The sequence below is a fragment of the Mercenaria mercenaria genome, chromosome 9, assembly GCF_021730395.1.
Source record: "Mercenaria mercenaria strain notata chromosome 9, MADL_Memer_1, whole genome shotgun sequence".
NCBI lineage: Eukaryota > Metazoa > Mollusca > Bivalvia > Venerida > Veneridae > Mercenaria > Mercenaria mercenaria.
The window spans coordinates 71,818,954-71,891,042 of NC_069369.1; the positions used below are offsets into that span (position 1 = coordinate 71,818,954).

Sequence of the window (72,089 nt, forward strand, 5' to 3'; positions counted from 1 at the left end):
CAGTAATTGTAATATGAGCCGCGCCATGAGAAAACCAACATAGTGGCTTTGCGACCAGCATGGATCCAGACCAGCCTGCGCATCCGCGCAGTCTGGTCAGGATCCATGCTGTTCGCTAACGGTTTCTCTTATTGCAATAGGCTTTGAAAGCGAACAGCATGGATCCTGACCAGACTGCGCGGATGCGCAGGCTGGTCTGGATCCATGCTGGTCGCAAAGCCACTATGTTGGTTTTCTCATGGCGCGGCTCAATTATCATGAAGTGCATCTACTAGTATATTACTATATGTTCCGTTAATCGGTATCCCTGGCTTATTATCACCAGAGTATTGATCTGGCATCGCCTGATTTTTTTTTTTTTTCGTAGAGGATTATCATTTACTTCCTCTTTGCCTCGGTTAACTACGTCACAGACATAGATTGTAGATTGTTTCACGATAGCTAATATAGTGTCAACTCTTGACGCAATTTAATTAAGATCACTTTCATTTCAAATAACCGATTTCGTTAAAATCCTTCATACTTTTCAAAATCGGATTATAGTTTCAAAAGATACAACTGCCCCAAGTTTCAGAAAATGGCACATAATGAAATTTGAGGGAAAAAACCCTGTACTCTTAAAAAATAATTTATGAAAATAAAAATGATAAGAAACATGTTTATTTTGAAAAAAAAGCCATTACACCAAAACGCAGAAAAATATGATTTACCAAAGTGTCGACAAAATAAGCTGTAAAATTTATCTTTTTATCGTAAATATAACCCTCAAAAGTTCTTTAAAATTTAAATCAATGGTATTTGGCATTATAGAACATCCACATAAAGCAATATACATTCTTTTGGCAATGGACTATGGAAATATCAAGTTTGTACATAGCAAAAATGAGTACTAATCACCCGATAATAATGTAGATAGTTAGCAAAAACGGACAATATCCCAATGCCAGAGCTTTAAAGTTAGCATGTGAAAAATTTATGAGAGAATTTAGTACTGAAATTTCGAGCGGAACGACCCTACTTCATTCTTTCAGTGTGGCTCGCACTTTTCAATTAGGACACTTTTATACAGTTAGCATCTTGATATTTAAGCTCTTCTTTCTATTTTAACAATTAATATCACTCCAGCAAACCACTTGCCCCTCACCAATGTGGGTTTGAGCCTCACTCGGGGCGTTGAAATCTTCATGTGAGGAAGCCATCCAGCTGGCTTACGGAAAGTCGGTGATTCTACCCAGGTGCCCGCCCATGATGAAATAATGCACGGAGGAGTACCTGGGGTCTTCTTTACCCATCAGAGCTGGAAAGTCGCCATATGACCTATCATTGTGTTGATGCGATGTCAACCTCCACCACCCCCCTCCCCCCTCAAAAAAAAATATCCATCAAAACATCGCTTTTAAAATCAAATACCGGTATGTATGGACACACACAGAGAAAAAATGAAGAGTTATGCATCATGATAGATTTTAGAAATCTTCAGTAGTTGAAAATAGTATTTTTTAGTGTTTACGTCAATAATAAGAGAGAAAAAGAAACGCTTACCGAAAAGTGGTTTAATTATTGCATCTTTTTATCCATTTTGTTTTTGTTTTGTTTTTAGAACAGTCTGATATCGTGAAGATGTACAGTGTGAAAGTATGGTAAACCGTTGGCAAAGATACCTGCTTTCTGTCTATTTTCGAAAAAAAATAATAAAGAAAGCATTTTCCGAAAATCTTGTCATTCTTTTGTAATTTTGGCACAGGTCATTCAACGGCTTAAAGGTATAAAGGTAAAAGTAGATTTATGTCATCGTAATGGATTAGATGACTATTTATATTCCTTACCACATGATATATTTGCCGTGTATTTCGCAAGAAGGATCTGTCTCATAAAAAACCCAGTTTTTGTATGATTTTGCTTTCGCTTGATTGGATTAGGAAACTGTTGATGTCACTTAAGAAGATTTTTATCTCATTTGGAGGTTGAGAAAATGTTCAAGACCAGTCCATTTTGTTATTTTGGGAAAACATATACTGAAAAAATAGTGCCTTTAAATCTATGGTTTTAACAAGATACACACTCCAATTTCAGCGTAACGCTTGTTACGTAATTTACGTCAGTTATAATCGAAACTTTTCATAAGTGGGATACCCATATTAAACATGTCTGAAAAAAAGTAGCATCATATATTTAGCTTTTGTATAGAATCAGAGATTTCTAACAGTATCATATCGAACTTTGTTTTATAAAGCATATATTCAACCGCACCTGGATTACTGTACTATTATTTGGGGGAAAACGTCTATAATTAACACAAACAAAAATATAAGACGACAAAACCGAGCCTGTCGCACTATTTTAGGTTACAAATTTCAAGATTTTATCAAGCTTTGAAATTACTTAATATTCAAAGATTTGATAAGCGTCTTTTTTTTTTCGGAAGGCATGTTTTATGTATAAAGTGTCAACTGGCTTACGTCCTACTTATATAAATGAGATGTTTCTGCAAAAGCCACAAACAAATAACACATCCTTAACATTACGTTATAATACAAACTTATTTTTATATAACAAATACAAACTGTTGAAATATCTAAAGGTAGTCTTTTATATTCAGGGCAAATTGTTTGCCGATTGAAATCAAAACCTCATCTTCATTGCCATGTTTTAAATTTAACTGTATAAAATGGATCGCTTGATGAATGGATTTTAATACTAACTACATTTCATGTTTTTTTTTGTTTTATGCATATATAATTTCCTTGATTTCTACTATGATCACAATACTGTACATTCTAGTCGTTCATTCTAGTCGTAAGAGGGCCCCATGGAAGATTAGCTTTGCTAAATGTGTTACCCTCTATAAATAAAGAATTTACTTACTTACTTACATGCATCTAAGAGAAACCAGACCTGTCACTGAATGTAACTTTTGATTTTCCTTAGCTTTTATTGTTTTCTTCGAAGCTTAATGTAGAAGATGGGATGAAACGCACAACTCAGCAATTACACAGAACAGGTTTATTAAAAATATGTCAACACTAATAAAATACTAGCATATATCATATCCCTTTCTTCCTATGTCCACAGTTTAATAATTTACTTAATGATATAGGTTCGTCCGTATTTGTGTCGTGCACATCTCGAAAAGTATTTGACCAAGTCATGCAACTTTATAGTAACGTTATTCAGAATGTGAAGTTCTGCACCTGAAGTTTTGGTTGGAATTTACCCATCCCCTTGCTCTTTCAGTTTATGTCTAGTGTTCCTTGATGAGGTTTTGTTTATTATCAATATCCGCCCAACACCAATCCAGTCCTGATTACTCATACTCCCAGTCCAAGATGATATGAAAGTTTATTAAGCCTTTCATTGTCCATAAGTAACATAAGACTATACAGTGTAACAGGAAGTGGTGGCACCAGTGTCCTATGGTCATACACCTAGTTTCTATATATTTTGACTTTTTTTAACTTTGCACTATTGCTGATTTTTACAAGAGGGCCATTATTGTCATATATCGCTCACATGAGTTTAGTTGCTTGCTTGAACAGTTTTGGTAGATGAATTTGAAATAGTGCCAGTGTTTTCAGACAAGTTTCTACTGAAAAGATACATGCAGGTAATGTGTGTGTGTGTTGGTGGGGGAGAGAGGTGGAGAAAGAAGATGGTTCTTGGTGTCCTTACATTTTTCATATTTAATCGTACATGTTCATAAAAACTGATATCAAAACACAATATTGCTGAGTTTGCACATTTTTTATTCATCACCATGTTGTCATGGCTACGGTTGGTTCCCAACATTCTACTGACATGACTATATGTAACATGGTACAAACAAGTAACAAAATGAGTTTTACAGCATTTTTTGAATATCTGTGGCATGCCAGTGATAGCTACAACAGAATTAAGTATCAAAATACAAATATTTCTTTTAAATATAACATAATTGTTTATTTCCTTTCATATAAAACGCAAAAAGGCAAAATCCTCTAAAATAAATATTATGTTTGAAAAAAATCAGTAAAATCATTTTGTCTGCAAAATTAAAAAAAAAAAAAATATTTCAGGGGGAAAATATCACTGTACTTCCTTTTAAAATTTCTAAAATTTTTAATGCTTACAGTTACTTCTTTATCCATGATAGTTCTAATGGACTACTTTTCTCATATTATGTTTTGTGGCTTCAGAGAATATCCCTAAAAAGGAATTTAAAATACCTCAAATAAATAAAACTGTACTCTTAAACTTTTAACAAAAAGTGATTTTTTTCCCCCTCAAAATTCTGAGCTTCTAAACACATATTTATGTGCATGTCCTAAATATAATATTATACAATCTTTCTGAATCTAGAGACCATTAAAAAGATGGTCCAAAAAGGGTACATAAAATTACCTTTACTTTTTAACTGTTTACTTAAACATCTTAAGTAAACTCTTACATGAATCTTGATATATTTGCGGTGTATTAAAGAAGGTTTATATAATGACCCTTTCTACATCTTCTGCAATAATTAGGACATTTTACAATTCATAATAATTATCTTGAATGGATTTATATTTGATATTAAAAGGTATTTAATTTTTAAGTCAAATGAAATGATAGACATATCATACAAATTATGAAAAAAGTTACATACCGTAATTATGTATATTACTACACACATGTTCCAACATATTTATTAAAATTGAATGTTTAAGACAACAGTTTATTTGACCTAGTCGAATGAGTTACCATTACAATAGGATAAATTATATAACGCAGTCTACAAGACCAGTGTAAAATACACAGTGGTGCCATTTAGATACATAGGCTACCATAACGAAAAAACGTTATGTAAAAACTACACAGTATAAATAATCTTTGTGTAGATAAAAGCTATTTACATATGTACACATACATACTTATCTTGTTACAGTACATGCCAAATAATCCACATGAAACAAATTTATAGCAGATAGTAACCCTCACCATGCTTAATTTCTATAATGAACTTGTCCTTCTTTCAATTTGGACATTACCATTAAGTATTAAAAGGGGTGCTTGCCAAAAAGATACTGTTTGAATGGCGAACAGTGCAGATCTTGATCAGACTGCATGGATGTGCAGGCTGATCATGATCTACACAGGTTGCAAAGGCAGAATCAATTGTGTCCAACATGATAAAGGTTAAGGATAAATTATAATCTCCAAAACATTCATTGTTAAAAGGGAAGCATTTAATTACTATTTTTGATTTTTGTTATGTTTAGAGTCACATCTGACAAAATTTATATCATATGGGGACTTTTCTAGCTTTTGACTGTGGAGAAAGACCCAAGGAGCACCTCCAACCATTGTTTCAGGCAAGGCCTGGTACCTAGGTAGAACCAGGGACCTCCTGCAAGCCAGCTGGATCTCTTCCTTAAGTGAAGAATTCTACATCCAAACTGATTTTTTGAACCAACATAGGTGAGTGGCAAGTGGTTTGAAGTCAGTGAACTTAACCACACAGACTTTGGGAGACCCCTTTTCAATAACTGTAGACTTGGTTTCATTTTTACGCCTTTAAGGAACAAAATGACACACAAATTACAGAAACTCAGGCCTATTTAACAGTGTTTTCTCCAAAAGAATAATAGACTATAAAACATGAAATATTAACAACCACAAATATGACTGTTGTCTATAAAACTGAAAAGTAACACTGACACCATAACTGCCCAGTTTACTGAATATAATCATGTTTTACAAGTGTGACTAGTGCAGAATATGGTTTGAAAGAGGCTTTACTTGGCATGTACTGTAACTGCATTTTAGAAATACAACCCTGTTGTAATATCTACTACAATTCTCTTTTAAAAAAATTACTGTTTCATCCTTTTTTTCTCCAAAAATGTTAAAAAATAATGATATATCTTAAAATGACATGTATGATTTATTTTCTAAAGTGATCTCTTTTTTTCTCCTTAAATCACATAAAAAGCCTGTTGTATTACAGTATTTCACATAAGACAAACATCACAGCACTATGCTAAAATATACAGATCATATTTAGTCTTAAATCGTAAATACATCATTTCAATGCAGCAGAAAGAAGCCAAATAGGTACAGCCTTAACATATTCCAATGACAAAAATTTCATCAACCATTTTTTTAACAGTACTTCAATATCAAGATAATGAATAAACCAAATTTGTATCCATATTTTTTTCTAAAACCAAAAAAAAAAACCTATCAATTTATAAGAAGTTGGGTCAGTACCTGCTATTGATCCCCAAGTAACAAGAACAAATATGTTACATTTAGAAATGTGAGCACAATTATATGCATGATTTATACACACATACTATAAATACACACGTAAGCTGTCGGGCATAAATTATTTACACGCGAATTAATATCTAGGGTGTTGACAACTGAAATATTCAAACTAATTTGGAAACAAGAGCTCGTCGAACACGAAATGCCCCCCCTTGATGCATTTAGTAATTGCACAAGGAACAGAAATTATATGCACACTGTAAATAAGTATATGTAAACCATGTGACCCACAGGGCGGAGCCATATTTGACCCTTGGGGAATAATTTGAATGATCTTAGTAGAGGATCACTAGATGATGTCATATACAAAATATCAAAGCCCTAGGCCCTGTGGTTTTGGACAAGAGGTTTTTCAAAGCTTTTTCCTATATAAGGCTATATAAACCATGTGACCCTAGGGGTGGGGCCATATTTGACCCCAGGGAAATAATCTGAACAATCTTGGTAGAGGACCACTAGATTTTGCTACATACCAAATATCAAAGCCCTAGGCCCTATGGTTTTGGACAAGAAGATCAGAAACCATTTAACTGTTCCTGGCCAATGTGACCTTGACCTTTGACCTAATGACCTCAAAATCAATAGGGGTCACCTGCTGGTCATGACCAACCTCCCTATCAACTTTCGTGATCCTAGGCCTAAGCATTCTTGAGTTATCATCCGGAAACTGTTTTACTGTTCAGGGTCACTGTGACCTTGACCTTTAACATACTGACCTCAAAATCAATAGGGGTCATCTGCTGGTCATGGCCAACCTAACTATCAATTTTCCTGACACTAGTCCCAAGCGTTCTTGAGTTATTGCCTGGAAACCATTTTACTGTTCCTGGTCACTGTGACCTTGACCTTTGACATACTGACCTCAAAATCAATAGGGGTCACCTGCTGGTCATGACCAACCTCCCTATCAACTTTCGTGATCCTAGGCCTAAGCGTTCTTGAGTTATCATCCGGAAACTGTTTTACTGTTCAGGGTCACTGTGACCTTGACCTTTAACATACTGACCTCAAAATCAATAGGGGTCATCTGCTGGTCATGACCAACCTCCCTATCAACTTTCATGATCCTAGGCCCAAGTGTTCTTGAGTTATCATCCGGAAACCATTTTACTATTCAGGGTCACCTTGACCTTGACCTTTGACATACAGACCTCAAAATCAATAGGGGTCATCTACTGGTGATGACCAACCTCCCTATCAACTTTCATGATCCTAGGCCCAAGCGTTCTTGAGTTATCATCCGGAAACGGATAGGTCTACATTCCGACCGACCGACCGACAGACCGACCGACATCTGCAAAACAATATACCCCTCCTTTTTCAAAGGGGGGCATAAATATGCCATTTTTAATGAAACAAGCCAATTTTCATTATTTTTGGGGGGGTGGGGAATAAAAAAAAAATGTTACATTAGCTTGTGTAATGTTTGAAACCATTTTCAGTATATCATTCAACCATTTTACAGCGTTTCAAGCCAGTAAAACTTTGCTTTAAATATGTATCATGCTATTTTCAGAAGTGGCTTCAAAATACAACTATGATAGTTAAACTGGTACAGAAAATAGTCCTGAATATGAAACTTGATCCCCAGGCCTATCACTACTGACTTAACATTTTTAGGCAAGTATGTTTCACAACAATCAACAAAACTTTTTTTTTCCTACTGTAAAAATTGAAACAGTAAAGATGATAAAAATACTTTCTGTAAAAGTGTTATTCTGTGATCAACACACTTTAATAAATCCCTTACATGTTCAGCTATTCATCACTACATGCATCAGACATTATTATTTACACAATATAAAAAGTTCTTTGGTGTGTTATTTCACAGAACCTTTTTTAAGCTGTATTTGGCACAAAATGCATGCTGTAAAAATACACTGCAGAAAAGCGTGCAAGTTGATATATCGTGAATTAATCGCAAATTATACCTTATTTTTTTTAGCAATATCATCTCCTAACACGATTTTGACTATTCTTATGTAAAAGGTTTTCTTTAACATAAAATAAACATTAATAACTATTCAGTTTAAAAAAAAAAATTCAACACAGAAATGTTGTGTCACTTTATCAGAAATGTAAACAATTAATCCACCTTCTCCAATCGAAAAAGCGAAATACTGGAGAATGCCAATTCCATTAAAATATTTCTTTAAATTTACTGATATAGGAGTTAAAATGTTGGAGAATTACTCTCACAGGATTGGTAATCCATAACTAACACACTTATCTCCCTAATCTAAAAAGTTTCTCGTTATAATGTCAACATTTTAGGTACTCAAGTTGCACAACTCAATTTTTTCACACATAGATGTCTTAAATAAAAAAAAAATCTGTCTAAAATATTTAAAACCTTGTAATATGTTCTGTATATTATAAAACATTTAGATAAAATATCTTACGCGCACAACTACAACAATCATATGGTGACAAATAAATGTACCTTGGGTATGTCTGGTTTAAAAAAAAATCTGTACAATTTATACTTCAAAAATGAAAGAAAAAACCTTTGGCCTTTAAATTTATATTTGAATACTGTTTATGCAACTTTCAATACAGGTAATATTTTAACATTCATACCTTTGTTTTGAGATGGTTTTCAATAGGCTTAAATTTAATGTTCAAAAAGTATTCCTTAAACATTTGTTTTCAACTTTCCCAGTACCTAAAGCACATTTTTGTGTCCAGTTAGTTTCTTCCTAATACAGAACAAGCATATCTAAATAACACTGAATTCATTAGTCATTTGACAGTAAATCTAGTCACCTAAATCATTTTTCTTGCCGACATTATTTTAAACAATGCACATTTCAAATAACAGTTCCTTGAAAACTAATAAGTATTTTTTTCTCTATTTTACTGGCACAGGTTAAACACATTTTTCAGTCAAAAAAATGCCCTTTGAAAAGTCTCTTACTTGCTGTCATTTTATGACAGTGTGTACTGACTAATGTCAAGTCATATATTGTGTGACATGATTATAAAGTTATATTTCTCAAAACTCCTCCTGAATGCACTGAGCTGTCTCTCTGAACACGAAAGGTGAAAAGCCACATATGGGAATCCAGCTTTCAGAAAAGTTTCTGAGAAAATCTCTATCTCTGCAACAAGCTGAATATGTTACTTTTATATATTCCAAGGAAGCTGCTGTTCATTTGTTAAATAAGCTGACAACAAATTCACCAGCATGGTGTAGATTCATCAGCCTGACTATAAAACATCAATTTCTAGTGGCTGACAACTGACTGACAAGTACTCCCCTGAAGAGGTTGACTTTCCTGACAATCAGCTTCTCATGCCTGACAATAATCCATCACCCTGACAATAACTCTGTTTTCACCAGCTGACAATAAACTGGCAACAATTAATCTTGACAATTGTGATTTGTCATATTAGTATGACTGACAATTTTAAATGCCTGACAAATTTAACATTAGCACAATTTGGCTGACAATGGTATATCTGAGTAAAAACATCAGTGGGAATTCACCGTCAACTCGAAGACGTAGATCTCAGACTACCAGAACTTGAGGAGGACGTGGATTTAATGCTGCCGCTACGTATCTCTTTGGCTTCGCCCATTAGCGTGTGCAACATCTGACTCAATTTGTCATCTTCTACTTTCAATTCATCTGAAAGACGTGTGGGTCCTGGAAAAAAGAGCAACTCCATATAAACAAGAAATTTGTGATTTGAACAAATACTGAATTAAAATATAAAACCGCTTTACTGCTTTTTCAAATTTTTTATCATACAACCAGAGACTTGAGTAGAGATAAATGTGCGTACTTGTAGTTTCTTAGCTTGTAAAGTGATACTGACTCAGACTGATGATGCTTTGTCATATATTTACAGGATATTAGATTTGTATTGAGAAATATGCATGGGCTCCTGAGCAGATACACTGTTCCACTTAGGAGTATAATAATATTCTGCAAAAGAACAAGTGCATACTCCTTGATTAATCTTTTATTACATATATGCTGGCACTTAAATACTGACATGTATATACCGAGAATTTGAAAATATTTATGTCATAATCCATTTTTTCCCTGTTGCTAATCCAGCCTACTCAAATACAACCATTCAAAAGAAGATTCTAAACTACTTGAAACATTTTTCTAGCATTTCTTCCATTTTATGTTCAAAAATACTATTCCCTACCTGCAAGTGGAGTGTCATCATAGATTGACGTTTTACGTCCCATGATCATAGACTTTCTGTTACTAGGAGCTCGTCGTACATCCATCACATATTCACATGCATGTTTCCAAAATGCTGAAATAATTATTACAGAAATTAGTAAAAAATCAAATGTAACTGTATCATCAGTTGTTACCTTCAAAACCATGTAAAATTCTGAACACTAAAAGAGTTATTAAGTCTTTCCTTTCGTTCTGTAACACATGTTGCTTTTCACTGAACAAATCCAAACCGACTTAGACACAACTTAACACAAGACCATTCTTTTAATTTATACAAACAATTCATTTGTTTTCACCCCAGCTGTAACTTGCTGTGCAGCAATGCAGAGCGAGTATGAAAAAATGATTTACTTTTCTTTTGGTCGGATTTTCAGACACACAGACGCAATTTTATGCCATATGTCAATTTTCCAGCTTTAATGGTGGCGGAAGACTCCAGGTGCCCCTCCAGGCATTAATTCAAGCACAAGAAGACACCTGGCTTGAACAACTGACCTATCTTATGCCAACTGGATGACTTCCTCACATGAACAAATTCTATAACCAAAGCAGGATTCTGAACAGCAGTGAAAGAAAAGTGATCTGAAGTCAGCAACCTTACCAAGTAAGGCAGGGAGTCACTAGGCAGGGAGTCCCTCGTACAGAGAAAAAGAGATACAAATAATTCTAATTGATAATAAGAAGCTCTTTACCTTGATCTAGTAAATGCTGTTGAAGACCGTCCCACCACATGTTCATCTGTTCCTTGTTATCGGCTGCTAACGTTGTCTCAGACAAGTACCTCTCACTTAATGTCTTTATTTGGAATGTGTGAGCACGCTCTATAGATCTCGGGTCAGCTTCACTGATCTGAGTATTCTATATAAAAAAGGGAAAAAAGGTGGTGAAAATTTTGCGTTTTACGACTGAAACTGCAAAATGTACCCTAGCTAGCTTGTTTACTTTTGTTTTGTTCAATTTATTTATTTTGGTGGGTTTAACGTCGCACCAACATAATTATAGGTCATTTCCAGCTTAAATGGTGAAGGAAGACCCCCAGGTGCCCCTCTGTGCATTATTTCAACATGAGCGGGGAACCTGGGTAGAACCACTGACCTTCCGTAAGCCAGCTGGATGGCTTCCTCACATGAAGAATTCAATGCCCAGAATGAGGCTCAAACTGTTTTGTTCAAAAGTAGCCAAGGTCATAATGGCATCATCGTATGGCTAGTACTGGTATCCTCGCACCTTTTCCTCTGGAAAGACTAATAGCAGCACTAAACACAGTCTCTGCTGTAAGGAACAGATGATGATATATGTCTGGAGATCAAAGACCGAAATAACTTCAATTTTCAGGCTTACCATGCAATTTCTTTACAAAATTTCTGATATATTTTTAACATTAGTGCAATAATTGTATACCATTTTTCCTAACCATCACCAACTTCTCTGACAGACAGACAGACAGACAGATAGAGACTAGTCTGGCTACAGACTAGATAATCTCTAAAAAATATCTCATATATTCTGACTTCATCAGTCTTGGCTCTTTATCTAGTGTTTTGAGAAGACAAGGGACATAATTACACAAAATTTGAATAGCCTCAGGAGTTATCTCCTGTGAACAATTACAGACTAGATAGAGACATGAATTTATCAAAATTTAAGTTATTTTACCTTTGTGACCTGTATAGTGACTAGGGGAGCTGTAACTTCTACATCATCTGGGGCAGACCAACACGACAACTGTAGATTCTTCAAGACACACCAATACCTCTTCCACTTTGACAGATCATCATCCTCCTGTATACATCAATAAAATCACATAATCATGTACTAATTTGTATACAGAATAACCATTTTCCCCATTTTGTTTTGAATTGTTCATTTGAATTTAGTTAATACCATTTTTCAACTGTATTTCAGTTATATAATAGCTTCAGTCAACCTAAACAGTGCTCCTGGATTCTGTATCAGTACCAAGTTTTTTCATATTTCCTGCAAAAATCAGGGTGTGTGTCTGTGTATGGGGTGGGGGGAGCGGGGGCCTTCAAGCATGTATTTTTCAATTTTTTTTATCAGAATTCAGAACTCTGTTAGTCTCTGTATTTGTATAATATTATGCTAAACTAGCAATGACATGCTGTATTCTAATACTAGACACAACATCAGTAGTCACCAGAAGAAAGGGTAATAGGCCATCAAGCTCACCTCTTCAATTAATCCACAATAAAGCTCATTACAAAATAAAATTCTTTCAGACAAATTTGATTTACATAATGAATATTATCACCACAGAGATTTGTATGTCTATTTCTATTATTTAACTGAGGCTTTCCTACATAAAATAGCAAGACAAACTTACATATAAATTGAGGTAGCCAGTAACAACTGGCTGTACAAGACAGTGAGGTAGTGCGGCAAGACGACAGCAGTAATGGCCAAACAACGGCAACTCACAATGCAAACCATCTGTAAAATTGAAAAATAGTAAAAATGTAGCCAATAAAACATGAAATTTAGATTTTTTGTTCAAGCAATTTAATCTGGCATATAAAGTAATGAGACTGGCAGTGAAAAACTATGCCAGCAAGTAGGGTTTCTGACTTTAGTGACAGTGGAAAACGTATTTTTTCATTTTTATCATTTTATTCATATTTCCAGGACAGACTAGGACGTGGGTAGATTCAAGACCATCCATAATCAGCTGGATCTCTCCCTGGTGAGGCTTGAGCCTACAGTGGTGAGAAGCCTGTGATTTTAAGTATGTGACCACACAATCTGACTAAAGTACATATCCTATTACGCTACGCATAGGATCTGAGAACGACCTATTCATGGCCTCGTTCTGACGACCCTTTCGCTAGCCAATCAGAGCCTAGCTTACAACATTTTGCAAATCTACCTGTAGCCTTGACTTTTAATATTTACAATTCTTATGTCGTATTGTGTCAGATGACCGGTTAGCTCAGTCGGTAGGCCACTTGCTTTCTAAACAAGGGGTCCCGGGTTCGAACCCTGAAATAGCTGTATATTTTTCTTGCTCTTTGGCATTCGAACAAGTCGTCTGATTGGTTAAAATAAAAATAGCAATACTGGAAATCCAAAATATACAGAAGACGTATGTGAATGGGTCGTTCTCAGATCTTCGTTTAGAAGATCAAGTACTTCAGTCAGATTGGTGACCACACAACAACCTGGCTCATTCATATAACAGTTCTTGTAAAGCCATCAGTCAGTGCCGCTTGTCACATTAAATGTCATTTATTGCAAAGACATTATTCGTGTGGGAATAATTTCCATGGATTTCTGTTCATTAACAGAATGTTTCAGAATTACTCTCACAAGAAACAGACAAGCTTATTTTATTATTACGCTTCATGTGTAGAAACAGAAAAATGTATCAGACAGCACTAATCAATAGAAACTTGACATGTCACAGCCAAGCTGACAGCAGTAACAATCGAAATATTGTAATCAGATGTCTATGTTTTGTAATACACTGACAATTTGTTCAATGAGGAACATTTGATTACTTTAAACAAGGCCTTAAATTTTTAAGCCTTTTGTTTACTTTGAAAATTTTATGTTCCTAAAATCCTGAAAGAAGTCTTTGCTAAAAACGTGTGTAAAAACACATGAATTCAGTTTCCTTTCCAGCAGAGTTATAATAGAAGCTGCTGAGAACAAAAAAACATAAATTTCAGACATTTCCTGCAAAAAAGGGCAGAGTAAGCACTAACCTGGTTGTTCTTCTAATTTGAGATCAAAAGTTCTAACCACGTCATCTACATCCTGTAGATTTAATGTGCCTGTAGCCACCAACTCAAACTTTGGACCTCTGAAATGCACATAAAATATAATTACTCACATTTTGTCAAATTCTAAACAAATGTTGGATGAACTATCTTACCCTTAAGACTTACTTACGCAGCAGACAGTAAACATACACTAACACAACCAATAATTATTCTTATCAAGTAGGTTATTTCAATGAAAAACAATATTTCTAATGTAACAAATCTGACTATACTTTGGATTACCTCCCTTTCATGAATTTATTGAAATGATGAAAGGCGTGTGTTTGTCTTAGTCAAGTTTGAAACAAAAATAAAACTTACAAGACCATATTCCCCATTATATCAGAGTCATGTAATCCTGACAATCTCTTGCCAACACTTCTCCCCACCGACTCAGATAAATCAGTTACTTTCTTCTTCAGTTTCTTTGGTGTGCTTGCCATAGTGAGATCCTCATGTAACTTGTGGCAGTAAATCTCTAGAACACACTCAAAGTCATGCGGAATGTTATCACTGAAATGCAATATAAAATATGATATCACTATATTTTAAAATCTTCTTTTATCCAATGTCTAACAGAGATTTTCAAAAAATGACCAACTTATTTTCTGAAAATTCCTTATTGCTGACACTGACCCACTTTTTCACTAAAAGGTTAAACAAATGCAAAAATGGGAGTTTTAACTTAAAGTTGATTAAAAGATCACTTACTGACCTAATGAATTCAGTTATGTATTTACCAGTATAAACTTATTCAAGGGCTTGGGAGTAATAATTAATCTAAACTACTGACAAGAGGACCAAAAGGAGCAAGGGCAAATAAATTTGACTACTGACAAATAGGTCATTCAATAAGTGCTATATTACATGACATCATAAATATATTTTCATAAGATTTCAATTCTTTCATAATTTATTTTGGGCCATCAAACCTGCATTGAACTACAAACCAGTAATTAGTAAAAACTATGGTCAGGTAATCTATATCATGTGTCATAACAACAATAACTTATTGAATGAATGGTCAGCTAATAGTTGACAACTGACCTGAAAATAAGTAAATCCACAAGTTTGATTTTTTTTCTCAAAATCTATATTGTGGAACTTTTTTGTATGTGAAAATGTAATCAAGTATGTTTTCCCATAGAAGCCTGTTGTGATATCAGAGCAGCCATATTTTCAAATCGGTCTCACAAAAAAATCAATCACATGACCCTATCTTTTTTTTAATGGACAAATTTCCTTCAATGATGCATTATGGCTTAATAAATATCTACATTGTAGAACAGTATTTGTTTTGAACATGCAGAACCACTTAAACTGAAACTCTGAAGAGATTTGTACACTTCAAACACCATGGACAAATTACCCCTCATCATGGGATCAAACATACAAACATGTAATTCAAAAATCTGCGCTCTTCTTATTGAGCCATGTGTGTGGGCTTGACAATATAGAAGCATACTCTGTGTTTAACTCAATATTGCTTTCAGTACAAGCACAGGCCTAACTATGATTCAGTTCTAAAACATATGGTATATGCACACTTAAAAAAGGAAAATTAACTATTAATTCTACAAACACATCAACCAGACTAGGAAACAAGCTCTTTAAAAACATGACTAAACAGGTATGAGTCATACAGTTAATCCTCTACAGCATCGTGAAAAAATCAGCTGCTAATCTGGTCATAACAAAGCATGTGAATTTTAGCTCTCGATTTTAATGATTTGGCAACAGCAACTGTCTGCAAACTGGATTCAAAGTAATTGGTAACCTTTATCCAACCAATGTCTAGCAACAGGAAATATACACCAGCTTTGAGCCTTGTGTCTTTTTTGTGGGTAAAATTGGGCTTTTTTCTCCTTTTTTTTTCGGTGTGTGGGCAGTTGTGGAGGGGGCGCTACATTGGGAATAACTTTTTAGGGACATATGTCTAAAACTTATGGTATAAGAAAGGATTTGTATTTGTCTGTGCATGTGTTCTATACAAGAAAAACACCACAAAATATTTGAAACTAAAACTGACACATGCCAATGATGTACAAATTAACCTTTTCAAAAACTGTTTTAATCCGATACCAATGGTATAGTTATAGTGTATAAAGTTCCATTTTGATACACCATGTTAAGTGTTTACTTACAAAGCTATCACATCTTCAAATGAAAGATCTGTCATATTTCTGTCCACACAGGTGATCAGAGCCGTGTCATAAATCTCAGTACCTATCTTCACCAAACAGAACACAGCATATCTCCGGTGGTCTGAAAGAAAATGGCAATTTGTTCAATTCTAGTTCTCTTATATCTATAGCTTTATTAAAAGTTAAAAACAGCTAGTAACAAACATTCTAGGATTTCAATTTTACAGATTTTGTTTTCATGAATTTCCATCCACAAAAATTAGTTTCCCAAATGATTTCATAAAAAAGTCTAAGAATGAAATGGGGATACATATTTTTCAAAAACTCATCATTTTTCTTAGCTTATTAACCCTTACCCTGCTAAATTTCTATAATGAATTTGTCCATCTTCCAATTTGGACCAAACCATTAACTGTTAAAAGGGGAGCTTACCAAAAAGATACTGACTGAATGGCGAACAGTGCAGATCTTGATCAGACTGCACAGATGTGCAGGCTGATCATGATCTGCCCTGGTCGCACCATGTCCAGCATAAGGGTTAATATTTAGTGAACTGTAAAGGATTCATAACTGACAAACTGCTCTTAATCTATAAACTAGTGATAATAGAACATTACTTTCGAAAAATAAGAAGTACCAACATTTCAACAAGGTACGTTTTCCAATATACAATGTAAATTTCTTACAACTGAGCCTCAGTTCTTATTAAACTATCAAATTTTTAATTTCACTTACCTCCCTTGTTCTTGAAATGGTCTGTGTCCTTCCACATCAAGGGTATCCGTAAATCTGACATGTTCAGCTTAGCTTTGCATGGTACCTGGCTTCCCTCATTGTCAATACTACAAGAACATCCAAAGAAAAGTATAAAAAATACATGTGACTAAGTACATAATATTAATACCACGAATTAAAACTTGTCAGCATGCTAATAATCTTTGTAGGTCTGTAGTATATCTTTGCTCGGCAGCCTAGTGGTCGAGTGCCCGCTTCGAGTGCGGGAGGATTAAGTTCGCTCCCAAGGTCATACCAAAGACATGAAAAATGGTACAAAGTGGTCTTTGCCTGTGACCTTGACCTTGATAGTACCATGTTTAACATTTGTGCAGTTTCATTGAAATCCTTTGAAACAAGGTGTTTTGTAAGGACTGACACAAATTATCATACATACAGTGCAGTGCAATTACTATCTGCCTCCCTTCAGGAGACTAAAAACAGCATCCAACCAAACAAAAACAATGTACTGTAGTTCAATTTTGAGGTTAGCGATGTTTTTGTACTTTTAAAATGGAATGGTCTGTTATTTAGGTAGTGTTATTCAGTATGATATATTGGTTCTTACCTAAATAAGGCAAGGTAAATCATGCTGATTTCCCTAATCAACAGCTAGTCTATAAATTGAAATCTCAAATGTCAAAATCAAACTATAGTGCCATTTTTGGCACCAGTCCCACCTATGTTTTCTTATCCCTAATGTGCACTCCTTTGCAGATGACTCAGTTGTATACACATATCAAGACAATATATCTATCTTCTGAAAGTACTTTCTTAAAATAAATATCATCGGATTTCCTCTTTTCAATTGTTTCAAGGTCCTTGTGACTTTTTCAATTAAGCAAGAGCACCGCCTTGCGGGTGCAGACGCTCATCTGATTTTTTTGTCTCTGTATAACAGAAATATTGACCTACCCATGATTTTCTAAATCCAAAAGGGGCCATAATTCATGCAAAATGCAATGAAGTTACGGTTCTTGCTGTGTAATGTCAGCTTTTAATGGCGACTAAATGCTCCAAGTTTTAAAGCAATAGATTTGACCGCAAAGGAGAAAAGTTGACCTAAACGCAAAACTTAACCAAGAAATCTGATATTTTCTAAGTCCAAAAGGAGCCATAATTCTTGCAAAAAGCAGGATGGATTATGTTTCTTGCTGTACAGAGTCAGCTTTTGATGGTGAACAAGTAATGCAAGTTTCAAAGCAATAGCTTTAATAGTTTAGGAGAAAAGTTGACCTAAACATAAAACTTAACCAGGCAACACAGACACCGACACCAACACAGACGCCGACACCAATCAAGTGATGACAATAATTCATCATTTTTTTTTCTTCAAAAAAATCAGATGAGCTAAAAACATAGACTTCCTCATAATTTTCCTTATCCACTTGAATGTGAAAACACCCATTTTTTTTTGTATTATATCATCATGTGGTTTTACATCAAGGTCATTAAAAATGTTGCTTTTTAACATACGCTTATAACATCCTGCTGTTACTACAGGAAAGTCAAGTACCTAGAAATAAATTCTCTTTTGGCAAATCCTCTGACAATATTCCTACTAAACTAACCAAGTTTTTTTCTCTCACCTACTTCAAATGCTTTATCAGTTTTTCATTTACCATTTGCAACAAAAAAATACAGTATCAGAAGATTACTGTAAATCATTTAATTTCGTGGGCATGAAATTTCGTGGTTTTGGTCAAAACGGCAATTTCATGGGGAAATGAATTCGTGGATTTCAACATTTAAACTTAAAGTGAATGGGAATTTTACTTGTTAGTTGGGATTAAATTTCACGGATTGACTCAACCACGAAAATTGGTCCCCCACGAATATCAATGATTTCACAGTATACAAAACTGTATTTCAAAGAAAAAAGATGTTTGACATTTTATGATTTAAAAAATACATGCATGCCCTTTTACAAACTTAATATTTTTTCTTGTATGTTTGGACTGACGTAATGAAACAAATAGATTATTTTATAATTTACTTTCATCATCTTTTCAGTGTTATGACCAAAGTCTTACTTTTGTCCGAGCACTTGGGCAGTCTTCCTCCGCTGTAATTCTGCCATGTAAGCGATAATACGCGTGTTTGAAGTGAGCAGGTTTTTTGCTGCCTCCAGCAGTTGTGCAGGATGTTTTGACGCGGCCAACAATCGTGCCGTACCTTCTCGCATCTTAATCTCATAATCTATCTTCTGCTGCATTTCATGATCCTGCAATAAAGAAAAACTCATTTGTTTATACAAAAAAAAAAAAAAAAAACAGCAAAAAATGAAAAAAAAATTCACAACTTTTTCTGACTGATCCACATGTCAACTTTTTCTGGCATAGATGATATGCACGTTCAATCTGTATCTTTTGTTCAAGGCTCTAGAAACAAGGATCTAGAAATAGAATTCTGAGCAAGAAATTCTGGAGAAAACATATGATATGGAATTCTTCTTTGTTGGCAGCATTTGACTTTTTTTATCTCTATTTTCTCCTGTAGAAAACTGTATCTATTAAGACTGAAAACTGAATAAATATCTTAACATGAAAAATTGTCTACAAAACAGGGGCTGCACCCGATGATGATGATGATGATGATGATGATGACGACGACTGAGTTTGGTGGTGATGAGACTGACACACAATATTTCAACTGATAATGTCGATAAAAATACCAAGCATCTACGTAGGATCAACAAAATGGAAAATGAAACAAAAGATATTATAACTTTAAAATACCAGTGGTAACATCAAATTTGTCTTTCTTGATAATGAAATAAGTGCATGCCTAAAGAAAATATAGGTGCAACCTACAATTTAAGTAAAAATATTAGTTGATAATAAATTTTAAGCAACCTTATCCTGTTTTGTGGTTTAACACAGTTACCACTGACCACTATTAAATTTTAGTATACCGTATTTTACAAACTCCCACTAAAAAGGTAAAAATACAGCTAAATAAGGTTTACCTTTCTTATATCATGTATATTACTGCCCATCATTTATTATCAAGTAAATATCCTATTCAAACATAGATCCTGTTGTCTGACATAAACTGGGAGATAATGTTAACTGGGAGATTGTTTTGCAATAAACCTTAAAAGGTTTTTTTCACCATCAACTTATATTCAAACCTTCAAACACAACTCAACACCATAAAATGAAACATATAACTTCCGATTTTATGACCGTATATTGTAAAGAAGTCGACCACATGATTCTGTTACCTCAAAACACAATACGAGCAATTTCGTGCATTGTTAGCCATTATTTCTACTTGACATAATTTGAATGACTTTTCCTCTAGATTTGCAAATGCTACAATTTTTGTATCAAAAAGAAATATAATTTTACAAATTAACAAGGAAATTAAGAAATTACGGAAATAAGAGATTAGCTGACTCAGTCAAACCTCTGATTCAACTGACCTTTCACACAAAGGGAGATAACTCATCATGAACAAGAGGACCATGATGGTCCTGAATCGCTCACCTATCCCCACATGACCCAGTGTTGAACTGAGTATGACGTCGTTATTTCTATTATTTGACAAAGTGACCTAGTTTTTGAGCACATGTGACCTAGATATCATCAAGATAAAAAATTCTGACCAATTTTCATGAAAATCCATTGAAAAATATGACCTCTAGAGAGGTCACAAGGTTTTTCTATCATTTGACCTAATGACCTAGTTTTTGAAGGCACGTGACCCACTTTTGAAGTAGACCTAGATATCATCAAGGTGAACATTCTGACTAATTTTTATAAAGATCCATTGAAAAATATGTCCTCTAGAGAGGTCACAAAGTTTTTCTATTTTCAGACCTACTGACCTAGTTTTTGACCCCACGTGACCCAGTTTCAAATTTGACCTATATATCATCAAGGTGAACATTCTGACCAATTTTCATGAAGATCCATTGAGAAATATGGCCTCTAGAGAGGTCACAAGGTTTTTCTATTTTTAGACCTACTGACCTAGTTTTTGACCCCACGTGACCCAGTTTCGAACTTGACCTAGATATCATCAAGGTGAACATTCTGACCAATTTTCATGAATATCTTTTGAGAAATATGGCCTCTAGAGAGGTCACAAGGTTTTTCTATTTTTAGACCTATTGACCTAGTTTTTGACCCCACGTGACCCAGTTTCGAACTTAACCTAGATATCATCAAGGTGAACATTATGACCAATTTTCATGAAGATCTCATGAAAAATATGGCCTCTAGAGAGGTCACAAGGTTTTTCTATTTTTAGACCTACTGACCTAGTTTTTGACCGCACGTGACCCGGTTTCAAACTTGACCTAGATATCATCAAGATGAACATTCTGACCAACTTTCATAAAGATCCCATGAAAAATGTGACCTCTAGAGTGGTCACAAGCAAAAGTTTACGCACGCAAAAAAAATCAAATGCATGAAAATATTATTTCCAATTTAAAGTATACTGTCTTAATTCATGGTCTGTGTTTGGAGACTTGATATTATATATCATTCCAACACGACCAGCAAAATTACCTACATACATGTAGAGCAAAATCTGTTGATACTAGTATGTCGTGTTTGAGAATCAAAATAATAAGTTCCCAAGTGTGATTTATCGTAGAATAACCCGCGTTTTTCGTCCTTATGTGAAACAATATATCACTCAGGCCTGCGGCTTTCGTGATATATTCTTACGCATAAGAACTCAAAACTTGGGTTATTCTACGATAAACCACGTTTGGGAACTTATTATTTCTTAAATAATAATACGATATTATCAATACAAGCTGAATAACTTCTGCATATCCGACAGTATATTCTATTAGGTTTCGAACTCTCTGTATAGCAAAACATCATTTGCTCTAAGCAGCAAAGAAATTATCAAAGTCCACATGGACTTAGGGTCTCGAACAATCTGAACACGGAAAATAGAAGGAAAATGGCTCTGGAACACATTCCTCGAGTCCGCTCTCATGCTCAAGCAATCTGTGTTCAAACAAAATGGTGTTTCACTGTACAATTAAACAGAAGTGATGTATGTAAATCTATAATGGTACATCCCAAATACTTAACTTGTAGACCATGACCCAGGTGTTTTGTTATATAAAAGTTTGGAGACCAGTCCATAGAACCAGACTCTGATTGGTTGTTTGTTGTGACCAATAGCAAAGATAATTTCATACCCTCATTTGTAAAACACTGGCACTTCCTATCAATAACTGCATGCCTCTATTGAACAAAGAAAGAAATTGACATTGTAGGGACATAAAAACAATTAATATTAGCACTGAACACGGTAGAAATACATGTATGATAAAAGACATTCACCAGATTCAAGTCAAGTGTTTAAACAGGTATTGTTAAGAACTAAGAGTCCCTCATGATACCATAATAATAAGAACTGAAGATATTCCATCCCAAAAAAAATCCTGAAGACTTAAAACACCAATTATTTGGATTATATTTAGGCCTTATACTGCATGCCCTTTAATTAAAGGTATATTATCATGACATAAACACTTAAAGTTTTATCAAGAGATCAAGATAAAGAGATTTGTCCATAATCTTTCATAACTGGGTCAGGATGACTAAAAATACTGACTAAGTCACCTATATTCCTCATTTCTATATTTAACCACATATTTCATTTCAAACTGTAACAATGACAGCAAGACTTTTATTGAACTTGATCTGAGCAAATCAAGGAAAACACACTGCTGAGAAAACTGGACTTATAGAATTGAAAAACAATGGAATTGGAGAATTGCGAACATAATTCCGGTAGCAAAAATACCATATGGAGTACAAGCCTAGGTGACATCTTATACCTGTACGATCAATAGCTTCTCTCTTCTGTACCCAGGATCTGCCTTAATATGGCTGTCAATATTTTATACAAACAGTATTTAAACAAACAAAAGCCTCTGGAAGCTAGACAATAACAAATATTGACTGGCAGGAGGAGAGTAGATTACCAATATTTCACTGGAAATTACTCAAAGCAAACAAATTTTCAGATATCCGAGTTAGGAAGAGGAAGACTCCAGGTTTTGCAAGAACATATTATTTGGAACATGCAGCCAACATATTTTGAACATGCATCAAACATGTTTTCATAGATCTTTTAACCCTTACCCTGCTAAATTTCTATAATGAACTTGTCCATCTTTCAATTTGGACAGTACCTTTAGCTGCTAAAAGGGGTGCTTACCAAAACAATACTTACTGAATGGTGAACAGTCCAGATCATGATCAGACTGCACCGATGTGCACGCTGATCATGATCTTCACTGGTCGCAAAGGCAGAATCAATCCTGCCCAGCATGATAATGGCTAAAGACCCAAAAAATGATACAAATATATAATTATATAAATGACAAATCGAAAATTAATCACTGTATTTGAAAAATGTTTCTTTGATAAAAAAAAAAGTGACACTGGGCACTTGAATGTGGATTTCATATTGCTTCCTGTTTATAAGGAAAGACTGTTTCAGAAAAAGTTGTTATCAGATCTGATCGCAGAATGTAAGCATTTTGGAAATCATGTATTCCAAAAAACTGGGATTTTGACTTGAAAATCTTTGCTTCTGTGAGATAAGTGGATAACTGAAATTTATAATACTTAATTAAGACTATGCTGTGACCAAAGAAAATACAGTATAGCCAGGTCATTGTCCAATAGTTTCTAAATGAATTAAACAACATTTATTTTTCTAAATATTCATATTTTTTTCATTCAAGTTAACCAGTTGCAATGACAAAGATTATAGGACTATGCTGGGCACATAAAGGAAATGGCAGATATATTTTTCTTTGTGTGCGCACACATCTGTCTTTGCGTGTTCACGTGGTAACTTAACTGTGCGCAAAAACAGTAGCTATTGTGCACACATATAACGACCATGGCTTGTGCACGTGGTAGCTATCACATGTGAAGGAAATTTAAAATGCTACTGCATTAGCATGTGGTTGCTATCTCCTGTGCATGTGGCAGATACTATATTGTGTTAGCACAAGTCATGGTAGCTATCAACTGGCATAATAGCTATCAAAAGTACAGTCAACTACCTTTATGTGCTCATGCAAAGGCTATGGCCTGGACACATAAAAAGCAACCATAGTGCACACAAAAGCTACTGTGTGCCTACATCTTCCATGACCCTTTCGTGCCATGGTACAGGACAAAATATTCTAAAATATTATAATATGAGCAGATTTAAGTGGTTACATTTGAGTCTATCAACTCAATTAATCATTTCAGCAAAAGCTGAATGACAAAAATTATAAAATGGAAAATATTAATCAAGGCTTACTGATGTCATTACTCCTAAGGGTGTTTAGGTAATTAAAGGTTTGTAATACATGCTGCATTTCCTACAGTGAATCACCTTCCTATTATCATTACCCTGCTAAATTTCTATAATGAACTTGTCCATCTTTTAATTTGGACAGTACCATTGACTGTTAAAAGGGGTGCATAGCCTCACAGGGGTAGAGTATCTGATTCTGGTGCAGCGGTTGTGGGTTCGAATGCATGAGAGAGTGGAAGTTGATGGTATTTTCCAGTATAGATAGTAAGTAACAGTAAATTAAGACTGTACAATCAATGTAAAATGAATATACTTCAATCAAAATAAAGAAGGTACAATGGTTTTTGCACTCAGAGGCTATGATTTTGAAATTATTCATACTTGGTGGTCCATTAACCTAACCATGCATGCTCCAGGATTTTCATACCAGTATGAACTTGTTCTCTGCAAGTAAGTTATTATCTTCCACACATGAATTAAGTACAAAAGACCTAATGGCTCGAAATAATGATGATGATCGTATGAAATCTGACATGTGGCCAAAAACAAGTCTCGTAAATCATACAAATCAGATTATTTGAAATTCAGTAAACACTAAGCCTTCAGTAAACCTGTTGGAGCATTCTTTTATGATAAAATGTATCAACATTTCAAAAACCATGAAAATCTATCTCCTAAACTGCTCATATCTGTAATGTTAGGTGTAGCAAAATCGCCATAAAAGGATTTGAAAAAAAGTTTCGTTTCCGCCTGTTAGTCACACATCATGGACCATTTACCCCACTGTTGGACATTTTATTATCAGGTGATTTGATTTTGTCAAGCATTATTTAACATGTTTTACATCAGACTTCCTGACCCCGTGACCCCCACCCACACATCAAAATTAAGGAGTGGGCAGATCCCTAATCAGGTAATGTCCCCAAGATAACCATTGTAGGGGATCACTTCAAAAGCCTGAATGTAAACTATGAGAATGTAACAATTGAAACTGGCACAGCTGCAGTGTTGAACCACTGGCCCTCTGGACAAAACAAGGCAATTTTTTTCAGTAGCTAAACTTGTATATCCATCATTATAATCTGGAGTCAGATTGTCAAAAGTTTCATCCATTATAAATGTAACTATTACACAACTTCATTAATTCAATACATTTTATCTTCCCTCCATCATGTGTGATATATAATGAGACAAAAAATAGTGTAATCTATGTTAAAAGCCATTTAACCACTTGTGAATTATCCCAGTCCTGTCATGTGAATCCATTACAAACATGCAAATTGCTGGCACACAAAGCCACCATTGTACCAGCAAAACCTCAGTGAACATTGATTCACTGTCCTGAGATCCATATAAAACATGACTGAACATTTCAGTAAGTTTTTTGGTAGGTTTTTGTGCAGCTTATCAGACTCTGCATAGAGGAAAGGTTTGAAAAGAGCAATAACGTAGTCACCCCAACCCCACCTTCATCCCACTACCCAACCAAACCCTCGGAAATAGAAATATATTAAATATGCAAAACAAATGTTGTTGAATAAGTGTTTACAAAACAGCTTTTATGAATGCCATAAGCTGAGTGAACTCCCACCTTTATTCAAGGAAAGTAAACATGAAAGTTCATAAGGCTGGTCAAGGTCCTTGTCTAACAAGGTAAACAGAAATACTGTACAAATATAACGTCCAGTTGACATCCTGATAGATGAAGTCATTACATGAAGAAACACCACAACAAAAACAACAACAAGTATTTGTCTGCAAGACCATTGCATCACAAACAAGGTCACAATATTAAAGAAACCCTTAAGACAAATTTTTACATGAAAAAATAACACTTTTGATCAAATTTTCTCCATGGTTTCACCCAAAGCAAAATGTCAAGGTCAATCCTTTACAATACAAATGTCAAGATCATCCTAATAATAATATTGCAATATAAAATGTTAAAGTCATCCTGTGTAATACAAATAGGTCATCCTGTGTAATACAAATAGGTCATCCTGTGTAATACAAGTATTAAAGTCATCCTGTGCAATACAAATAGGTCATCCTGTGTAATACAAGTATTAAAGTCATCCTGTGCAATACAAATAGGTCATCCTGTGTAATACAAGTATTAAAGTCATCCTGTGCAATACAAAATGTCAAGGTCATCCTGTGCAATATAAAATGTCAAAATCATCCTGTACAATACAAATAGGTCACTGATGTCAAGGTCATCACAGCCATACATCACATAGCAGGTCCGCCACAAAGAAACTGTAGTCTCAACCCATACTTGGTACATTTCACCCAGTAGTTGACATGATGTTGCTTTTGCCCAAATTGCATATACCAATTAACAATACACATACAATCTGTGACATCAGCTATGAAAAGGCCGTAATATACAAGCTATATGGAAAATAATCTGTCACTATAAAGCAGTCGGATATATATTTTGTTGTAAAAACCTCAGTGTTACATTTTCACAAAAAGATAAAACTACATACTATGAAATAAGACAATTACCTTCAGACTTTCTGCAAGTTGTCTGTAATAGAACAGACTCATGTCCTCGATGATAATCGGGGGAGACTTCGGATCTTTCTCCCCCGCCATCTTGGAGCGCTGCGAGCTCTGGAACAAATCCAAAGCCCCGATTGGTAGACATTTATCCATTGCAGGTGATTCATCTAAACATATATTAATGTCTCCATTCCTTACATCGCGTGAAAACAGGTTATTGGAACACAGGTATGTATATCTAGAGAAATATGTTATTCAATTTTGTAGTAATTGTCACATTCCATTTCTAGACCTACATCACATGTAACAACTGTTATATCCTATGTTTGACACTATTGTTCTCACTTTTTACATTTTGTTTCTTCAAAACTTTTAACTGTCTTTCTATTGCCTTTTATACATTGTACTTCCTTTTTTTATCAAACATAAAACATTTCTGTCTTATCAAATATCAAATATTTCCATGTTGTTATATCAAATCTATGGATATAACACTTTTAATATCATGTCATGATTTTCCCCACTAATTCTATTTGTAAAACCAGATCTGAAACGAACAAAATATGTTACTTCTTCTGTTTCCTTCCAAAATACCGGGCATGAACTACATCTACAGGTAATCACAACTATGGAACAACAACCATGTCAAAAATGAGGACAGTTCAGTCATTGAAACCACCTGCTAACGAATCCTGGCCAAAATGCATTAGAAAAAACAATAACTAACCATCTCTAGCTGCCAACAAAACAAGACCAGAAAATCTGCCACAAGAATGTTGATTAGGCTACTATTAGTCTGGAGTTGCTTTGATGCTTTTACTAATTGTCTCTTTCCTGATTCTGAACTAGATGCGAGACACATAATTTCTAAATAATAACATACTACTTAAGCTAGAATTATATGAATCATAGAATTTTGTCCCTGGAAAATACTTTTGTCCCTGCAAAATACATGGAAGACAATCATAACCCTAAGATTACTGAAAAGATCTACCCTCAAATTACTGCAATTTCCTTCTTACACAATGCCATATGATACAGAAGCTAATAACAGCATCTACAAGGACGGTCTTGCAACTTTAACTATGAATCACACACAATGCCTTTTTTTGGTAGTACCTATGCTCTTAAGAATGTAAACATTAAACTCTACAAAAACCTACATTTTGTATTGAAGAAAAGTCAAATTATAAACTGCCAATAGATTCGAAGCAGAATTCCCTCTGCCTAAAAAAAGCATTACTCATCCATTTATACAAGAAATTACCTCAATTTCAGCAATATTAAATACTTGTCATGTAATTTCCATACATAATTTATTCCTATATCACAGTTTACACATTCTCCATACAAACAAATCCTTATCCTGAATCTCAACTTATTTAAAATAATCAGTTTTTATCCTCGTTTTCGTATTCAAAATAGTACAGAAAAGTCTGATTTCATTCATAAATGATATCCAAAACCAAATTGTACGGTTTGACACACACGGTTAGCGATATCATACATCCATGTACACATCGAAAGTAATGATAACAGTACGTCTCGACTAAACAACAGTGAAATGAAAATGTTTGACGATACTATTAAACCGATTGTCAAACGTTATCAGTTTTTCCACACTTCGTCCGAGCCAGTGTTATCCACGTAAATCGTAGGTAAATATAAGACCGTCCTTTCATCTCAAGTCATCTATTATTCATTAATTCAATTTGGACAGTAATGTTCCCATGACACAATATTTGAACAAATTAACACTTTGTTGATGTTCCCGATTAAAAGTTATACATTATCTCTCGGAGTAATTAAATAATGATTCAATAGTACTAGTATTACACATAAAATGAACAATGTATGTATATTAATTAGTTGACAATGAAATTTAAATGTGATAATGCAAAGAAATATCTTTAAAAACAGTCAATTAGAAATATCTTTAAAAACAGTCAATTTCGTTTACTTCCGAAAAACTGATGTTAACAAGTCAAATTCAAGCTGTCTCGCTCATGTCATTTATCCGCTAATTAATTTTTTTCTAAAAATAACAGTCGTAACTGTAGTAAAATTTTACAGGGGGGCAATACTAGCATGTTTCAAAGAAATTTTTTGCCATTTTAATGTACTATGATGACAGTTTAAGTGACCGCTCTTGGCCCTCGGGCACTTGCAATTTATTTCATTCACAAAACTGGTCACACGATTGCACCTTTTAAACTAACACACCTTGAAATGAAAATAAACATGTACAACAATAACCAGTTGCAACCTAGACCATTTCAATATTATTTCTACTTGCTTAATGTACTGGAAAGTAAATCCCGCCATTAAAACTGAGCCATTTTTGCACAATGTAATTTGTTTACTCGGTTGAAAAAACAACAACAACATCAATTTAAATTTGTCATTTTAACCATAAAACTAAGTCCATTTTCCTTTAAATTTTTGACAAATGGAAATCCACTAGTTCTGAAAATTAAAGAAATTTACCCAACTAACACATTTTTACTATTTCCATGAATATTTCATAAAGCACAGCTTCAATCTAGACAGTTTAATATTTGCCATTTAAATAATATAATGTAACATTTTAGAAGAGTGGATTTCAAAATCCGGTCACATAATCTATGAAAACGTTTAAATCTTTATATTAAATTTGCCTTTCACTGCAGGCTTATATGAGATTAGAATACAAGTTGCCGCTTAAGGTGTCAAAGGACGTAAAATCTAAATCCTGACAACTCATTTAGGCAATAGCAAATATAATGTTTGAACCCAAATTCTGAAACCAGGACATGAAGGCAAAGGAAATAAAAGTATAAATCTAAAACATCCCAATGCAAATAAAAGAGGTGTAAGTATGTTGTCTTGTGCATATGAAACAGCAGTGCAATCTTCGACAAATGCTGATAAACGATACATGTATTTAAAATACTGAATAAAGATTACAATGTGTTTATCCTTCATTTAGGAGCTTAATTAAAGACCCCAGGTGCCACTGCCCTCTGTGCATTATTTCATCACAAGCCGGGACCTGGGTAGAACCACCAACCTTCAGTAAGCCAGCTGGATGGCTTCCTCTCATGAAGAATTCAATGCCCCGAGTGACGCTTGAACCCACAACGATGAGGGGCAAGTGATTTGAAGTCAGGGACCTTAACCACTCGGCCACAGAGGTCCCCCGAATATTTTGCAGAGCATTACTCATTTTTTTTTTAGTGTCAATTTTGAAACAAGTTCTACAACTTTAATAAAACAGTATCCATTGCCATAATGGTCAGACGAAAAAGATCCTGTTTAATGCAAATGCCACCAAGGTGGTTAAGGTATTACAATGAGTGCCTTATATACGTTTTCATGATAATTATTTTCTGTTGGAAATTTCTGACCCACAACTTAGTTATTGCTATAATTTTGTACATAAAACAAATTCTATCTTGTTTGCCTTATTTGGACACTGGACAAGATTACCTACATTAAACTTTTTCTCCTATCTAAATGATTCACACCAAATCATAACATGTTCTCTAACATGACTGTTAAAGTTCTTCCTTCCGCTAGAGAATATAAAAGGTTGACTTTTAAAATGGTAATAAAATCATTATCAAGTCAAAATTATTTATACCTTCAAGGCCATTAATGTCAGTGTTATGTCAAGACCTTAAGTTTTCTTCCTTTGTCAGTCAGATTTTATGGGCATTAAGTTTAATATGGAGATCATCTTAAGATTTTAGTATAATGTAAAATTACCCTCTACTAATCAATTAAGATAATGTGGCATTAGCAGATACATATAAACATATTTATTATTTATAACCTGTATGGATCATGAACACACATCCGACAATGATCTGCCTGTAAATAAAATATCAATACTTTCTTGCAGTTACCTACTGAGTGATCCAGTTATACAATACAAGTGCTCAACTAACACACTTCCCTAAATATTTAGTACTTTTAGTTCCAACTTTCCTAAACTAATTAACAAACAAATGTTTTTTTTTAAAAAGTCAAAACATCAAAGAATTCCTTTGCAGAGCTACAATAATAGCCTAAAAAGATCAAATTATCTTATCAATATATCATATTAGTCCCTAGTTCTTTTAACATCCATTAAGAAAGCAATTAGCACAACATAGAATAAAGAAGTCAATAATTCACTTATTACACAATCATGTACTACTAACTTATCACAGCAGGGAACATAATTATAAGTCATCTAAAGACATAATTTATTACCACAGCCACAAAAAGTAATCCGAAATTAAACAACTAAAATCTGAAATATTGCATTAACCCTTATCCTGCTGGACACAAATCTGCTTTTGCTACCAGTATAGATCATGATCAGCCTGTATATCTATGCAGTCTGATCAAGATCTGAACTGTTTGCCATTCAGTCAGTAACTTTTTGGTTAGCACACCTTTTAACAGTAAATAGCACTGTCCAAAACTAAACGATTGACAAGTTCATTATAGAAATTAAGCAGGGTAAGGGTTAACTACGGTATTGACACCATTTTCTATCCACCAAATATTTAATTCCAGAACTCTGACATAACTCTGACACTATTTCCAGACACCATGTGCCAGGAGTTTCTCCCAGAAAAAAGATACACCACTTCCAAGCACCTCACAGGTGAAAAGCTAAAAATCATATGCACTGAAAACAAAAACTAATTCCAACTGAAACCTGATTGATTGGCAAATATTCAAATCCTCTTACTGAAAGATAAAAGCCCAACAAGACTTTTTCTATCAAAATTTATGACTAATCTGATTTATCAAGGTGAAAGCAACTCATTAAATATTCAAAATTCATATTCATGAACCAGACACAGATGAAAAGAGATGTTGTCCTACTTTTTATTACCTAAGGCCTGTTATACATCAGCATCAAATTTTAAAATGGGCTTTTTTCTGAATAAATGTAAGAATTTTAAGTACATCAAGGTATGTTCAAAGGAAGAAAGATTTCTCTGCACACCCGCATATATTTGAACTTCAATTTTTTTGCATCTTTTAGTTTTCAACCTGAACTTCAGTATTTTCAACACAATATTTTTGTAACAGCACAAAATTTTTCCTTCACTTTTAGTATTTTTTGCTATGAATCAAATTTACCACACAGATTGCCTCCAAAATTTTCATCAAATTTACACAAAATTTTCCTTGTAAAAAATACATCCACTTTATGAAAACTCTTGTCACTTAATGAATTTTTTATCGGTCCAATCTTCACACACAATATTAAACAGCTCTTTGGTGGTCAATATTAAAATGGAGGTTTTTATCATCATTTTGATCTGGTATTGATAACTGTCCAGACTAAAATTTTATAACTGATGACAAATTTCAAATAAAACTACATAATAATGACAGTAAACCTGTCTACATGTATCCAGGTCATTAATCACGTACATCCAACTGATTAAAATCTGTCAGCTATACCTTAACACAATCACCATCATCCTATCAAGAATAAAACTTTTTCAATCAATCTGAGAAGAAATTTCGGTTTTAGACTACCTGAAGAGGATGCTATTTTTAGAACAGTATCAATCATTGTAAGATTACTTATCATCAATCAGTCTTTGCCATAATACTGGAAATCAGATTAATCAATCAACACAACCGTGAGCACCCAAAACAATTTTTCTGTTAAGTTATAAATATGCATTCCTCACAGAATTCCATTCAAATCAAATATCCATTTCACCATTTTCAAAAAATTCAAACATTTGCAGTACGTTATCTATTCTACAAAAATTTATCATTTATTTAAACTCCAATATCATGTGTTTCAACATATCTTAATCAATAAAATACCCTTGAAATCAAATTACAAATTATTATCAAATGAAACTATAAACACATGTGTCTTTGTGTTCGAAAATTTTCCCAGCATCACCTATTAATAAAATGGACCAATCAATAAACAGGGCACACTTGATTTACACAGCAGTAGCAGCTTCCATGCTTGGCTGTGCTTGATTTACTATGGCAAGCAGCTGCTCTGGTAATTACTGTTTTCATCAATTTCAATTCACTTTTACATGTGTTCAATGCTCACATAATCAAGTGTTCTCACCCTGTAAGAATTTAATTTGAAAGTTCTGTGGTCTAATATCAATATGCATTTTGTTAGGGTATAATAAAATCATCTTTCTTCCTTAAATCATTGCCATTGTTTTATAAAGTCAAAATAATTTGCATGTTTCTTGCCCTGCATAACTACAAGTGAACCCGTTTCCTACATACAAGAGATTCTTGTCGATTTTTTCTCAGAAAATCCTTAGCTGAAAACTATAGAAAGCCAGCAGATCTGCGCCAGTACCAACTTGTTCTCCAAAAGCAAACAACTACTTCCACACATGGATCTGAAGTGGAGGATGATCTACTTTGAACACTGTCTTTTGTAAAACGCTAATAGAAAACCTAGTCGACAAGCCAAAGGATCGAAATAGCCCCGAGTCACAGTCTGTTTGCACTACTCCTGCCCAGTTAACTTGGAGGGCATTCTATTCTAGCCCTTTAAAAGATCTTGAAATACAAGTCCCAACTTTACTTCCAATAAACTACTCTCCTTAGTCTATCTGCAGTAGCATTACTCATATAACTGAATCAATTTGGACCAATTATCACACAACTTCCCACACAGAACATGCACTTGCTACCAGCATGAAAATGCAGTAATAGTGCTTAGAGGATAGTCCTCCAAACAGATGTTCGAGATGTCCGCAATTACCTTTTATTTTTGTTTATCATTTCAATCCCTAAAAACAACATAAAGTTCTTGCACAATCAAATTACATAAGTTTTCTTAAACAAAAATCAAACAACTGTAAGAGGACAGAAAGTTTTGTCTTCAATTCTAATATTCCTTAATTAGCAAAATCCATCATATAATTAAAACACCCATTACTCATTCACTCCACCCCATTAATATACTAATGACTCTTTGTACAGTATTTTGTTCCCGTTTTAACAAAATCGTTGACTTATGACCCCTACCTTGACGAGTCGATAAGATGTTAGTTAGCCTGACAATACCGACAGACAATGCTAACGCACATGTGACTGATATACAAGGATAGAAATCGTGTTCATCTTGAAATACGATATAAAATACACCAATAGTATGCCGGTAGGGCAGTACTGTTTGCACCCAATGACCATATAATCTATTGTTGACATTAGAGAATGAATAACCCACTGTAAAATTAAAAATATTTGACATTTATGTGTTTACTGTAGACTCAGTGTTGTCCATAATAGTTTTATTTTTGCTGATTCAACACCAGAAACCGAAATCATCAATATTGCTATAAGTGTAAACATCATTCTAATGCGGCTCCAATTTTTTTGTCAAATAAAAAAGATGGAAGTCAGGCATAGTATATTCTGCAATAAACAACTGTTTGGGACTGGAGTGTTGAGAGAACATTACGACATTAATTATGATGTATTAATGATTTAAATAGCCACATGACATTCAATAAATGACACCATTGCAGCAAAAGTTCAACCTAATTTCTATCATTTTGTTCAAATGAGAATGTTAGAAACAAAATATACAAGACTTCTAAGTCCCTCTTGTGGTTTATCATCTGATTTACCATGGTTTGCTTGGATATTTAACCACCTGGGCCAGCACTCTTCATTTCCTAAGCAGGGTGATAAACAAAGAGATGTCTTTTTATCTTAATAATGCAAATAAATAAGGCCATTAATTGTCTTTGAAATTACTAGGTCTCTGTGAACATTTCTTTAAAGGGCAAGGAAAGCCTGAAAATAAGTTAATTTGATATGACAGCCATTCTCAAGCCTTTCATAACGCTGAAAGAATTTTTAAAATCGGATAACTATTGAAAAAGATATGGCAGTTTGAAATTTAAGAAAATGGCTGATCATGGAGGCAACAAATAACCTTTCAAATAGATTAATTTCATATGTTTCTTGAGTGTCAGATGTAAATCATGGTAATTTCTTTCATTATAGCTTGAAAAGGTAGAAAAATTGTTTTACAGAAATAGTAAATAAAGTTCAGATATGTTGCTAGAAATTTAATAAATCCAACATTTTGATTTTTGTTGCTATGGAAACAAAATGGCCACCAATTTGATCAAATATTTAAGGTCACAATAGCCTAAATAGTTTCCCCTATATATTCTATATAAAACTGACCTTTTTCAAAGAGCTACCAAACATAGCTAGACCCATTTCAGAGAACAAATCCTTACCTCATTTTAAAGAGTTATGATAAAACTGATATAAAATGAAGAGAAAAGTAGGGGTCATGTATCTTCTAAGAAAGATTTCTCTGGTCACATTTACTTACTGTAAACTGACATCAAAATCACACTGCTGTGACCTGAAAGTACTACTCATACTAAAATGGAGCTTGACTTCACCAAATACAACCTGCTGTCCCATTTTTCCTGCCAAAATGTCAACAATACATCCACAATGAAATGTAAACAAAAACTAGCCTCAATTTAGATCTCTGTTGCCATGCCAAGTGAAAAATTAGTGTTCAAATACCTGGCAGCCATTACGCGACTAGACCAGATGGCTCCCACGCTGGTTCCTTTAGTTTAGTTAGGCCTATAAGAAAAACTGTTTTTCTGTAACAGTCTCAATTTCATTTGTATAGTACCAGTAACACATCTGCATGAAAAATACCAAGTTTCAGCTTGATTAAATCAGTTTTCCAGGTTTTATGGCATTTTCAGTAACGCGTGTCCCTGCGCCAATTTTCCTTCAAAACTGATGTCGCGACATAATTTTTAACCAGTTCTTGTAGCCAGAGCTGGTTTTTGCCCTATTTCATAAACTTTCACCAAAATTTGCAAGCAAATTACACATTAACACTTTGAAATATACCAAATGTCCCATCTGAAAGGTATAGATGGGCATAATTTAGAGAGCAAATTTGCATTTTTTTTAAAAAAATACCCCCAAGACAGTGAAAATGTGATTTTTTCGGTTTTTACCAATTTTTGCAGCAAAATTTCAATGAAATGCTCATTTTTTACCAAAATCTGACCAAACTAGTTCATTTATATCAATAACTGGACAAATCTCATTTTTTGCCCACATTTTCTTATAGGACACAATAGCCTAAATAGTTTCCCCTATATATTCTATATAAAACTGACCTTTTTCAAAGAGCTACCAAACATAGCTAGACCCATTTCAGAGAACAAATCCTTACCTCATTTTAAAGAGTTATGATAAAACTGACATAAAATGAAGAGAAAAGTAGGGGTCATGTATCTTCTAAGAAAGATTTCTCTGGTCACATTTACTTACTGTAAACTGACATCAAAATCACACTGCTGTGACCTGAAAGTACTACTCATACTAAAATGGAGCTTGACTTCACCAAATACAACCTGCTCTCCCATTTTTCCTGCCAAAATGTCAACAATACATCCACAATGAAATGTAAACAAAAACTAGCCTCAATTTAGATCTCTGTTGCCATGCCAAGTGAAAAATTAGTGTTCAAATACCTGGCAGCCATTACGCGACTAGACCAGATGGCTCCCACACTGGTTCCTTTAGTTTAGTTAGGCCTATAAATGCTCATAACTTTCTCATTTTTAAGCCAATTTTGAAAATTCTTTCACTTCTTTAAATGGTTCAAGAAATTTAATATAAGAACAACATTGCCTTTCCCTTTAACTTCCTTTTTTTCTTTCACAAATCAGTTTATTTATTTTTTATTTTTTTTTTGGTTTAATGCCACACTGACACAATTATATAGCTAAGTCATATGGCGACATTCCAGTTTATTATGGTGCTGGAAGACCCCAGGTGCCCCTTCTTGAATTATTTCATCTCTGGCAGAACCATTGACCTTCTGTAAGCCAACTAAATGCATTGCTCACAGGAAGAGCTCGAACCAATGTGGGTAAGTGCAAATCGGTTTTATACATAACAAGAGCTGTCCGTAAGACAGCCAAGCTGGACTATTCGAAATATTGTCCCAGAAGCAGGAAAATATTACCCAAAATGTTAAATATCAAAAGAGTTTTAAGTTCAAAAGGGGACATAATTTGACGAAAATGCAAATCAGAGTTATGGGACTTGCTGCCATCAACTAGTTTTATAACCCCGAAGGCACATGTGAAGTTTCAATTCAATATCTGCATTAGTTTTGGAGATAGTAACTTGCATGTAAAACTTTAACCAGAATTTTCCAAGTCCAAAAGAGGGCATAATTTGCTCAAAATACATGTCAGAGTTATGGAACTTGACCCAGTGAGGTTGCTAGTTGACCTAGAAAAAGAAAAAATAAGTTTCAAATCTATATGCCTTTTAGTAATAGTTGTATGTACTTGCACGCAAAACTTTAACCATAATTTTTTAAGTCCAAAAGGGGGCATAATTTGGCCAAAATGAAGGTCAGAGTTATGGGACTTGGTGTTATCAACTAGTTTTATAACCCCGAAGGCACCTGTGAAGTTTCAATTCAATATCTGCATTAGTTTTGGAGATAGTAACTTGCTTGTAAAACTTTAACCAGAATTTTCTAAGTCCAAAAGGGGGCATAATTTGCTCAAAATACATGTCAGAGTTATGGAACTTGACCCAGTGAGGTTGGTAATTGACCTAGAAAAAGAAAAAAATAAGTTTCAAAGCTATATGCCTTTAAATAATAGCTGTATGTACTTACATGCAAAAACTTAACCAAGGTGTGACACCGACGCTGACGGCGATGGCGACGCCAGGGTGAGTAGAATAGCTAGACTATTCTTCGAATAGTCGAGCTAAAAATGTACAAGTGAAGATTGTACATGTACATGACCCCAGTGATCTTCAGTTGAAAAACAGAACTATCTATGTAGTTTTATACTCATCTCAAGGCATGAATGAACTACTTTTTACAGAAATTTACTATGACAGTAGGAGTTTTCTCCCTTGGCATTAACAATAATTTCCCACCAAAATATGATAACCATGATAATAATGTGAATGATTGTAAAATGCATAATTTTATCTAAAATGATAATGCTAATGGCATGAAAAATTTCAGCTTGCACTTAGTGGATGCATGAGATCTACTGCAAAAGATCAGAAAACATAAATATGCACAGACACAAAAAAACACGACATGGCATATGATTACATTTGATTTTTCTTTGATCTACTAACATATATATATTTCAAAGAATGTATACCAACCTCAGGTTTGCTTTTATCCGGGGGCTCTCTATCCACCTGCGCCATACTGTAACAGGTTCACCACACTAATTTTTCCAAAATTTTCACAATTTTATACAATCTGGTAAAATCGTCGATTATGTAACTTCAGACTGTAAACTATTCTCAGTGTACACCTATTTTATTATCAGTACATCCCACATATATTTTCACATGAACTTTATTTTCCACTCATACAGCTTACTTATAGTGCATTATCCTATTAGTAAATTACTATGCCCTCTTTCTACTAAAATATTCATAAGTTCATAACACCAATAAATTCCATTTCTTCAAAATTCCCATGTGTATGCAATACAGCCACACAAAAGCTCACATTATAGATGGCAATAACCGTTATTATAATAAATATAGAAACAATTATATCCTCGTTATGACAACCTACACCACTCTTAAACATCCGACAAAGTCAAGAGTCAATTAAAAAATTTTTACCAAGGAAAAAACTGACCTTTGTACTTACTAGTATACTGAAGTACTGTTTTATGTTTTTGATAGCATAATTTGTCAAAACTAACCACAACTTTCAACATCTTAAGTACCTTGTCTAAAGATTAAGTAATTTCTTCTGAATTATTAGTTTCAAGGAACTTCATTAATCCAGTAGAAGTTCATTTAAACAGGTTTTTCTCTGCATCTATCTTTCAGGTCAATTACAACATAAATTATGAATGTAGACAAAGTAAGAATTTTTACACACAATAAGATTCCCTGTGAATTTAGATCCCATTCTCTTATACTTGTAGCATATATATCATGAGAGTGCTAAGAAAAAAGGTGAGCACATGTGTTTGCATGTGGCATTAAGCATGTAAAATGTACTTGGTGAAATAAAATATCCTGATGACTTCAAGACATACTGTAGTCAGCTGTTTTGCTTTATGAATGAAAATGCATTGTAAAATATTCATGTCTCGGATATTATACTGTATAAATTACGAAAATTCCTTGATCGTTATAAAACGAGTCAGGTGAATAATCTTCAGCCTCTTTGAGACAAACTGTCTACTTTTCTTTCAATTAATTTTGTGTTATCAAACGATTTTTACAACAACATTTCCCATTATGAGTAACATCCATTTTGTCCTTTATAGACACTCACCGTAAATTAATGCAACAAAAAAACACAAAGTGAAACCATGTTATCAATGCATTTAACATGCATGTACATGTATTCGCAATTTCACAATACTCTAGATAACTCCCATAGCCATGTCATGTAATTTACCTACGACCTTCTACCATTTTCATGTCAAAAACACATTTAATGTCGTGATCGTTGCCAATTATGTTTTATGAATCAGACATACAAAAGCCACGCTTCATGTACATCCTGTGATTTTAATCTCTCCTCTGATTATTCCACCAAAAAAACAAGGAACGTCTGATGTAACTTTTCCCAAAGTGCTTGTTGTAAGATATGGTGTAAATGCCGCTCCCACGATTCTATTCCTTTTCATGAAAATTCATGATTTCTTCTTGCAATAGAATTTTGTCATGTATATCTCATCAACAGAGTGTCTGCTTTTTTCTCGGTAATTCTTTGTAAGTCTAATTTGTCATGCACACAGAAAGATCAATATTAAAGCGAATCAGAAATGAGGGAAAATTTTTCTGTAAATTTTTTTTAGATCCTTAAATGCCTGTTTTCGCTTCATACCCTAAATAATTTCCTCTTGTGTAAACGTACCTAAGTACTAGTATTACAACCAACTAATATTTCTGAAAAAGATATCCATTCACAATACTAGTACATCTTAAAAAAAAACCCCTTCATTTGTAAGCCCATATGTGTGTAAAAAACCATATACATCCATTTATCATGTTTATATCATAAGATTAAGTCCACAAAGAAACCCTTCAACGGGAATAGGGCAACAGCCCCTAATTTCTGTCTTTTACACAGACATCTGTTGTTATTTCCATGTGAAAATCAATGAAGTATAGCCAAGAACGGTTCCAATGAAGGCTCATGTATCTGCTATAACTCTCCTAGACCAGAAAACAAAAATCAATTCTCTACAAAACAACCATGCTCACAACTATGTATCATCTTTCTCAATTGCTTTTAACATCTAGTCCCTGGACAGAAATATGAGATACTCTTTTATTTCTTTAATTCAAATGATTTTTCTAACATATTCCAGTGACAGCTTGCAGTTCCAACCTCAATTTATGAACTTCAGATGTTACAACTTTGATGCCACAAATCCAATTATTGTATTCAAAATGTTTTCTTTTTACAGGTCTGGCAACAGAATTTCAGATTTGACTGCAATGGATTTTAATAGTATGAATTTACAACTGTTAAATCATCTGTCAAAGATTTAAAAGAAACAGGGGTATCATACATATCTAATAAAATCCACACAGAACATCTGCTGGATTTTTATGGTTTTAAAATTTAAACAATTTGTATTTTACTCACTTTTCAACTTGAAAAACCTCAAATGTGTAACTCTACTGTATTTTGAAACATCTAAAGTGGTCTGTATATACATGAATAACCTGGTTATAATGGAGACAGGTGCAAGGTCTGAAGTTTGCCAGACACTTGGTAAAGTGTTACAAAGACACATGTTGCCTATATCCATAGGAATAAATCATTTTATTTATTACATTTGTGGCAGAACAGCTTCTGTTTCATTCCCCTCTCTGTGTGCTTCAACATGTTCTGGTACAGTAAACAGACAAAATTAAATTATGCAAAGTTTGCAAAAAGTGTCTGGCCTTCAGTCTGGTAAAACAAAGGAACAATCAGCCAAAGAAAAGTAGTTTTCCTGTTAGGAAATGGTTGGCTCTATTTGGTGTACTGACAGGCCCTTTTTGGTGTGCTGACAGGTAAAGTAAGGGGGATTGTTTTTCTCGCTAAACTGGGTACCAAACACCAATGAAAATATAACCAAAGTTTCAAAGTTAAAAGGGACATAACTCTGGAAATACTGCAAGCAGTTACCCATTTAAATCTCAGTAATGTACAATCAAGAGAAAGTAAAGCAAGAACTTTAGTTCAAAAGGGGCAGAATTCTGAAAATATTGCAGGTAGAGTTATGCATCATACCGGTAACAAGAGCGCCGCCAAGCGGGGCAATATAAGCCCGAAGGGTTACATCACAGGATGGGAGCAAAATTTAAAGAACATGACTGTTGAAGCCCAAAAGACAGGAACAACAAAAAGAAGAAATTCCCCCCAAAAATTTTTTAAGTCCACAAAAAAATTCTTACCAGGTAAAGTTATGTCAAAATACATTTAAAAATTGGATGTACCATCCATGTTGTACTACAGAAAAGTGGTCTCGGTTTTTCCCTACAGCCAATAATAAACAAGAGCTGTCGCTAAGGCATAAAAAAAAATATGTTTGTTTCCTGTAACATGCTGAAAAAAATGGGGGTCGGTAGGTAGGGAATTTTTTTTTTTTTTTTAATTTTTTTTAGTAGGTGTCAGAACATTTCAGTGTTTAGTAACCTTATTATCGCCAATTAACTGCCTAATCAGGCCTCAACCTTAACTTTCTTCAGCAGTTGCCAGCAGGTTCACCAACTGCTAAAATCTAGTAGACCTGCTCAGACTTTAGTGGACCTCCAATTCTATCTCATAAATTGTGATGCTGTAGACGTCATAACTTCATATGACTCAAAGAAACAGGACTTATTTCTAAATAATTAAAAATGGAAGACTGTAGCAATCTGTTATCTGGAAAAATAATTATTTTGAAAAGTGTCCCAAAATATGGACACAATCAGCACCAGTGTTGAAAGTGAAAAAAAAAAAAACATCAACAATTATCGGTAATCATTCTGATGATAAACTAAGTAATTGGCCTCGTTTTCATCATCAATTAACACCCCCTCAAAGAGCTAAAAGAAGTGTGTCGGATATTGTGGCATCTGCAGTGGAGATCAAAGCGGTATAGTTTCCACGAGATTGTCATTGCATTACGTCATGTTTTCGCGCCATGTGACACATCACTGTCTGATCGTACTTTCTCGATTCCTTTAATTGTTGAGAAGAAATCAGTAAAAAAGTTTTTCTTTAATTTTTTAAAAAGCGAATGTGCAATATCCCGAATAAACTGACATGTAAATGTGTCAGATCGTGAACGATACTGACCTATTTGCCCTCAAGAAATTTACATTATTGTTTGAGAAGAATATCTAACAAAGTGTTGTGTCAAAAAATATATGTACGAAGACTCATTTAAAACTTACTAAAAATCGCAACGACATCATACTGCCTCATTTTAAAACCATATTTCTATTTACGTTCATGAGGTCACGTAACCTATTCTGCCGTGCTAACAGAAATCTGTTTGCCAAAAAAATCGTTTTACTCCATGTATTTAAATTGCTGCCGCTTTTTCATTATTTAAGATTTTTTAATTGTGTTTTTTGTACTTTCTGGTCAAAAGTCTGAATTTTATTACCATAGTATGTACCGTTTATTTACTTTAAAAAGGAAATAAATAATCAAGATCGCGCTGTTTAAAATTTTACAAAACATTATATGAAAATCTGATCGTTTTAAAAGAATTTTGCCTACATTCCTGTCGATATCTTATTAAAATTGTTATAGAATTCAAACTGTATTAGTTCTCAAGCGGTGTTGAATATCTGAAGCGAATATATTAAAAAATGAATGCACTTTGCGCGTTTTTTGTGTCAAAAGTAACTGCGATGTAAATTAAGTATTACGATAGGGCGCACGTGCTTGTGGAATGGAAAATTACCAGCATGACGTTTTGATATTTTTACGATTCGCGGGTAAATTCCAGTCAATCCAGGTAATTTTGCCTGATGTAATTACTCAATTTGGTAAAGTTACCACGTAAAAACCACTCACCCGATCGGTGGAGTAGTCCATTCGTGCTATCCTGACTTTAACTCGCCAATGCTTATAACTGTAGAATGCCGTACTAAGGCAAAATCAACTTTCGTTTTGTGAATTCGCCGATATGGGTACGATCCCCCACCCCCCATCACCCCTATTTTTCCACTTTTAAGGGTTTTATTTTATTTGCAGACCGTGACTGAAAATTGGTTGACCGTCGGTCTACCCAACTTTTGATAGTGGACCTGCCGATTTTGGTTGCGTCGGTCCAACGGTCCACCGCTAAGGTCGAGGCCTGTATAAATTAAATTACTAATCAAATAAAATTGTTGAAAATTTGCTCCCGCCTTTCAATAACAGATGTTGTTCATACAAGTTTTTTTTCTACACTGATTCCTTTCGTTCAGTAAACATTGTGTAACAGGCAAAGTTCATAGATTTGCAGACAGACATAGCTTCGGGCCGTTTTTGCCAATTAGAGATTTTCGGGGCCACAATTAATCTTTTGTCGCAAATGGCTCAAGTGCAACCGACAGCGTGACCCTGAACAAGTGGTACAAACATGATAATAGACTGCTCTTCTACGAATTGTTTATCAATTAACGTTTACACCTTGATCAATAAACACCTTTCATAATGAAGTACTAAATACAAACCGCGAGATAACCAGGTGTCAGTCGGCGCGTGGCGTGATTGACATCTGTCAGTAGCTAATTAGTATATGACGCTCCGCCTACTGCCATACTTCCGCTTGTTGCGGCGAACAGTATTGAAATTCACCGAGATTTTGATTGACTAGGGGCAGAACTTTTGAACTCGATATGTATCAAAGAAAACTTCTCGATTTTCGCGGGTGAAAACCCGGAACCTCGAGTCTACCGACAAACAGGCTTTTCGCCATGTTGTTTCATGTCGACAGAACCAGGAACGTTCGTGACTATGCGCGACGAGGTCGGGTGCAACTAAATTATCGCTATAATCAATAAAGATATGATCAGAATCTCGAATTTCAGCCCATAAAAAAATTGCGGTCGGCGGTAAAAACTTACGGTCGGTCGGGTTACAGGAAACAAACATATTTTTTTTTTAGGCCTAATGGGGACAAATGTCCCCGCAGCGCCTTGACCTTTGACCTGGTGACCTTGACCTTTGACATGGTGACCCCAGAGTCAATAGGGGTCGTGTACTCAATAAGTACTATCAGCATGTGAAGTTTGAAGGTCCTGAGTGCAGTGGTTCGTGAGTAAAGTGCCTTCATGCAAAAAGTTAACATTGGCCCCTGTGACATTGACCTTTGACCAGGTGACCCCAGAGTCAAAAGGAGTCGGGTACTCAATAAGTACTATCAGCATGTGAAGTTTGAAGGTCCTGGGTGCAGTGGTACGCGAGTAAAGTGCCTTCATGCAAAAAGTTAACGTTGGCCCCTGTGACCTGGTAACCCCAAAGTCAGTAGGAGTCGTGTACTCAATAAGTACTATCAGCATGTGAAGTTTTAAGGTCCTGGGTGGAGTGGTTCGCGAGTAAAGTGCCTTCATGCAAAAAGTTAACGTTGTGACGAAAGAACGAACGAACGAACAGACGGATAGTTGAAACTAATATGCCTCCCTTGGGGGGCATAAAAAGTTTCAAAATAAGCTATATATAGTAACAAAAAAGGGAAGTAATTCAAAAAAAATTATTGTAAGAGAACAAAAACGGATCTGCCAAATAAAAACAAGAGCACTGCAATGCATAGCAATATATACAAAGCAGTCATATATGACCTTTGACCCCTAAGTGTGACCTTGACCATGAAGCGAGTCATCCAAAACTTGCGCTCTGCACGTCACATCAGTGTGGTGAACATTTGTGCCAAGTTTCTTTGAAATCCTTCAAGCAGTTCAAGAGTTACAGAGAGGACACAGCAAAGTCATATATGACCTTAAACTCCTAAGTGTGACCTTGACCTTGAAGTTAGTCATCCGAAACAAGCGCTCTACATGTCGTTTCAGTGTGGTGAACATTTGTGCCAAGTTTCTTTGAAATCCTTCAGACAGTTCAAGAGTTACAGAGCTGACACGAAACACACTCATATAACCTTTGACCCCTAAGTGTGACCTTGACCTTGAAATGAGACATCCAAAACATGCGCTCTGCACATCGTCTCAGTGTGGTGAACATTTGTGCCAATTTTCTTTGAAGTCCTTCAAGCAGTTCAAGAGTTACAGAGCGGACACGAAACACACTCATATGACCTTTGAATCCTAAGTGTGACCTTGACCTTGAAATGAGACATCCAAAACATGCGCTCTGCACGTCGTCTCGGTGTGGTGAACATTTGTGTCAAGTTTCTTTGAAATCCTTCAAGGGGTTCAAGAGTTACAGAGCGGACACGAAAATTGCTAACGGACGGACGGACACATGGACAGACGGACACCGGGACCATAACATAATACGTCCCTTTAGGCGTATAAAAATGTCTCATAACTGTCTACATTTGTAAATCTAAGCTGAATCTGCATGCATGGACCAGACTTACAATACCTAATGAACTAGGAAATTTGTTTCAACCATTTCATTTATTGTACAAAAGGATTAGGCTAAATGAACACTAAAATAATGGAATAAAAAGGCAAATAAAATAGTCCTCTCATTTTATACAGAAAACTTATATGGGCAATAATATGAAACCGTCTCTTGCACCATTCCTGTAGTTTTTAAAATATTGTCTGTCACAAATTTTCAAAAGCCTAGTACAAACTGTTAATGTACAATTGTACATGTAATGTATCTCATTTGGGATGTGTGCCATATCATATACTCTGTAGGTTACTTGGTAATAAAACAGTTTGTTGCAGAGAATTTGAAGATTTTCTACCCTGTTCCAAAAGAATGGTACATGTAACACTTCCTATATAATATCAAAATATAAGTTTTCAGATACTCCAATATCTGTTAACCCTAATTATGCTGGACACGATTGGTTCTACCTTTGCGGCCAGTGTAGATCATGATCAGCCTGTACATCCATGTAGTCTGATCATGATCTTCATTGTTCACCATTCAGTCTGTATCTTTTTGCTATGCACCCCTTTAACAGTTAATGGCACTGTCCAAACTGAAAGATGGACAAGTTCATTATAGAAATTTTGCAGGGTAAGGGTTAAAGATATCCAACGCCCATCTTTTAAATATTTTACCTCTAAATGTTTACATCCTCATCAAATGTAGTTAACATTTCTAGAGCTATAGTTATGCAGAAACAGCTGATTATTTTTCGTGGCAGTACACATGCTATTTAGCTAAACATACATGTATTTTAATAAAATTTATTATGTTTTATTGTGACATACGTATGACGAGATGTAAATAAACTACTGAATTGAATTGTATATTAACCCTTAGCCTGCTAAATTTCTATAATGGACTGGTCCATCATTAAATTTGGGCAATACCATTTATTATTCGAAGGGGTGTTCACTGAAAATTTACTGACTGAATAGCGAACAGTGCAGACCATGATCAGACTGCACGGATGTGCAGGCTGATCTTGGTCTGCACTGGTCGCAAAGGCAGGATCACTTGCCGGCAGCAGGCTAAAGGTTAAGTTTAAACTTTTCAAACATAGGAAAGCATTGTACTCTTATCAAAGGCAAGTTTGCTCCCAGATTACGTTCCCTTAGATTCCCTTACATGATTATACTCACTGGTAACACACTCATATGTTATCTAATATCTAACTTATACTTAATACACATAAACATGTTCTTAATTTTATATTCATATAAACTATATGTATTTATTATTCATATATCAAATTTATAATTTTGAGTCTAGTGCACCTTTAAAGCAAGTTTTAAGAAAAAATTAACCTCAAACTCTCAATGAAACACTTGTAAAATAGTTTGATACTTACGATAGCTAAAACTTGCACAGGCATTGTGCAAAAAATAAATAGCAAATATATTCCAATATCAAAATGATCAGTTAATCTACATGAAAGTATATGATGTTAATACATTAAAGATCAACCAATTCCATAAAATTTGCACCAAAACTCATTAATTGCCTTCTAATGAGATGACATCATTAACGACATAACAACGGTAATATCAATACCTTATTAGCTGGGAAATGTCAAAACTATTATATACCGACAAACAAAATGTCATAAAATACTGCACTCAATAATAATGGCTCTAGATCTGTCAAGTTAATGGACAATCTGCGCAGGAAAAAACTCATGAATTATTACTAATTAATACAACTATGACACCAGTTTAGCCCCCACTCCTCCAACTTAAATCACCAACAGATGTGACTTAATATGAAGGTCCCATGTAGAGCGTTTCACACCTTGCACCCAAAATAACCAAAGGGAGCTTGTGGAATTTAAGCTTTTTCTATATCTTGCTCTATACCCTAAGTTATATTAACTTTAAATTCTTCTTGGCAGCCACCCATATGAACAAGCTGTTGCAAATAAATATACTTTGATACAGATGATAAGCCTAACTCAAAATGTTAAATCTGTGAAACACTTTTTTTGTGTTATACAGTACTGTTATCTTACCTTTCGCGAAAGACCTCGACGAAGACTAAGAACTGGACTGTTACAGTAATCATTTATTGCACGGAGAAATCGGAAATTATCTGTCTGGCAAGGAAGCGAGTAATCTTGCAGCTTTTTCATCTTCTGCCTCATCACAGTCATTGATACCCGTCGACGCAATGTTCTTCGTAAAGTACTCTTGTTGAACTCATCCTTTGTCCGCTGTGACTCAGTTTTCATCACGCTGGGGTTTTCTTTCTCCTAAAAATAAGATAGTTTACCATTACACAAGTACAAATGACACAAGAGATTTTTCAAAAATGTTACTAACACATATACGAAATGTCAGAAAACAAATATACCTTTAAAGGGAGAGAAGCACAACTACACAACAACATAGTGAGTGTCTGAATTATTTATCCTAACTGTTGAAAAACTGGTAAAAATGTTCTTTCTCTAACAGAATGGCATGCTTTGTCGACCAGGCAGGATAATTAAATTAAATAAAACATGCTGAAGCAATTATTTGTTGGTCGGGCCACAGGACTTTCATTAAGACACAGTGTGACACTGTGCTCTGATGGTGTTAAAAATGGTGCGAAATGAAGTGCATTGTCATGGGAAACATCCTGCTGGGTCAAGTGTCAAGGAAAAGGTGTGAAGTGGCTCTATACCTTTCTATGGCAGGAAATATTTAAAATCCTTTTATTTTGTGTGAATTTTATAGCCCTTGTACTGATTATCTTTATTAAATAAGAAATTGAATAATTGGCTAATTAATGGCAGTTTTATTTGTCCAAACAGCTATTTAATATAAGGAGTCAGAAAGCAACACCTCCAGTAAACTTGAACAGTGTTAATCAAAAGAATTCAATTTGACGAGGTAAAAAAAAACTTTTCCCCCTATCAATGCGTTAAAAGTAGTATCAAAATATATTATTATTCCATGCATATCCCTTTTTATTTCTTTATATTTTACTGATTCTGCAGTTAAAAATCATTAAGAGTGACTATTTTCTAGAAGGACTCCCAAAAAGAGCTTTAATCTTACCTGAAATTCAACATCCATTTTTTAAAAACACACAGAGAATTAAAATCCAAAAGTTTAAACAGGCACTGCCTATGTTATTCAAATCTGAAATCTAAAATACTAGAAAAATTTCTGGTCATTTTGTGAAGTAGAAAGGAAGTAATGCAGACACTCTGTCAAAAAACACAAATAAAACCCTAGGGGGTTTCAATTAAAGAAGTCAAATTTTTAATGATCCCTTCTGGTGTATTTATTTCAATAACACTCCTTCCCCACTAAGGTGTGGTCAATGGACAATATTTGACCAAGGGGGATGAAATTTTCTAAAAATAATGTCCTATTAAACATAATCACCTTAAACTTGTTCTTTTTCAATTATTATAATCTTTTTATGAAAACAAAAACAAAACAAGGGTTCTGTCAGCCTTAATAATTTAACTGAGCAGGAAGATTGTCTGAGAGGGATTTTGCTCTAATTTTGTTATCAGTGGCATTTTGTAGATTTCAATCAGACTGTTAATATATTGTAAATTTCTTAAGAAATGAAATGGCTGGTTCCAAAGAAGTTTATTTTAAACAGAAAAGAATTTCAAAAACTATATTTATTTACCTCCCTTTCAAGTAAAGACATTAAGGGAAGGACAGTCTCTAATGTTGTCAGAACTTGTTGTCCGACCCTTTTGCCCTTTGATTATGTATGTTTGAATTGTAATTGTAATAATATATCAAAGAGCAATAAAATATGATTAAATCAAAAATAAAGACATCTAAAAATTAATTAATTTTAAATTATTGTGTATTTCTTTCGATATGTTTTTGTTCAGGTCGATTTAAAAGATCATATTAAGTACCCGTAAGCTATCAATTATTCTGACACCAGCATGAACTGTGGGTAGGGAAATGGCAGTTGCTCAAATTCAATTTCTGCATAAATTTCTTATCAATCTGATTAAAACCATCTCCTATTAATGCTATATACCCATTGTATCTGAGGACAGGCTATGGAGACTTACGTTCGCCAATCAGACTCAGAGCCTTGCTTTCAATATTTTGAAAGTGAAAGTACATGTAGAAGTTAAAAAAAATCTATATATATTTAACCTGGGATTCCAGTTTTCGATATGTGATTATCACGATTCTAAGAAAGCTTATAGTAACACAGTCATGAAAATCAGTTTTTTCTTCTTCTAAATTTTTCCATTCAAAATTGAAAGCCATTTGTAAGGGGTACTGGAGGTAAACGGCCTTTAATTTAATTATAAAGCTTCATATTTTACTATCAATAAGTATGTGTTCCTCTGTGGTGCATTGGTCAAGAACACAGGCCTGGGTTTGATTCCCGACTTAGGCGTGTTTTTTTCTTCTCAATTTCACATTTTTTAAAGGTAGTTTAGAAACAAAATCTCATGTTCTTATGTTCATAATATGACCAAACTATATTCCAAAGAAAAATTATTTTAGCCAAATCTGAATCCAGTCCCTTTTAGCCAAACACTTGTTGAAACCATTGTCAAAAGATCTAACCTTTAGGAAGATTGAGAACTTTAGTCAGATTGCATTTCTTATGTGACCACTGTTTTTGTCAGGGCCTTTTGGAACCAAAGACATCTGGAAACACAGATCAAAATCCTCAACAAAATTATGTTCTAATACGGTAATGTAAGTTTCATTTGATTTACTTCATCTTAACCTGAAGTATGGAGAGAACACTTTTCTTCTGTTTTCTAAATTAGTAATTGTGACATTGACACCACTGTCTAAATATGCATTCCAAACCTTGGTATTTTATTTGGAGTTTGTTTTAATATGATTATCTACAGAAACGCAGACAATTTCACAATTGGAATACAAGAAAAAGGATTCTATATTGTTAAGTGCAAGTTCTGATGTCATTAATAAGTCGAGAATGACCTCTGGCCCCAAAGTGTGAGCTTGACTTTTGAGATAGGGAACTGGGGTTCACACACAAAACACTCTGTCTCACTGAGACAAAACTTTTTGCCAAACAAAAAAGGCTTGCTCCATGCATACCAAGGTTAGATTTGACAAGACACTGAAGTGTAATCTTGACCTTTGAGATAGGGACCTGGTGTTTGCATGTGACACTTCATCACATTGAGGTTAAATTCATGCCATATGTATACATGTACAAGACTGCTCCATCATGACCATGCATGTGATGGTTATTGTCTGGAAAAATCAGACTGAGACACTCCTGAATATACATCAAACAGTAATTTTGACAAACCCAGGATAGAAAGTGACTACTCAGTGTTACATGTATGTGAAACAGCCCAAAATGTAGTTCCATGTTCTTGATGAGGCATATAAGGATTTTGGCTAAGTTTTATTGCTTTTTGTATCATGATGAAAGATCTAGATCACTTTCATTGTGAACTTCCAGTTTATTTTCATTGAGAAAATGTTTACATATGCGTAAATGCTTAACATCAGCAAATTCATAGGAGCATTTTCAGAGGGTGTTGTTTTCAAAACAGATTATTTTTCTTATATGTAACATGACATCTCAATAATTTTTTTTGTAAGAATTTAAGGCATGTTATAGTAACTGGCTATATATGGTTTTACATCACTGAAATGCTCATAAGAACTTAAAATGAGGTATCAAGATTTATTTTTTATTTGAAATAAAGAGGTGGAACCTTATTAGTATATTGAAACCCCAAGTAGGCTTGACAGTGAGTTTTCAAATGATCTAGGGAGCAGTTTGGATAATGGACTTATTATCCACTGCTCCCTGCATATCTGTGTATTTTATGCGCACAACTCATTATCCATTCTTCAGAAAGTATTAGCAAAACACAAACAAGAGTAACAGACTGTCACAAAATATGCCCATCTAAATATTCAAATTATGTAAATTCAAGGGCCATAATCCAAGAGTGCCTGGGGCGATTTGGGTGGTTATTGAACTTGGTGAGATATTATGCCCAAAAACATTGTCACCAAGTTTTGTGAAGATTGGATGAAAACTGTTCAACTTAGAGGGCGGACAAGGCTAAATTTGCAGTTTTTCGAGTAATTCAAGGGCCATAATCCAAGAGTACCCGGGGCGATTTGGGTGGTTATCTGGGCCAAGATATTATGCCAACAAACATTGGCAGCAAGTTTGGTGAAGATCGGATGAAAACTGTTCGACTTAGAGAGTGGACAAGGCTAAATTGGCAGTTTTTCCAAGTACAGATATAAACTCGCCAACAGCGGATCACTATCTACACTTTTAGAATGTAGTGAATAATGTTAAGACTTTCATGATATCCTTAGAACTTTTGCTCGCATTCATATTAATGTTTGATTTATTTGAATCAATCTTTTATGTCTATTTCTTATGTCTGAAGTTATGAAGAAATATTTAAACCTGTCAGATTCACCAATAGGGGATCACTTTTGCCAATAGGTGGTCACCTAGTTTATCATATTTTCTATCCATTTAAAAATAGATTTTTTCTGACAAAACATTACTGTGGTCTTAGAAATAAACATTTCAAGGCAGGATATAATGATAATCAGTATGTTTACGTTTCAAACAGGAGATACTAGGTAAAAGAATATAGCGCTAGTTTCCACAGTTATATTTCTATCCAGATTCTAGGCATAATTAGCACCAACTATATTTAAAACTAAAATCAAAATACTGATGCATAGAACCTTATTAATTTATCTAAATTTGCCAGTTCAAATGATTACAACATCAAATCATGCATTGATTTGTATTTTTAAGCAGAATTAACAACCTTCTGATTATCCCTGAAATGGGTGATTCTTTATTGGTTGAATGGCCGCTTCTGCTTGATGGCACTTTTTTCATCGAAGTCAATCAAAAATTCAAAGTCACGTTATTCCTATAAAAGTGTGTGTTTCACTCTTCAAAATGGTAACTAATTTGTGTGGTTTTATCTAAGAAACTGTGAGGTATGCTCAAAAATATTTTACTTTGAAGAATTCAACAGTGCTAAAATCCAAGTCAGGAAACATGGTTGCAAGAGTTATCTACTCATGGAACTCAAACTCATTAGATTAGAACCATCTTCTTTTGTCTAAGAATTGCCAAGTGATAAGTCTATATAACTGGATACTTAAATATTGTATACTCTCCTACGTTTAAGCGAGATTCAGATTCACATTTTATTTTCAAGTGACCCGCTACTGGCAGTGATCTGCTATTGATGAATTGACTGTAATTCAAGAGCCATAATCCAAGAGTGCCTGGGGCTATTTGGCTGGTTATCGAACTTGGCCGAGTTATTATGCACACAAACATTGTCAGCAAGTTTGGTGAAGATCGGATGAAAACTGTTCGACTTAGAGAGCAAACATGCTTTTGGACGCTGACCGCCGTTCACATAATACGCCCCACTCTTTCAGAGACGGGCGTATAAATGTGAAGTGTGTTCACAATTTCTGAACCTCCAGAAACTCCTAGACTGACACTCAAGCTATTAAATTGCAAATGTATTCTTAACAAGAGCTGTTTGATGATAGCAACACGCAACTATTCAACAGACTTGTCAGTAAAGAAAATGAACTGAATGAATACTAATGTCAAAAACGCAAAACAGAGTTATGGAACTTGTACACTGCATTTCAGATAATATCAATTGACAGTTGTGTAAATTTTCAATCCATTCCTGTTAGTGGGTACTGAGACACCAGCTTACATACAAAAACTTAACCAAAAGTATTGGCATAATTTTGTAACACTGCCTGCGGGTGCCATCACTCGTCTCGTATTTAAAGTGCTGGTATATGCAAGAAAAGAGTTATGGTTCTTACTCATATTAACTGATGACAATAAGTTTCAAAGCTACAATAAATATTCAAGAAAAGTGAACTTAAACAAAACAAGAGCTGTCCGTAAGACAGCCAAGCTCGACTGTTCGAAATATTGTCACAGAAGCAGGAAATTATTACCCAAAATGTTAAATATCAAAAGAGTTTTAAGTTCGAAACGGGACATAATTTGACCAAAATGCATATCAGAGTTATGGAACTTGATGCTATCAACTAGTTTAATAACCCCGAAGAAACATGTTAAGTTTCAATTCCATATCTGCATTAGTTTTGGAGATAGTAACTTGCATGTAAAACTTTAACCAGAATTTTCTAAGTCCAAAAGGGGGCATAATTTGCTCAAAATACATGTTAAGAGTTATGGAACTTGACCCAGTGAGGTTGGTAACTGACCTAGAAAAAGAATAAATAAGTTTCAAAGCTATATGCCTTTTGGTAATAGCTATATGTACTTGCACGCAAAACTTTAACCAGGATTTTCTAAGTCCAAAAGGGGGCATAATTTGCCCAAAATACATGTCAGAGTTATTGGACTTGATTCTATCAACTAGTTTTGTAACCCCGAAGACACATGTGAAGTTTCAATTTAATATCTGCATTAGTTTTGGAGATAGTAACTTGCATGTAAAACTTTAACCAGGATTTTCTAAGTCCAAAAGGGGGCATAATTTGCTCAAAATACATGTCAGAGTTATGGGACTTGACCCAGTGAGGTAGGTAATTGATCTAGAAAAAGAAAATCAAATCAATATGCCTTTTAGTAATAGCTGTATGTACTTGCACGCAAAACTTTAACCAGAATTTTCCAAGTCCGAAAGGGGGCATAATTTGGCCAAAATACATGTCAGAGTTATGGGACTTGACCCAGTGAGGTAGATAATTGATCTAGAAAAAGAAAAAATAAGTTTCAAATCTATATGCCTTTTAGTAATAGCTGTATGTACTTGCACGCAAAACTTTAACCAAAATTTTCTAAGTACAAAAGGGGGCATAATTTGGCCAAAATGAAGGTCAGAGTTATGGGACTTGGTGCTATCAACTAGTTTTATAACCCCGAAGACACATGTGAAGTTTCAATTCAATATCTGCATTAGTTTTGGAGACAGTAACTTGCATGTAAAACTTTAACCAGAATTTTCTTAGTCCAAAAGGGGGCATAATTTGCTCAAAATACATGTTAGAGTTATGGAACTTGACCCAGTGAGGTTGCTAATTGACCTAGAAAAAGAATAAATAAGTTTCAAAGCTATATGCCTTTAAATGATAGCTGTATGTACTTGCATGCAAAAACTTAACCAAGGTGTGACGCCGACGCCGACACCAGGGTGAGTAGAATAGCTAGACTATTCTTCGAATAGTCGAGCTAAAAACAATCAAGAAATCTATTTATTTATTTTGTTGGGTTTAATGTCGCACCAACACAATTATAGGCCATATGGAGAATTTCCAGCTTTGATGGTGGAGGAAGACCCCAGTTGCCCCTCCATGCATTATTTCATCACGAGTGGGCACCTGGGTAGAACCACCGACCTTCCGTAAGCCAGCTGGATGGCTTCCACACATGAAGAATTCAACGCCCTGAGTGAGGCTCGAACTCGCATCGAATGATCGATGTAGGGCAAGTGATTTGAAGTCAGCGACCTTAACCACTCGGTCATGGTGTTACCCATAATCAAGAAAAAACTGATGGTCTAAGTTAAAAAGGCCCATAATTCTGACAAAATGCAAGAGAGAGTTATGGTTCTTACCCTACATAATAATCTAATAATAATAAGCAAGTGTACAAAGTTTCAAAGCTATAGCTCTTACGGAATTCAAGAAAAAAGGGCCTAAATAAAAAGAAATTCCAATTTCTTAAGTACATAAAATTTATGTCATAAATGGCCACAAATGCAGACAAGTGCATATCAGACTTATGGCTCTTGGCCTATGTACTCATATTCAAGCAAAGTGGGCCTAAACACGACTTTTAACCTAGAAATTCAAATTTTCTAAGTACAAAAACGGACATAATTATGACAAAATGCATGCAAGAGTTATGGTTCTTCGTCTACTTACTCATCTAATGATGATAAATAAGTGTTTAAAGTTTCAAAGCTGTACTGCTTATAGTTTTTGGGAAAGAGTGGAGCTAAACAAGGATTTTAACAAAGAAAATCAAATCTTTTAGTACAAAATGGGCCATAATTCTAACAAAATGCCTATCAGAGTTATGGTTCTTGGTCAATGTAATGATCTAAGTGTAAAAAGTTTCAAAGTTATAGTTGTCATGGTATTTGAGAAAAGGTGGACCTAAACAAAAATTTTAACCAATGCTGATGATCATTATCCCATTTCAAGTTGTTTTCAAGTGTTACACCTAGATACTTCGATCATGACAAAACGTTTTCTAGAGTATGATGGTGAAGTTTATAATTTATATTAATTACACACCGGATAGGGTTTTTTTTCGTGTGTAACATTAAGGATATTTTTAGCTAAAAGATTTCAGATTAAAGATGCTTATATGCAGGTAGGATAGAACCCAGACAGAAGTCCTGGGAGTTGAAATGTCAAAGGTGTCTGTTTCTGTAATAATAAACCTCTGGTGTACCCCAGGGCACAGTTCTGGGTCCAGTAGCCTCTACATCAATGATTTTGCTGACTATTTAAAACACAGTACATTAATTAAGACTCTTTGTGGATGATAGCATAATTTATAGAAAAGTTAACACTTTAAATGACTCTAAACTTCTTCAGTCTGATTTAGAAGCTGCTGCTAAATAGGAACAGTACTGGTTGATGCATTTCCTTGACAAAATAATCTGACATTTAGATTGTTTTAATACTATTTGTAACGGGGCAATGTAAACTTCAAAACTTCGAAGGACCAAAATAATGGAGTATAAGTCACGTACAGTACACAGTCATATAAAATTATTGGTTTTATCGCTTGTGCATAATCATAATGCTGTGTAGTCATGGTAAGCGTTAAGTTACGGTAATCGTGTACAGTACATACATTGGTTCAAATCACCAGAAAATTAGTAATTCAGGAGATTATTTCATATTTTTTACATAAATCAATGAGGAATTGAATACCCTTTTGATAGAGTTGGCAGACCAATGCACAGCGCATACCAATGCTTGGCGTATATCACGAATACACAAACTGACGATAAAGAAGTATGTTAAGTTACTGTTAAATTAGTTTTTAGATTCAAAATATGTAGTGTTTATGCTGAGCATTGGTCTGCCCACTCTACATGTATTTTAAAGTTTTATTTGAATTTAGGGCCAATTCCTGAATAATCAGCATTGTTAAGCGTCGGAAGCTATGAAAATTTCATCAGAAATTTCCTCCACTATTTTGGTCTTTCGAGTGTTTGACGTGAGTGGAGATATTTCCCATATGAAAAAATTATCTCAAAATTTCCTTGGATTGCGTCAAATTAGTTTGACAGATGCATTTCTATCCTGACTGATACAGTGCTTTAGGGTATAGCGGATAGCTAACTAATTTTTCCTGCATTCCAATTCAAAGAAATGAAAATAGTAGTTTTTATTCAGTATATCAGACAGAAAACATCTATTCTTCTTAAAACATTCAGCTTTTCATAGAAATCCATATGTTTTTTCTCTCCACGCCATTGTTTACATATGAGCTGATTTAGGGTGTACAGGATAGCTTTGGTCATTTTTTACATTATTAGTTTAAAATCCACATCTTAACAAACTTTCCAAGATTTCTTTACTATAGATCAGAATAATGATGTATTCTCTTTTCAAAAACATTCAGCTTTTTAAATTTCTATCAAATACTTTTCATTCACAGACGTTTGTTACATATACACCAATTTAGTCTATAGGGGATAGCTTTATTTTACATTTGATGACATTTGAATAATAACACAACAAGCAAATATTTAAAATGTATGTCAGAATGTCTGTTTGCATGCTAGTAAAAGAATGATATGAAAATTTATACAATAATTCAAGTCTAAATATAAAATTTATCGATCTATCCTCTATACCCTAAAATCCGCTATACCCTAAAGCATTGTATGCAACATCCGATTGTACTTTCTCTTTGGATGTCCAGTAATTTTCTGGGGATGGGGGTTGGGGGATGTCTTTTGATACGGACATGTGCTCAGTTTGTTAGGACTGAAGAGGGGGGCTGACCCACAAGTGTATGCACATGGCTACACGCCTGAAAATTATTCTCTGCTTTAAATTTTGTTTTCGGATTTTTGTGATATGTAGTAAATATATCATATATCAACCTCGTGAAATGGTAGCAATATATAAAAAAAGCTTCTTTTATGCCCATGTCCACTATTTTGTTAATTATTTGAAATGACATTAATTACATCGCGAAAACTGACAGCAAAAAACACGCACCTGTCAAAACAATTATCTGTCAATTTTTGAAACGTACCTTTCTTAGTGCTTTAAGTTCCGCCGTACCGAGCGATTTCCTCCGCTTTCTTGATGAAAGTACAGCTGAGAATCCACAATTTTCTACGCCAAAACTACGATCTAACTCATCTGTCTCGTCAACGTCTTGAAAGTCCCGCTTCCGTTTCCTATTCGTCGCGTCCATTTTGAAAATAAACAATTATGAAGTGCACCACCTAGCGGCTACATCAAGGGGAGTTGATAAGCGATGTTTTTTTCCGGTTCACTGCACCGCCAGTATTTGTTTAAGGAGTATTTATCAACACTATAATCTTTGACACCTTAGTTTGTATTTGTTCATCGTGATAGATATCACGCGTCTAATTGCATTGATAATGTTGATAAACATACATTATAGGAGATAATGATAACAATAATGCCAAAATTAATAGGTAAATACAAAGATAAATAAATAATAGACGGATGCCCACAGGCACAGGGCAGGCATTTAGATCTAGACAACATTCATTTATAAATTAAAGTACTTCTGATTTATGTCATTTCCATTTCGGATATACGTTTATGTTTAGTTCCCGCACCAAGGTGTTCGTTGCTTCATAATAATAATGATAATGATGATGATGATGATGATGATGATGATGAATTTACGGTGCGAAGGAAACTCATTAAGACAACACATAATAGGAAAACACAATACATTTCTAATTAAAGCCTTTGGGGTCTTCTTCAGCCCCTCGATATATCTTAATATTATTTCGGAAGACAGTTGCACTGGAAAGCCCGGAACGATCACATGCAAAAAGGGGGCTAAAATTAAAAAAAGAAACTAACATACTTCAAAGCGACACAACATTAAAATCTACAAATCGCATAGGATTTCTACATAAAAAGAATAATTTACAACTACATGTGTGTCCACAGGTCACTTCTTATCTCTATACTGTATTGTGTTACTTGTTGACAATGCAAGACTACTAGTAAATAAACATTCATGTTACCTTGGTTAACGGTTATGGCGAGTGCAAAACTTCAATACTGAACAACATTCCTATAAAACTAGTTTCATGACTCAAGGTCACATGCGTTCCAACACAAATGCGGCAGAAACACTTAGGCCTTTAATACATGTTGTTTTTAGGCCATAACTCTGGTATGGGTGAGCGGAACCCAAAACAACGTCCCAGGCGCACAACCGTTCACATGACGTGCAGTAATCCTGTACGGTTTTATGACTCTAGGCTAAATACTGTTTGAGATACCTACACTGCAAACTTGTACGACGTATAAGTCGTACAGACGTACGGATTGAAGGGCAAAATTCCCATCATCCCGCCCCTTTCCCCACTCCTTCACACACAAGATGAGGTAGGGCACGAAAATACTTCGTCTGAAAGATTTATAGAACATTTGTCTTATTGCATTTTTTGACACATTCGTGCTATCTATAATAGAATAATTGATTTTTTCTGCTTTTCTGCTGAGCTATGCACATTGAACAAAATGAAATAAAATAAAATAATAAAATGAGTGCTGACACTTTTTTATGTTTCGTTTAGAAGTAAGAAAGCTATCGCCGTTTTTCGAAGATTACTGTTCTCGGTTGTGGCATTGACACAATGCTGAATTAAGCACAAGAAATTTTTGAACGTTTCTGTCAATGATGTCTGTTCATATCAATAAATATCAATGTTATTAGGGCCTAGCCTATAAGAAATAAATAGAATGATGAATGTTGATTTTTTCACTGTTATAAATCTGCCAGGTTGTGTTCTCATTTTTAAACCTAGTGCATTTCTAAAGCTGAAACGCCGTTTTCTGACGTCATTACGTCTGCATTCTTACGTCAACAGTAACGTAACGTCATGTCGTCAACGTTTGCAGAGCGCTAGCAACGACTGAATCTAACAGTCAACAAATACACGCAGAGACAATGTTTCGACAATTTTACGCAGAGCAGAAAATGGCAGACCCTAGAGACAGTTGGTATACACCAAATCTGCTTTACAATATTCATTATAGTAAGTAATCATTGAAATATTTACATAAAAATAGAGCAAATCTAATTATTTTGAATTGACATAATCCTGGAATCGTCCCCTGTCAATACGGAATGAATGAAAATACACAAACAATACTGATAATAATAGAATCTAATAATAATAATGATGATGATTATTATTATTGTTATTATCATTATTAGAATCTATTATTATTATGAATTAGTAATAGTAAGTATTAAAGTGATAGGTTCGGATGTGTAATGATGTTAGTAGAAACATAGTCTTCGTAGTAGCAATGTCAGCACGTAAAATAATAAAATAATAGATAAATTAACTTCTGAGTAGGACCGTGTCTGTTGTTGTTTATTTTTGGTTGCGTTTTAAACTTCAAAAGGATATTCTTATAGATATATTTTTCAAAAATAAATATTGTGTTTATATGAGCCGCGCCATGAGAAAACCAACATCCGCGCAGTCTGGTAAGGATCCATGCTGTTCGCTTTTAAAGCCTACTGGAATTGGAGAAACTGTTAACGAACAGTATGGATCCTGACCAAACTGCGCGGATGCGCAGGCTGGTTTGGATCCATGATGGTCGCAAACCCATTATGTTGGTTTTCTCATGGCGCGGCTCATATGTATAATACTTAAACTGACCCGCTTCCCTATTTCGTAATAAGTAGATAAATATTATTTATCTATTTTTTATCTAGTTGTGATTTTGTTGTTGATGTTGTTGCTTTCTTTAAACAGAAGGCAACATTGAAACTTATGCTATGTAATATGTTTCAAAAACTGTTATATGCCTTTGGTGTTGCTTTCTTCCGCCTTTATTGAACTACAATCTTTGTTTGTGATATTTACGACTATGCAAGAATTGAAAGGTGTATATATACAACCTGGAATTACTACTCATACCATGTATCTTGGTTTTCTGTGTACTGTACCATTATGTTGAACGGCCACATTGTGTATATGGCGATTAACATTATTTATGTTTATACCAATAAAATCTTTGACTTTTGACTTTTATACTGTTATCTTTTTGCGTTTTGTACCTTAAGTGAAACCGCTTGCTCCTCTATCTCTGCTCCGTAAAGTTTCTAAATTAGATAAATAAAGTTGTTTTTTTTCATCACACATGTATATATTACCAGTATTCAAACAGTTATTACAGGACGCTAAATTCGCAAAACAAAAACAATCAAAACGCTTATTAGAAACTTATAAAAAAAATGTAATATTGTGTAAATTTTAGATAAACATATATTCTGTATTACCTTCTTCCGGTTAGGCTTGTTCATGCAAACAAGTATGCATTTTATACAGGTACTCAGTGTATATGAAGCTATTTAACGGAAGAAAGAATAACAGTAGTTTATTTATTTATATGTAGAATGCATTTCCTTTGATTTTTAGAACGTAAATTTGCATTCGTAATTTCAGCAGAGCTTGATATTTTTTAGCAAATAAACTTGATTTTGACATGAAAATGCATTTTGTTATACATTTCAATTTCAGGACCACCGAAGCCACCATCACCACCGAAGATGATGGTAGTTACAAGGGAGTTCAACCCAAGTGTCTGTACTTGCGGCGAACACGGTTGTGTCCCTCACTACAGGATGGAGAGGGAAGTCATTTGGTCAAATAAAGAAGTCAGGAAAGAGGCAGATATAAATGTAAAGGAAGTGATTCAAGCTGAAGCAGATGCCAAGCCACAAATGGAAAGCTTCTCAGACTTAGAAGATGACAGTAATGAAGACGAGGAGGACGATGCTAATGGTAAAGATGGCGAAGAATGGAAAAACGATGAATCCTCTGGAGACAGACTTGGTGATATCAAAGAAGCTGATAATCTCACGATCATCGCAAAATATGATGCAGATAGTTTACCTAGACGTGACGACCTTACCAAGCAGAGCAAAACAGAACATGATGTGGTGCAAGCAATTAGTGTTTCTTCTATTAAACCGGATGAAGACTACGAAGAATTTGGTTCATCCTTTGGCATCATGAGTGTGTACTGTAGTAGTGACCTGCATAAATGGTATTTGAATATCATCATTATTATTATTATTATTATTATTATTATTATGATATTATTATTATTATTATTATTATTATTATTATTATTATTATTATTATTATTAAAGCAGTTTTAACATCTTAATTCTTTTTTTTTTTATCATTTTTTATTTTCATTAATCTACGACACACACATTATATAAGGTGACCTAAATAGAATACCTATATATCATGCAATTTCAAGGAAACAAATAGTATTTATTTGTGAAATATTCCAGTCGCATTTAGTTTTGTATAAAGCTAGATTACTTATCTAAATTGTCTAACAGATACAAACCGAGCTAAATATAAAAATAAATTCATTGTTATTTTCTCTTTTGTTGCAGGAACTCGATGGATGATTCAGTGACTGGGTGAAGCATGTGAAATATTACAGATTATAATAATTTATCAAAATATTTTGTTTTAACATTTCCCGTTAAATAAATGTTCTTATTTTATGTGGCTTTCATTTTTGGTTCATTACCAGGAATAACTTATTATAAAAATTGATGCAAGGGAGAGAAAAATATAATTTTTGCAAGATTTTGCATGAGATAAAATTGCTGCTCTTCGATTAAGACTTTCTGTTCGACCCACATTTTCCGTAACAAAGCTCTTTTTTACGTCATATTATTCTGTCTACATCTGAACTGGATATATTTGTAACTAATAACGTAAAGTAATAACAGAGATAAAGTGCATGAAGTGTATTAGACTGGCATCAGTCGTTAGAGTCATTAAATGTAAAGCAACCGGCCATAAAATCAATCCTCTCTGATACCGCTTTCTGAACTTTTTTTTACATTATCTCTTGCCTCTGTTGAGATGAGCCTAGACAGAAAATGTTTTTCTGAGAAAATATCAGTGTCGCTCAGTATGATGAAATTAATATTATTACAGATTACTTTATCTCAACAGACTTTGTAAGTCTAGAAGTGTATCAAAACATTAAATAACAAGCGGGGCAATATACGCCTGAAGGGTTATATCAGAGGAGGATGGGAGCAAAATTTAACGAACATTTTTTTAACAACAAAGGGAAGAAATTCTAAAAAAAAAAATTCTATGTCCACAAAAAAATCCCTACCAGGTGCAGATATGTCAAAATACACCTGAAAATTTGAGGTATTATCCATGATGTACCATAGAAAGGGGTCTCGGTTTTTCCCTACGGCCAATAATAAAAAAGTTACAAAATAAGCTATTTATAGTAACATAAAAGGGAAGTAATTAAAAAAAATATTGTAAGTGAACAAAAAAACAAAGGGATCTGCCAAAACAAGAGCACCGCAATGCAGAGCAATATACACAAGAAACAAAGTCATATGACCTTTGACCCCTAAGTGTGACCTTGACCTTGAAGCTAGCCATCCGAAACATGCGCTCTGCACGTCGTTTAGATGAGGTGAACATTTGTGCCAGGTTTCTTTGAAATTCTTCAAGCAGTAACAGAGCGGACACGAAACAAACTGATAAGACCTTTGACCCCTAAGTGTGACCTTGACCTTGAAGCGAGCATGCGTTTTGCATTCTGATAGAACTCCTTTATTAACAAAAACAACAACAACGACGACAACACAAAAAGCTTCGAATTTGTTGCATAAAACTATACCGCTCTTTGTGTAAAATAAAGCAATTTCATTTTTTGGACAGTTTTGGAAATATCGAAAGATGTCCGTATTTATTTGCGTCGTCTGTAGATCCTTTTATGTAACAGAATCGCCCTTTTCATACCGAGTTTTTTTCCGAAGACTGCCGAGCAAAAAACAAACGTTTACAAATAGAAAGTATACACAACTTCAGATGTAAAAAACAATGATGTGAATAAAATGATTAATTAATAAAAAAAATATCAAATCGTTTCATCACAGATTAATTCCATGAATCAAATAATTAAAGTACACATGTTCGCTCTCGAACCCTTTTAATACTGCATGTGAACCAAATTTTGATATAGACCGGTCCGCTAATTTGGGAGAGGGATAACGACAACAGGCCGCGCATGGTTGCAAAATGCGCATGCGTCAATTGGTTACTTTTTATAGATGTCGGAAATTCCAACATTTATACATATCATTTAAATTCCATATTGTGACGTATCCTACCGTACAATATGACTTAGTAGGGTTGTCAACGTTATGTACAACAACAAAATGATTATAAGCCTGAAATTTGTCTCATTTTATTTTTTCCGTTTATGTGCCTTGAAACTATCAAGTGGACACTCTGCGGATAAATACGATGTAGTAGTTTCATATAACTGGAACTGGTTAGTGCAATTTGAATTCGTATATTTTAGTCTTATATACTTACACCATGGAAACTGCAACGTTTTTATAGCCAATTTTGTTTCAAAATAATTAATTACATTGAATAGAAAGTTGAAGTATGGTTCATAATATTCAATTCATGTAAAGAGGACAAGTAGAACAAACATACAATAAACAAAAATCGCCAGCAGAACATTTAAAATAATGTTTTCAATAGAAAACATTATGCAACAAAACTCCCTGTTAACTTAGTGTTTCCTTTTGTAGACATCATTGCTTTCAAGTTAAAATTGTTAGTTAGACATGATGCACTTCAGAGGAAGCAAAACAGCATTTATTCCCTTGACCCTAATTATGATGTTTATTTGATTAAATGATTAAAATTCTAAATTCTAATCTTAATATCTCTTTTAGAGTTTATTTTAGCCTTTAAATTCACAGTCATTGCCCTTATGATAACTAACGAGAAAACTGAATCCGGTTCTCTAAATTCAAACTATGTTTGAAGTGGATAAAATGTGTAAGTGAACCGGGTAGCTCGTCAAAAGAGTTCGTCCAGTAAGCGAAAGGCCCCGTGCGAGTCCTGGTTACGCTGTACAGTTTTTCTCACCCAGTGACATATCCTCCATGAGCAGCCTTAAGTCATTACGTGGCAAAAAAAACGGTACAATAAAATTTACTTTTTGTGGCAACATACACTGAAATGGCTGCTAGTTCAATATTTGACATATATATGAAGATAAGGTATCACAATGCTTTCATACGGCACGCACGCACCGTTTGAAATTATTAATGCTATAATCGAAATGGTATACACAACAAAAGTTTAACTGAGCTGAATTTGATCATATTTGCATCAGTGTTGTTCTACAAACGTTGTTTTTGTACTGTTTTGAAATTTTACTTTAGCCATGCACCCACTTTTGTCATGTCAAGCCAGATCTGGATACTTAAATATTGTATACTCTCCTACGTTTAAGCGAGATTCAGATTCACATTTTATTTTCAAGTGACCCGCTACTGGCAGTGATCTGCTATTGATGAATTGACTGTAATTCAAGAGCCATAATCCAAGAGTGCCTGGGGCTATTTGGCTGGTTATCGAACTTGGCCGAGTTATTATGCACACAAACATTGTCAGCAAGTTTGGTGAAGATCGGATGAAAACTGTTGGACTTAGAGAGCAAACATGCTTTTGGACGCTGACCGCCGTTCACATAATACGCCCCACTCTTTCAGAGACGGGCGTATAAATGTGAAGTGTGTTCACAATTTCTGAACCTCCAGAAACTCCTGGACTGACACGCAAGCTATTAATTGCAAACGTATTCTTAACAAGAGCTGTTTGATGACAGCAACACGCAACTATTCAACAGACTTGTCAGTAAAGAAAATGAACTGAATGAATACTAATGTCAAAAACGCAAAACAGAGTTATGGAACTTGTACACTGCATTTCAGATAATATCAATTGACAGTTGTGTAAGTTTTCAATCCATTCCTGTTAGTGGGTACTGAGACACCAGCTTACATACAAAAACTTAACCAAAAGTATTGGCATAATTTTGTAACACTGCCTGCGGGTGCCATCACTCATCTCGTATTTAAAGTGCTGGTATATGCAAGAAAAGAGTTATGGTTCTTACTCATATTAACTGATGACAATAAGTTTCAAAGCTACAATAAATATTCAAGAAAAGTGAACTTAAACAAAAAAACAATCAAGAAATTTATTTATTTATTTTGTTGGGTTTAATGTCGCACCAACACAATTATAGGCCATATAGAGAATTTCCAGCTTTGATGGTGGAGGAAGACCCCAGTTGCCCCTCCATGCATTATTTCATCACGAGTGGGCACCTGGGTAGAACCACCGACCTTCCGTAAGCCAGCTGGATGGCTTCCACACATGAAGAATTCAACGCCCTGAGTGAGGCTCGAACTCGCATAGAATGATCGATGTAGGGCAAGCGATTTGAAGTCAGCGACCTTAACCACTCGGTCATGGTGTTACCCATAATCAAGAAAAAACTGATGGTCTAAGTTAAAAAGGCCCATAATTCTGACAAAATGCAAGAGAGAGTTATGGTTCTTACCCTACATAATAATCTAATAATAATAAGCAAGTGTACAAAGTTTCAAAGCTATAGCTCTTATGGAATTCAAGAAAAAAGGGCCTAAATAAAAAGAAATTCCAATTTTTTAAGTACATAAAATTTATGTCATAAATGGCCACAAATGCAACAAGTGCATATCAGACTTATGGCTCTTGGCCTATGTACTCATATTCAAGCAAAGTGGGCCTAAACACGACTTTTAACCTACAAATTCAAATTTTTTAAGTACAAAAACGGACATAATTCTGACAAAATGCATGCAAGAGTTATGGTTCTTCGTCTACTTACTCATCTAATGATGATAAATAAGTGTTTAAAGTTTCAAAGCTGTTTTTTTTTTTTTTTGGAACTGCTTAAACGACAGCCCGTTTATTGACGATTATTACATATAGACATATATTTTTAACAGTTTACATCAAGACACAAAAAGCATTACAAAATACAGCTCATACTTTTCTAACATATTCTTCTACTTAAGTTATTTCTTTTCAAGTCGAAAGTGTCTAACAGTACATGTATTTTAGAAAGTCTTTAAGAACGTGTGTACATAAATTTTTGTTTTCGAGAAACTTAATAAGTATTAAAATATCAGTATACAAGATATTCCAAATGTTCAAATGTTTCATTCTTCTTTCACTCAAAAAATACGATTTATATATGCAGTATGAAATTGTGTTTAATAGTAAGTTAATGTCATTATACTCCTTAAATTCTATCTTATAACCAACTATTATGCTTTTTAAATTTTTAAAAGATTTATTAATTCCACATTTTCTGAAAGTTTTGTCAATTTTAGACCAGAATGAATCTAAGTATTTGCAATTGAGGAAAAAATGGTCATAATCTTCGAATTCATTGCATAATTTGCAACAAGGATTACTTTCAATATTCCATTTAAACAAGTTTGAATTAGTTGCGAGTATTCTGTGTACGGCTTTATATTTGAATTGTTTTATTTTGTTGTCAACATTACATTTATTCAAAATATAGTAGAATGAATTCCAGTTAATTTCACAGGACAGAATATCTTCCCAGTATTTATGTATATATGGTTTTGTAAATTTTGAAGAAACAAAGATATTATATATATCTTTGTTCTTGGTTTCTTCGAGAAGTTTGCCTTTGATACGAATATCGTAATATGTTTTAACTTTAGTATGCACAGACGTTTCGGATTTCATATTATGTTTCCATGAATTAGGCAAAGATTGTTTAATGATATTAATTTCTGCGATCCAATTTTGCTTTCTGGTTATTTTTTCATAGATAAAATTTGGATCTATTTCGCCATTGTTTGAAATAATGTCATTTACAAAAATCAAATTAGAGTCAATCCACGCTTTGAAAAACAGGCACTTCCCTTTGTGTTTAATAAATCTGTTTCCCCAGATAAATTGCTTGCGAATGTCATAAAAAGTGTGTACTTTCTCTGTTTTATCATCTTTTTGTTTTATTTCTATCCAAGTTTCAATTAAATCTTTATAAAATAATGGGATTTTCAAGTTTACGTTTGGAAGGCTTTTAACTGAATCTATATTAGTATTGAATATAAGAAGATTTTTACCATACTGGTTTAAGAAAAAAGATGGTATTACTTTCCAATTTGCATTTTCTTTTGTTTTTAAGTTTTTAACCCATTTAACTGTCATGGTTTTATAAAAGGAGTAAATATCTATCATATCTAACCCTCCATCTAATCTGTGACCTATTGTTGTCGTTCGTTTTACTTTATCATTTTTTCCATTCCAGAGAAATTTAAAGAACACTGAGTTGAATTCACTTAATATTGTTTTAGGTGGAACTGTATTCTGTAGTAAATATGTTATTTTTGGTAACAAGATAGACTTAATTATCAGAATTTTACCATACATAGTAAGATTTCGTTTATTCCATGCGTTTATAAGTGATTGACATGTGTTTAATTTTGAATCCCAGTTTAACTTGTCACATTCTTTTGAATCATTTCCGAAATGAACACCTAAAGATTTAACATATGAATTAGTAAATGGTATTTGTTCAAAAAAGTCAAGACTTTTTGTTTTAGAACGTCCTATCCATAAACCATTTGTTTTACTTTTATTTAATTCTAAACCAGAATATTTTCCAAATTCATCGATAATTAATATGGCTGTGGAAATATCATTTCCGTTTTTTAAGAATAAAGTGGTATCATCGGCTAATTGAGTTAATTTTAGAGTTTGGTTAAATTGACTGTCTTTAACGGAAATACCTTGGATATTTTCACATTTTCGTATCTTTAAAGCTAAAATCTCGGCAACGATTATAAATAAGAGGGCTGACAATGGACAGCCTTGACGAATTCCTCTAGATATTTTGAAGAAATCAGATTTCCATCCATTATTTAAAATACAACTTGAAATATTCGTATAAAGCACTTTGACCCAGTGTAAGAATGATGTTTTAAATCCAAATTTTCTTAGAACTGTAAACATGAAATTCCATTCAACCGTGTCGAAAGCTTTTTTAAAATCTAAAAATAGAATAGCCCCGTCAATATTTAAAATATCTGTATAGTCTATAATGTCTTGAATTTGTCAAATGTTATATCCAATGTATCGATTCTTAATGTATCCTTGTTGATCTAAACTTATAATATAAGGAAGAACTTTTTGTAGTCTTTTTGCTAGGACTCTAGCTGCAATTTTATTGTCAATACAAAGCAATGAAATAGGTCTCCAATTCTGCAAATTTTCTGGGTCACCTTTTTTGTAAATTAATGAAAAAATACCTTGTTTTTGACTGTTTGAAAGTTGACCCTTTTCGTATCCTTCGTTTAATGAATACATAACAAGTTCTCCAATCAGATGCCAAAATTTCAAGTAAAATTCAACAGTTAATCCATCTAAGCCCGGGCTTTTGTTTAGCTTCATATCTTTTAAAGAATTGAAACATTCATTTATTGAGAATTTGCCTTCGCATAATTCTGCCTGTTGGTTATTTAGTCTTATGTTTTCTGTAAGCACTTCATTTATATAAGAATCGCAGTCTTTACTATTTATATCTATTTTTGAGTCATATAATGTTTTATAAAATTCAACTTCTGCTTTTAAAATATCTTCAGTTTGAGTTACTGTTTTGTTATTAACTTTTAATGATGTAATAACTTTTCTCACTTGTCGCGATTTTTCTAAACTATGAAAATATTTAGAATTTTGTTCTCCTTCTTCGAGAAACTGCACCCTAGCTCTTATTTGGGCACCTCGAGTTTTGAAATTATATAATGATTCGATTTCATTTTCAAGACTATTGATTTGTTTTCTTATCTCATCATTTAGCTGATTCTCAGATAAAGAAAGTAGAGATTTTAGTTCTATTTCTAGCTTTTGGATTCTATTATTCCTTTGTCTAGCTTTTAATTTTGAAAACTTTATAGAATATTCTCTTATATCTAATTTACAGAGTTCCCATTTTGTTTGATAATTTTCAGTTTGTACAGATTTTATAGAATTTACTATTTTAGTTATATTTTCTATATATTCATCGTTATTTAATAGGGAGTTATTAAACTTCCAAAACCCTTTTCCTCTCCTATTTGGTATTCTAAGTTTTAAAGAAATTGCCATGTGATCTGTACACTGAATTAGAGCAGGTCGTATATCACAACTTAACGTCATTGGTATTAAAGTTTCCTCAATCAGCCAAAAATCAATTCTACTTTTTTTGGTACTGTTTTTTCTTCTCCAAGTAAACTGACATTTCTCACTGTTTTTGAATTTCCAAATATCTTTTAAATTATGGGATTTTATGAGACTTTTTAAGTTTGAAACAGGTACTGATTTAGGTTTATATTTATTGGATTTGTAAATACGATCATTCACTGAAAGAACATCATTATGATCGCCTCCTAGGATTTTTACACCTTGACTAAAATTTATCAAGAGCTCAGATATTTCTTTGTAAAAGGAGTTTCTGTGCTTTTTATCATTTGGCGAATATACGCATAAAAGTGTGAAAACATTTTCATGGAGTTCAATGTTTAACAAAACATATCTGCCATTTGTATCATAAGAATCATCTATTTTACTGTACTGAAGTGATTTCTTTATTAAGATAGAACAACCTCTACTGTTTGAATTTCCAAAAGAGTGAAACAAATCCCAATTACGAAACTCATCTTTCAATAGAATTTCTAAGTCACTCGAATAGTGTGTCTCTTGTAAGAAAGCAATATCTGTTTTCTGATAACTCAACCACTGAATTAATCGTAGTCTCTTATTTCTGTCTCTCAGACCTTGCGTATTTATCGAAACAAAATGTAAAAATGGTACATTATCTTTTGTAGTCATTGTGCTAAAAAGGATTTTATATATCATGCATGTGCATAACATGCACGTAAATTGAATATACATTTTGTGTACACAATAAACTTACACAACAAATATTTGCAAAATACACTTCCATATATAAATATAAGTACATGCACACTATTTTCCTATTCAGTATTTTCAATATCAAACTAAAATCATAAATGATGTCTGGCACGAACTTTTCGTGCATCACAAGAAATTTCATCTCACTGTATAATATATAAAGATACTTCCGACTACAACTGTAATCACTATTAACTGGCATGTAACCTGAACACAGCATTCTCATAGTAGTCGATGAAATACTTGTATAGCGGATAAACTTGTATTTTGTTAAAATATTCGAAAACCTTAAAAGCAATTTGGTTTTTTGATGTGCAAGTTTCACGAAACAAAAAAGAAAGCTTTTACATCCAACCATTGCTTGTTTTGACTTTGTAAAAAACACACACGACAAGTTTATTCTTTTTTTAAAAAAAAGAAAGATCATGTTACATGTGCATATGCCTAAAATAAATGTGCATATCTTGATTAATTTTATGATTAACATTCTTAAATATTTTCAATAAGCACTCATTTCTAAACATATGTATTTTGTATGTAAAATTCAACGTAATGTTAAAGATATGTGGTAATAACACAGTGCCAAGGTCGGGCAATGTGCAATATAAGATTTTATTACGCATGTATATTCCCATATTTATACCGAATGAATAGTACTTTTTTGTGCAATACTAATTAATCAATCGTTTCATATTTCACACATATTTATTTGTCTTTAACCTCTATAGGTTATTTTTATTTATAAAAACTGTTCTATAACAAGAGTAACCAAGTTTACTGAATTCAGAATCGATTTTCAATTTCATAGTCCGTTGAACAAAGTATAAGTAAGAGAAAAAAACAGAGTTATTTGCTTTTTTTCTTCTTTGTTGCAGACGCTGCCTGTTGCTTCTCACGTAGCTCTTCGGGGGGTGTTGGGGGAGTTCTGTCCGTTACATTCCGCTGTCGACCTTGATTTGGCGTGATAAATTTGTCCATGGACTGCTGCACGCTTTGATTGAATACAATACTAGTACCTCGGCCTGCGCATAACTTAGGCTGAGGGCTTTTTAATGTTTGTTTTTCAGAAACACTTTTCAATGTGGTTCTAGACTCGTCAGATCGGGACGACTCAGCATCGTCGTTTTCATCCTCCTCAGCGTCGTCGAAAGATTGACGGTCGGATTCGGTAGATACACTGTCTGAATCAGGATCGCTGAACTGACAGTCAAGTTTTTTATGTCCGGATTTAAAACATTTTCCACAAACCCAATCGTTACTACACTCATTGAACACGTGTCCTTCCTGGAAACATTTTGTACACTTTTTTGGCCTATTATTTTCCCGCTTTTTCTGACCAAAATGTAGGACGCGTCCCACAAATTTACTGAATGTCATGAAGTCGGGTAGAGGTTCCTTAAGGGATGAGGCCTTGAC

General features: G+C 34.1%; 2 protein-coding genes across 4 annotated transcripts; one reads left to right on the forward strand and one right to left on the reverse strand.

The window, feature by feature from the left end:
* Nucleotides 1–3,726: 3,726 nt before the first annotated feature.
* Nucleotides 3,727–40,164, reverse strand: LOC123547431 (rhotekin-like). 3 transcript variants are annotated; one of them, XM_045334536.2, is made up of 12 exons: nt 28,262–29,482; nt 26,998–27,541; nt 19,221–19,411; nt 17,149–17,255; nt 16,414–16,534; nt 14,591–14,782; nt 14,213–14,310; nt 12,835–12,941; nt 12,147–12,272; nt 11,183–11,348; nt 10,450–10,563; nt 3,727–9,935 (listed from the first exon to the last, which is right to left on the reverse strand). In XM_045334536.2, the coding sequence occupies exons 2-12, from the start codon at nt 27,145–27,147 to the stop codon at nt 9,778–9,780; spliced, it is 1,530 nt and encodes a 509-aa protein (XP_045190471.1). In that variant the 5' UTR covers nt 27,148–27,541; nt 28,262–29,482; the 3' UTR covers nt 3,727–9,777. The 3 variants fall into 3 exon arrangements, with proteins under 3 accessions (XP_045190471.1, XP_045190472.1, XP_045190473.1); XM_045334537.2 differs by lacking the exons at nt 26,998–27,541; nt 28,262–29,482 and adding an exon at nt 38,185–40,164; XM_045334538.2 differs by lacking the exons at nt 26,998–27,541; nt 28,262–29,482 and adding an exon at nt 20,156–20,344.
* Nucleotides 40,165–59,707: 19,543 nt separating this feature from the next.
* Nucleotides 59,708–62,353, forward strand: LOC123548110 (uncharacterized). The gene is made up of 3 exons (XM_045335343.2): nt 59,708–59,843; nt 61,347–61,875; nt 62,240–62,353. Exons 1-3 carry the CDS (start codon nt 59,756–59,758, stop codon nt 62,268–62,270), a joined length of 648 nt encoding a protein of 215 aa, XP_045191278.2. The 5' UTR covers nt 59,708–59,755; the 3' UTR covers nt 62,271–62,353.
* Nucleotides 62,354–72,089: the final 9,736 nt, after the last annotated feature.

Bases quoted from the DNA above. Each gene is read 5' to 3' on its own strand.
- LOC123547431 (XM_045334536.2), bottom strand. From the start codon at position 27,147: ATGGATAAATGTCTACCAATCGGGGCTTTGGATTTGTTCCAGAGCTCG. The intron at 17,256-19,220 runs GTAAGACTTTGG...ATGTTCTTGTAG, and splicing joins GCCCAAGTGCTCGGACAAAA to TATTGACAATGAGGGAAGCC. The intron at 14,311-14,590 runs GTAAGTTTTATT...TGTGCATTTCAG, and splicing joins ATAATGGGGAATATGGTCTT to AGGTCCAAAGTTTGAGTTGG.
- LOC123548110 (XM_045335343.2), top strand. From the start codon at position 59,756: ATGTTTCGACAATTTTACGCAGAGCAGAAAATGGCAGACCCTAGAGAC. The intron at 59,844-61,346 runs GTAAGTAATCAT...TTTCAATTTCAG, and splicing joins GCTTTACAATATTCATTATA to GACCACCGAAGCCACCATCA. The intron at 61,876-62,239 runs GTATTTGAATAT...CTTTTGTTGCAG, and splicing joins AGTAGTGACCTGCATAAATG to GAACTCGATGGATGATTCAG.